A 70,528-nucleotide genomic window follows, 5' to 3' on the forward strand; every position below is an offset into this window, starting at 1 on the left:
TCTATGAAACTTACGAGAATTTTTAGAGCTGTGATATTGTTTGGCCGAAAGTATTCATCGACGAAAGATGTTTGGCCAAAACTTTGGTTCTTCGGTCTTTCAAAATTCGAACCGGGGTCGTGTGGTGACTCAAATAGGAATTTTACCGAACTCGCTACACTACAAACTAAATCGAACAATGGAAGGTAAAGAATTCTGGAAAAGAATTGATAAAGTAAAATGGCTGAATAAATTGAGATGTGTTATTGATCGTGGATGCCTTCAAATGAAGTCTTTCGGCTATTGATAGCAGAATATAAGAGATAACCAATAATTACGGTTATTACGTGAATTCTGGTACTCCGAGATTCTATGCCTTGATTCTCTAATCTTCAGGGTACAAATCTGATAACCGCTTGGTCTTGTCTATCACTCGGTTTGGCTCTTACTCATCTCTTGTGCCAGTGTCGCAGTAAGCAACCTTCCTTTGATTGACCTTCGTCTTTATTGGCCCCTATGGACAACGGCTACCTTTCTGTTGCCGATCTCAGCTAAGGCTTTAAACTAGTCCGTCGATGATACCTTTTGGGACTCTCAGTGAATTATCTAGTCCGGGGCTACTTTGGGGGAGGGCTACTCCCCCTGCACTTGAAAAGACGAACGAATGTGTACCAACTAAGCCTTTTTTGCTTTCATTCTCGGCTACACGCTCAGACAACCGTTAATAAACCAAAACTTTAATAAAACTGAGATAGGCTCTAGAACCACAGCCGAGCCAATCTTTGTTATCGGATACCGAAAGGAGAAGTCGAAGTCCGGTAGAGCTTTCGATCGGGTTGGGTTTCGCCACGGTCGGACCTCACATCTCAAGAACGGAGATTGCTTCACGTAATGCTCGCTATGTCCCCGCTCGTTCGAAAGTGTAATCTCGCACTTGGATCCGCATCTGTGCACTTCGGAGATTTGTTCGTCTCTCTCGGTACTCAGTGCACTCGAGCACTTACCTTTTTCACAGTCAAGCGCACACTTTCTCGGGTATAAGTAACATGTATCTTCTTGTCTACCCAAAAAAAAAAAAAAAAGTTCCACGTATCTTATGTGCATATGTATGAAAAGAAGGGAAAAAATTATCCAAAAAGTAGTAAATTTATTGCATTTTTGCAAATTCAATCATAAACATTTTAATTGTACCAATTGAATTCTAAATATTTTCATGACTTGCAAATTGAGTTCATCTAGCCAATTTTGGCTCGGAAATGGTTGACGTGGTCGTCGGCCATCCTATATGGCATGGCCGACACTGACGTGAGCAATCTTTGATGATATTTCAATATACTTTTATAAATTCTCATTAATTTTTTTTATTTTATTTCTTTCTCGTTTTCCCTTCTCTTCTTCCTCCGGCTGATTGCCAGGCCTCGGCAACTAGCTAGAGGCGAGGACCCCGTGAGGTCGAGCGTTGTTAAGGGTGCGCGAGGCTCACATGCTGACCCTCACCTCTGGGTGCATGCTAATCCTCTCATTTGGGTGGTTGTCAAGGCTCAGCGACCAGCTAGAGGAAAATGGGAAGAAAAAAAAGAAAAAAAAAAGAGAAAAGGAAAATTAAAAATTATCCACGTCAGCCAATCAGGCTACTTAAGACGGATGGATGCAATTAGCAAAATTAAAAGGTTTCAAGCTAAATTGATAAAAATGTAATAAGTTTAGCAACTATTTTTGACAATTTGACGGTGGAAAAAAGAGAAGTTATCTCTCTTTTATAACTGTTCTCACCGAGGGAACTTCAAGGACTTGTGCGTTGGGCTTGGGTCGAGCCAATTATGAGCACTTCAATTCTAAATTAAACCCAACATCTCCCACTCGACACTGTGGACTTGACGCAATCGCCGTGCTCATAGGTCCCGCAACTTGCTCGCTCGAGGACGAAGGTTCGAATTCGTCAAACAAATCAAAGCCAAAAGGAGTTTTGGCTAGTCGATAACAGACGCCCAATTGGGGAGAACACGACGACGCAGGCCATTAGCATTAAGAACACAGAATGCACCGCTCAGATTCGTTCGATTCCAGTCTGGACAATGTGTGATCGAGTTCCAGATTGAGAAGGAAGGTCGAAACTTTTCCTTGCGGGTGGAGTGTATACATAGCGTGCAAGTTGTTGAATAAGAAGCTTACCATGAATGAAAGCTCCGCCGCCACTACTGACCCCGCTTCTGCAACTGGATGGTCGGACAAGTTGCGGACTGGAGTTGGTTTGGTCCAAAGAACTGAAGAAGCAACTTGCTTGCTCGAGGACGAATAGGAATTGAGTTCGTTGAATCCAGCTAAAAGATCTCCGTTTCACGGGACGGGGAAAACGCAAGCATGGATTTGAAGCTTCAGAACACGCATCGGCAGGAGAAGATGCTTCGAATCAGCTAATATGTGAAGACGTAGATGGAATCATTCTACATGGCTGCATGAAGAAAAGAAGATAAATGAATGATGGAACTGTTTTGACTGATTGGTAGGGTGGGACAGCTTGAAGGAACAAAAGAACGGGGTCCCGCGTTCAATGTGGTTGGAAAAGAATGTGATCCGTCAATCTCGCTTTAAGAAACTGGTCCAGTGCCGTAACTCACGGACAAACGCCTTCAATTCCTCGGTTGCTTATTCCAGGTCTCTTTCGTCCACTTTCCAATGGGTGTCCACTCGCAACGGGTTCTCCACTCCTAGTCACTTCCAACCCATCTTGCCGATTCGACTTAAGGTAAGCATGACCGGCTAGCCGGTAAAGACATGTGCCGCTCTGACACGGACCGTCCGTCCTTTGCTCGATTCACTTCATCTTAACCTACTTGCTTTTCGAACATGTCCCGATGGTCGGATCGTTCTTGACCCGAGAAAACATGCTAAAGTAGCAGCTCGAGGGTTGAGATTTTGAAACATGGATGTTTGAGGGTACTATCAGAGGTTTTATATCCTCTATGAACTCTCACAGTGGAGTTCAGGGATTAATTTCAATAATTACAGAACGAACTCTCACTATCGCCCAGGTCGATATGTAGGCATATGTGATACGAATCACGTGCTACGATATTCCTCTCTCCTTAGAGTGAATGTCAGTAAGTTTTGTGATGCATACATATAGGCACACAATGGGCCTCATTTAGTCGTCTTATTGGACTATCCCAAAATCTTGGGAACATCATCAAAAAGTTTATTAACATATTTTATTTGTGCTAATTCAATCATCAATCTTTTATTTTTTTGTCAATTAACTTCTAAACATCTTACATTTGTGTCAATTCAGTCCATCCGGCCAATTTTGATCAGAAATTAATAGCATGGACGCCGGCCGTCCACTTGCTATCCTACGTAGATTTGTTAGCACCGACGTGAAAATTTCTTTAAATTTTTTTATTCTTTTTTATCTTTTTTTCTTGTCTTTTTCTTTTCTATTGTAATGGCTGGAATGGGGCTACTGGCAAGGGTTGTGATGGTGGGGTTATCCCACATCGGTTGTAAAAGGGGTTGGTAGTCGGTCTATAAGTTTGAGAGAAAGCTTCATCTTTTGAGCTAGCTTTTAGGATGAAAGAGGTCCAAAACCACCCAACACTGGTATCAAAGCCTAGGTTACTATATTGTTGGGGTAATCCTACATCGATTGTAGAAAGGGCTGGTGTCGGTTTATGACTGTGAGGGAAAGTTTCATCAAACTATATCGTTGGGGTAATCCTACATCGATTATAGAAAGGGCTAGTGTCAGTTTATGACTCATCTTTTGAGTTAGTTTTTGGGATAAGAGAGATCCAAGATCAACCAACACTAGGAACCTCTTTGGTATCAAAAACAATTCCCGTATGTAATGTCAATTTTTCCAATCGATTCATTTTACTTATATGAAATGCCCAATCAAGTTCGTTTAGCAGAAAATCTAATCATGAAATGATGTCGAAGAATGTCCAATTGCGAGGTGGGTAGATATTGCCTAGGCAGACATCCGCCATTGATACATAACGGACGGGCGAATGGAAAAATAAAATAAAAATAAAAATTCACAGGCATGCCCCATGTTGAATGTCAGCGTAGGCGATATTTTATATGGGTAGGAGGGTTTGATCAGAAAAATTGATGCCGATAGCCTATCAAGTTTTCACTAGGGATTGTTGGGGCAACATAAACCCCAATAGAATAAGCCATTAGAAAAAGAGAGTATGAATGAGTACTCTCTCGACACTTGTTAAGTATATTTAAGGGATATGTGCAGTAAAAGTCCTAATACTTGTCAACAAAGTGTAATTGAATCCTAAGATTTTTAAAAAAGTGCAATCAAGTCATAAAACTTATCAAATAGGTAGAATCAAGTTCTTCCGTTAATACCGTTAATTTGATATTGTCAATTTAATTAACAAAAATGCTAACGTATCATTTTTAAATTAGTTTCTCTCTCATACATGGCATTAGTCGGTGTTATTTATTCAAAAAAATTAAAATATATTAAAAAATTTTAAAAAAAAGTTAACATTTTATTTTCAAAAATAAAACTGAGAAAAAAGGAAAAGAAAAAGAACGGCAGAGTGTAAGGCGCTCACGCAGCCCATTGCCGGAGGGGCCGGCGGGCTGACAATAGGCTCAAGTGAGGCCACCCAGATTTGGGCTTGTCTGTATTTTCCTTCAATCGGATTGATTGTATTAATGTAAGGACTTGATTTTATCAATTTGTCAAGTTTTAGGATTCAATTGTACTTTCGTGATAAATTTTAAGACTTTTAGTGAACATAGGAGCTATTTTTATTTTATTTGGGATTACTTAAATTTTCAAGATATCGATTGTGCATAACATGGGAGCTATCAGTACATTAAAGACTATATTTTAGCGCGGGTGAAGTACTCTTTAACAAGATCAGCACAAAGATAACCTCAATTCGGTCTCAAAAACTTCTTGTGTTCACAAACATTCAGTATGCATGATTTCGGAAGATCAAATGATTAAATGGAACTGCTCCTTTCCTTTTCACCACCCATAGTCCGGTGGTGAGAATCAGTTTGCTCGGCATCTCCACAGGTTCGCTTCATGAGAATCGTACAAGGTTCAACCATAATGTCGAGCCTAAGCTTCTCTTGCAGCCTCAAGGATCATTGGTCAATTATATCCACTCCCGACACAAGCTGTAGCAGCATATGGGATCTCGTCTTGGGAAGTGGGTCAGTATTAGATTTTCTTGGGAACATAAAAGTCAAATTGAAATAAATAAATTATTAAAAAAAATTATCTTGCAATTAGTAAATTTCTTATTCAAAAGCTCCGGGCCGGCGCCGATGCCACCTGTAATGACATCATTGGGACACTGTCCTTTTCTATTTAATCGCTTTAGTCTTGTTTTTGTTTGTACATAGAACGATTACTTGGAAAAGAGACCACCTTAATCTTTATAAAATGAAGAGGATGAGAGTTACATGTGATTAAAGTACGTCACATTTGGCTTGTCCACAAGATTTCCATATCTTTTATGTTTATTTAATCTTAAGTTATATGATAACTTATTCTTTTAATTGTAATTTCAAGTAGGAGATTTCGCGCATGTGTGGCCCTCTTCTGCAATTCCACATGCCTCCGATTTGCACTCTAGTTGAGGTGTTTAAAATACACTATGATCATATTGATTTGATTATTGAGTTTGATTGCGCTTTATAAATATATCATCTGCTTCTATCTAACAATTTAAATTTTTTACGAGGATTTCTAACAAGAGTCTTGAGCTCAAAGTTTCACTTTATGGAGTCAAATTTTTGTCTTGGTAAAGGGAACATCCATACACCGGATAGCTGGTGCAATGACTATGTACATAGTTTAAGTTATAACCTAATTAAGACTCCTATTTATTTCGCAAAAAAATGAACATATTTGAAATAGTTAGCTAATAAGAGATACTTTCATTGTCGACAATAGTTTGCGTCAAACAATTAAATATTTTCCACTCATTAATTTTTTGTAAACGATACAAGCTATCATTCTTAGGAAAATTATTTAAATCAACTATTCTCCACGAAACAAACGTACCCTAAGTATTATGGAAATATGTAAATAAACTATTGCAAACTATTAGGCAATACTTTTGAAAGTTTTAATTGTATCGAAGTCCGTCCAGGTAACACTATATCATAGACAGCTTGTCATATATTTTAACAATCTCAATATGATTTTGTAAACACTAAAAATTTGTGTATAAAATAAGGTACAAAAAAAGTAATATCGGGTAAGGGGTTGGTTCAAATACGATAGCTACAATCATGTGTTTGAATTTTGGCACATGGTATTCTCTATAGGGATGACAGTATAACAGAATAATGATGCAATCTCAACCGACAAGTGCTATGAATGAAAAAAAAAAAATAGCAATCATAGTAGGACCCATCTCCGATCTTATGCATAGCATTCTACCGTTATATTGTCACGGTGTCATGCTAGCAGGACCCTTCTCTATATGCTATTCTAATGTTGGACTGAGTAATGAGCATCGGTAAAACTCAAGTAAACCACGTAAAATCACTTTTACTTAAAGAACTATTTCATAATAAACGGAGTTTCCTTTTATTTCGTAGAAAATGAACGATTTAAAAATTCTTTTTCAAACAATGATCGTTTGTATGGCTTACAAAAATAATTAAACAAAAAATATCTTAATCGTCCACAAAAATATTTAGACATAAATTATTATCAATAATGAAAATACTTTTAATTGACTAATTATTTTTTAGGGATATAAGCGATCAATTTTAAAAAATTATTTTTCAAGTTGTTTATTTTTTGCGAAACAAAAAGGAGCCAAACTGCCAGATGAGTGGCTTGATTTCAATCAATCCTCTTAGTGGCATTTCACCCAACATCATTAGACCTCTCATTATATAATACCAAGTTCTCTCCAGAACGAGAGAATCCATGTGAAGAAAGTAAAGATGGAGACGAAGAAGATAGCCATAGTCGGTGCTGGGATCAGTGGCCTCCTGGCCTGCAGATACACCCTCTCAAAGGGCCTCCAACCCATCGTCTTCGAGTCCCAAGCTGGCCTAGGAGGAGTCTGGACCAAGACCGTGGAGACCACGAAGCTACAGACCCCCAAACCCGCCTACCAGTTCTCGGACTTCCCGTGGCCGGACTCGGTCGCCGAGGAATTCCCTGATGGGCATCAAGTTCTTGGGTATGTCAAGTCATACGCCCGCCACTTCGACCTGTTCAAGCACATCAAGTTCGGCACCAGGGTCCTCAGCATTGGGTACGACGGGCCGCCTGGCGAGGCGATGCGGTCGTGGAGCCTGTGGGGCGGCGATGGCAGGCCATTCGGTTTGGGCGGAAAGTGGAAGATCAGAGTGCAGAATTGTTTGAGCCTTGAAACTGAGGTATTATGCTCTGTGTTATTGCATAATTCGCAGCTACTCTACCTAGCGCAATTGTATGTTACTGTCTCATGCCAACACCAATTTAGACCCGCAATCCATAGCAATTTCGATTTTTGGGTTAATGATTGTTCAGTAGCGATTTCTTCGCCTTTATAATGACAATGACAGACATATGAAGTGGATTTTGTGATCCTTTGCGTCGGGCGATTCAGCGGTGTCCCGAACATACCTGAGTTTCCACCAAACAGAGGCCCTGAGGCGTTCCATGGCAAGGTGATCCACTCCATGGACTATGTCGCAATGGACTACCAAACTGCGAGGGAGTTTGTCGGAGGCAAGAAAGTGGTGGTGGTCGGGCTGCAGAAATTCGCATTGGACATTGCCATGGAGTGCTCAGCTGCTAATGGTAAGTGCGAAACACCTAAATCCCAACATCTCTTCTAGTAAACTGAAGCCTAGTCGCGGCGGCTTTAGGTTTTCTTCACCTTGCGCAAGCCGCTCCTCCGGCTCTGGCATTTTGACAAGTGCGGATTTGTGGCGACTTTGTTTTCGTTGATCTTTTTGTCTGGCAGGAGTGGAGCGACCTTGCACGGTATTGTACAGAACAGAACACTGGAACATACCGGATTATCTACCGTGGGGTGTGCCTCTCGGACTTCTCTACTTCAGCCGCTTCTCGGAGCTCCTTGTACATAAGCCTGGAGAGAGCTTGTTGCTGAGCCTCCTGGCCACACTTTTATCGCCCCTGGTACGCTACGCGATAGATCTGTTGCAACTTCTCATCACAGTGAATTATTTTCCAAGCCAGTAATTTTGGTCACAGACACTTGGATTCAGAATTATTCACATGGAGTAATGAATTTGAATTAGGAATTATTCCGATGAAGCGCTTCAAATGATTATATGCATAAGCTGTTACATGCTGTTAACAGAGATGGGCGGCATCCAAGTTCGTCGAAACCGACATAAAGCGAAAGCTCCCGCTGAAGAAGTTTGGGATGGTGCCGAAACACAGTTTCCTCCAAGAACTCAGCTCCTGCTTGATCGCCACCGTACCCGAAAAGTTCTATGACAGAGTGGAAGAGGGAAGCATAATCTTGAATAAGGCCCCGGAATTCGGGTTCTGCAAGGACGGGATTTCGATTGCCGGAGAGGTTGAGCCTCTGAATTCGGACTTGGTCATCCTCGCGACCGGGTTTATGGGCGAAAAGAAGCTCATAGATGTGTTTGAGTCACAACTATTTCAGGACTCTTTATCTGGATCTCCCAATTCAATAGTTCCACTATACAGGTATTACCCAAGAACTCCCTCCTGCTATGGAAAATTCAGAAAAAAGATGAGCAGCCTGTGTTTATTTCTCTATAGTTATTGGCTCTGGACTCAGTTATGTGATCCCCATCCATTCAGGGAATGCATTCACCCTCGGATTCCACAATTAGCGGTTATCGGGTTCTCGGAAAGCGTCGCCAACTTGTACACTTCGGAGATACGGTGCCGGTGGCTAGCCGAGCTTCTCGCCGGCACGTTCGAGCTACCTCCCATTAAGAAGATGGAGGAGGATATAGAAGAGTGGGACAAGTACATGAAGCGATCTTCGGGTCAATACTACAGAAGATCCTGCATTGGTGCACTTCACATTTGGTACAATGATCAACTGTGCAGAGACATGGGATGGAACCCCAAGAGAAAGAAGGGGTTCTTTGCTGAGCTGTTTGAGCCTTATGGCCCAACAGATTATGTCTCTCCATGAAAGATGGAAATCAGTGCGCATCGTCAAAATTTCCCCTTTGTATTCCAGGTTTAGCAATTTTTCTGCCCCTTCTCTTACTGATGTGAAATAATTTTGCACTAAATAATCTATGATCGTATGAACTTGTTTTTTCGGAGCACAAGAATTCTAGTTTGCCATGAATTCATGGATACGACAAATTGATCTACGACCTCAAAGCGACTCATGCAATGAGATACGGTTGAATCAAAGTTTTCATCGCAACTGGAACTGGGATTCAAATTGAAGAGGAAAATTGCATACGTTGTCATCGCTGAAACACTTTCGTGCTATAAAAATCTAGCGAAATTATATTCATTTTTTGAAATTTTTTTCTCATTACATAACCATACCTCAACTTGTACAATAGCAAGGAAAACATCAGGGGAATCACCCAATTCACCCTCCTCCAAGCATTGCTCTGCAAATCCGAATCACTTTCATATGAAACTAAGCTGAAGGCTTCGGCTTGATAGGTGATGAATCCTTGCGTTTGTGCTTCCTGTACCGATGTGCGAAGATGATTTCGCCTTTTTGTTTCTTTTTTCGTAGTGCGTAGTGAATTTTACCTTTGAAGGGAGTAAAACTGTCTGTTGTTCATGTGGATCCATGCTCATCACCTTGTACAGAGGGAATACAATTGGATTGTTCCAAGTATATTGCGAGCAGTAGTCCGCGGGCAGCGGTGTCTGCGGCGGTTGGAAGTGGCAGTCAACGGCAGTGGTGGGAGGCGGCGGGTGGTGGCAGTGGTGATTGGCGATGGTGGTAGCGGTCCGCGGCGGTCAGGCAACAGCAATGGCGATTGGTGGTGGGCGGCGGCCTTCATGACGATAGCTCCGGTCGGCGACAATCGGGGGGCAACAGTGGCGATTGGTGGTGGGCGGCGGCAATCGGCGGCTCGTGACCCAACCCAAATATAAAAATGACTAAACCTTTTGATGGGTCAAAAATAAGTCGAAAATGGGTTCTGTGTGGATTCTTTGTGCAATCCATTTTTAACCCATTAGATTTAGCTCCAATTTTTTGGACCCATTTTTAATTAGCCCTCTAAAAGCTAACAACCCATATAGAATCCTTTTATTCAAAATATGGGTCAAAAATGGGTCATGGACCCATATTGACAACTCTAGCTTAAACTAGTCCGTCAATGATACCTTTTGGGACTCAATAAAGTATCCAGTCCCGGGCTATTTTGGAGTGTCAATAGATACTAGGGGTGTGCATGGTCTGGACCGGTTCGGTCTCGGTATGGAACCAAGGACCGGATAGGTAGTCCCAGTCCTCAAATTTTCCGGACTAGGACCAAGACCGGCGGTCCGGTCCTCGTCCGATCCCAATGGGATCTAACCGTTAGATCTAAACTAACAACTTTCAATCTCAACCATCCAACCTAATAATACATACACATGACCATCGTACAACTATCACATTAGATCAAAGCGGCTAAGCGATTATGAAGATGAGGAGAGGAAGCGACGTGTCGACGACGTCAGATGCCGCGGTAGGTCTCGCCGGTGGCTACAAGATGCTAGTAGAGCGACAATGCTAACGAGTGAGAGATGGGACCGCAAGAAGAGCGAGCAGAGAGACAAAGGCGAGAGGAGCGAGCGCCGAGCAGAGCTATGTTGCGAAAGCGAGACGCAAGCATCAAGTGAGATGAGAGAAATGAGTGTCTAGCAAAAGATGAAAAAATTAGGTTAACTAGTTCTTCAAAAATTTATAATTTTTTTCTAATTGTGCGTGTATATATATAATGAATTGCTAGTCGGATAATATTATTCTTGTCAAACTTAAACCTAACTTATAATTATATATACTTTAGGTGGTCCGATCTAGCTGGGTCGGCCCGATCCCATCCACCATGGAACCGGGGACTGGATCGCCCAATCACCTATCCCATTTATTGGGACCGGGGACCGGACCGCCCCCTTCAACGACCTGACCACCCCTCTTCAAGGACCGGACCAACTCGGACCGGACCGGACCCGTCCCTCTCAAGGATCGAACCAACCCGGCCTATCTGGTCCGGTCCGGTTTCTCACCCCATATTGGATTGATACCACTACTAGTATTTTGTATTGATGTGTAACTGTTGAAACGTGATTTTTGATACCACCATTAGTCAGTGGAATGACAATGGAACAAGGAGATAGTTGTTTGTTCGAGACAAATGAGACATAGTTGTATTGGTTTATAAAATGGGTGCACAGGGGATATGAACTTTAGTTTGGCTTCTTCTACTCTTGGTGGAGGGCTACTCCCCAGTACTTGAATGAACGAACGAATGTGTAGCAACCAGGCCCTTTTGCTTTCATTCTCGGCCACACGCTCCAACTGAGATAGGCTCTAGAACTAAAGCCGAGCCGATCTTTGTTATCGAATACTGAGAGGAGCAGTCGAAGTCCGGTAGAGCTTTCGCTCGGGTTGGGTTTCGCCGTGCTCGTAACTCACATCTCAAGAACCGAGAATGCTTCACGTAATGCTTGCGATGTCCGCGCTGTTCGAAAGTGAAATCTCGCACTTGGATCAGCATATGCGCACTTGGAGATTTGTTTGCCTACCTTGGTAACTCATTGCACACGAGCACTTTCTTTTTCACAGTCAAGCGCACACTTTCTCGTATATAAGCACCATGTACCTTATGTGCATATGTATGAAAAGAAGGGAAAAAATTATCCAAGAAGTCTTAAATTTATTGCACTTTTACCAATTCAGTTCTAAACATTTTAATTGTCTCAATTGAATTCTAAATATTTTTACGATTCACAAATTGAGTTCATTCTGCTAGTTTTGGCCAAAAATCGTTGACATGACCGTCGGCCATCCTATGTGGCACGGCCGACGCCGACGTGAACAATCTTTGATGATATTTCAATATACTTTTATGAATTCTAGTTAATTTTTTTATTTTATTTCTTTCTCGTTTTTTTTTCCCTTCTTCCTCCAGCAAGTCGCCAGGCCTCGGTAACCGGCCGGAGGCAAGGGCGGTGCGAGGTCGAGCCTTGTCAGGGGTGGGTGAGGCTCACACGTCGGCCCTTGCCTGCGGGTGGTCGTCGAGGATCAACGCCCGGCTAGAGAAAGGAGGAGCGAACAAAAAAAAAAGAAAAAAAGGAAAATTAAAAACTAACCACGTCGGTTGGCCACACTACATAAGACGGCCAACGTCCACGTCAATGATTTTTAGTCAAAATTGATTGAATGGATTCAATTAGCAAAATTAAAAGATTTCGGACTGAATTGACAAAAACACAATAAGTTTAGAAATTTTTTTTTGACAATTTTACCGTGGAAAAAAGAGAAGTTGTCTCTCTTTATTATTGTTCTCACCAAGGGAACTTCAAGGACTTGTGCATTGGGCGTGGGTCGAGCCAATTATGAGCAGTTCGAGTCCAAATTATCCCAACATCTCCCAGTCGACACTTGATGGACTTGACACAATGGTCGTGCTCATACGTCCCGCAACTTTGCTCGCTCGAGGACGATGGTTTGAATTCGTCAAACAAATCAAAGCCAAACGGAGTTTTGGCTAGTCGATAATAGACGCCCAACTGGGGAGAACACAACGAAGCAGGCCATTAGCATTAAGAAAATGGAATGTGCCGCTCAGATTCGTTCGATTCCCATCTGGGCAATGTGTGATCGGGTTTGAGATTGCGAAGGAAGGTCGAACCTTTTCCTCGCGGGTGGAGTGTATACGTAACGCGCAAGTTGTTGAATGAGAAGGCTACCATGAATGAAAGCTCCGTCACCACTACAGACTCCGCTTCTTCAACTGAATTTTCGGACAAGTTGCGGTCTGCAGTTGGTTTGGTCCAAAGAGCTGAAGAAGCACCTTGCTTGCTCGAGGATGAATAGTTTTGAATTCATCGAATCCAGCTAAAAGATCTCCGTTTCACGGGATGGAGACATGTCGGGAAAACGCAAGCATGGATTTGAAGCTTCAGAACACGCATCGGCAGAAGAAGATGCTTCGAATCAGTTAATATTTGAAGACGCAGATGGAATCATTCTACATGGCTGCATGAAGAAAAGATGATAATTGGAAGATTGAACTGTTTTGTGGGAACAAAAGAATCGGGTCCCCCGGTTCAAAGTGGTTACAAAAGAATGTGATCCGCCAATTTCGCTCTGCGAAACCGGTCCGGTGTCGTAACTGACGGACAAACACGTTCAATCCCTCAGTTGGTTATTCCAGGTCTCTTTCATCCGCTTTCCAGTGGGCATTCACGCGCAACGGGCTCTTCGCTCCTGGTCACTTCCAACCCATCTTGTTGATTCGACTTAAGGTAAGCATGACTGGCTAGCCAGTGCATACATGTGCCGCTATGACACGGACCGTTCTTCCTTTTCCTACTCGAGTCTCTCCGTCTCAACCTACTCGCTTTTCGAACATGTCCCGATGGTCTGATCGTTCTTGACCGGAGCAAACATGCCAGGGTTCAAGATTTTGAAACACGGTTGAAAGTTTGAGGCTACTAGAAGAGGTTTTGTAATCTCTATAAACTCACACGGTGGAGTTTCGGGGTCAATTTCAATCAAACTTATGAATAACTGAGATTCTTGTCTGACCAGCAACAAAGCTGCGTGGCTTGTGATGTATCCACATCGGTCAATATGAATTTATGTCCATATCTATTGCTCCTATGAAAAGCAATCTCAAGAACATCAAGTACACTTTAAGACAACCTCATGTCTTTCATTTACTCTAGCAGGGCATGCTATAGCCCACGCAATCCCAATGCTTTCACATGCATTTCATATATTTCTTTGGAAGAGGCTTTCTAGAGGGATACATCAAATTACATTGGAAAAAAAATTACTAAAAGAGTCCAAAACATATTGCAATTGTGTTAATTCAATCCTAAACCTCTCTCTTTTTTTTTTTTTTTTTACCAATTCAGCTCTAGATCTTTTCATTTGAGCTAATCAGTCCATCCAGCAACTTTTAACCGAAAATCGCTGTCGTGGTTAATTTCTAAAATATGTTGATATTTTTCTTTTTCTTTTTTTTGTTCCCTTTCCTCCTCCTCTAGCTAGTTGTCACGTAGGACAACCAGCTTCTATGCCAAAAAAATATCCAGCCAAACTTGGCCAAATAGACTTAATTGTCAAAACATGACAATGTTTAGAACTCAATTGGCAAAAATGCAATAAATTTGTGAATTTTGGACAATTTTCTCGGAAACTTGAGATATCACTATTGGGATGATTTCTTAAGACCGTAAATTGATCAAACATATATTCACGTCCTCGATCAGTTATGAGAGTCAACTTTTAATCTAATTGACTTTCTAATTTACTTAAGTACATCTTAAAGCATTTCAAAGCATGGGAGACTCATGTGAAGTCGAATAGACATAACCAAACCGCATATGACTGTCATTGGGAAACGCATATCTGAGTGGACTAATTGCAATGGATATTCAGCTGTGCTGTCTTTTCCAAATGGTATTATCTTGTTTTTCCAACAAGGCATCTCTTTCTAGTTGCTCTCGAAAAATTACAAGTGAGAAGACTAGTTTTACCGGTGGAAAGGTAAGAGCAGCCAAATGATACGTCCCAAGATGCCCTAATCCAGCGTGCTACACATCGTGTTAACAATGAGTATTAGATTTCGGCCTCCATGCAAAACCAGCTTTGCAAGTGCCAACTGCCAACTCCTTTAACCTTAACCCTTGAGTTCTTACCCACATAAATCCAATTGCCGCTGTGGGGTTTGAAGGTGGTCGAAAGAGAGAATTACTAAAAAAGTCAAAAATTTATTGTAATTGTACCAATTCAATCCTAAACTTTTTTTTATCAATTCAGTCTTAAAATTTTTTTATTTGTCCCAATTCAATCCATATTGCCAATTTTGGCCGACTAGCGGGCGCCTACGTTGATCTTTTTTAATAATTTTTTATATTTTTTAATTTAATATTTCTCCCCATCCCTTACGGCCAAGATGCCCTTGCTGACCTAGGCGAGAGTGCACGGTCCCTCACCCAAATCTAGTGAGGATCGCGATGCCCTTGCCAAATCTAGCCAAGCGAGGGCATCCCGGCCCTTGCCTGTGACCGACCACCAAAAAAAAAAAGTAAGAAAAGAAATGAAAAAGAAAAAAGAAAAATCATAATTAAAAAAACTCAAAAGGCTATTAGAAAATTAATTAAAAAGTCCACATCATGATTAAAATTGATCGGATGGACTAAATAAATATAAATGTAAATGATTTAATATTTAATTAATAAAAATATAATAGATTTAGAATCTTTTTGTTATTTTCTCGACAGAGAATAGATGGGTCGGTTGCTAAGGTTTCGTGGGGATTTAGATCAAGCGTGATGAGGAAGTGGTTGATGGATACGTGTCTCTCTATACATTGTGGAGTCAACGGACGTGTCCATAGCAGGGGTCACAGATGGATGCGCCAGTGGCTTCCAAGGAAGGAACACATAAAAAGTATTAAAGCAACATTGATTTCAGCAATTATAATCCTAGGGTTTCCCAATTCTTTCTACAATTAATTAGTCAAGCGACCATTGCGGATCACATCGTCCACTTTGCTCTCTGGATCAGATGCCCTCCTCGGATTCAAAATCTACAGTCTGCATCTTTCAAAACCTAAAAAGACTCGTTAGCCCTCACGCACAACCAAATTCTACACCAAAACCGCTCTCCCACTCTCTTTCTTTGCTCTTTCTCTCTCCTCTCACACAATAGCATAACACAACAATTATTTGCTGCAACCGCGCAGTAAAAATTCGATACTTTCTCTAGGGGAAGATTACCAATAGGGAGTCTATGTCCGAACTCGTTAAAATATCTAACTATATCCACATTTACTCAAAAGCTTAAGCCAATATATTATTGTACCAACTTGGATATATTAATTGCTCTCAAGTCTCGGGTGTGAAATTTTTTTCGAAACACAATGCATCTCATCAATATTCCCCTCACTTGCGATTTCATCATTAAGTCCGTTCCTCCTGAATTCAAGTATCCATATGTCCATGGTTTCTTTCTCCAAACCGAACCATGAGACTGCCATTGGAACCATGTTGCTACACTACAACGCTCGCCTCCCAAATAAAAAGATTTCTTGTTTTAGATATTCGCCCACTCATTTAAAATCGATTTTGATGCCACTTGTTAGGAATGCAACCAGAAGTCAAATATATTTACAAAGAGAGATAGTCAAGAGAAAGCTCAAGTCTAAGCCTCTCAAAATATCCGGATGAACTTACCTTCGTTCAATGAGTTGCCATTCAACGCCATAGCCTAACCTCTATGCTGGCGACGGCATCCTCACCCTCACCCACTAACTTGTGTCCCTCTCCCGGCATCCATGCCTTTATTTGTAGCGAGATTGTTCATGGCTCGCAACCGAGACGCCAAGTGAGCTCACCATAACGGTCATTGAGATCGAATGCGATCAGCCGCGAGCTCACGAAGGCCTCAACCGACAATGAACCTCTACGATAGGTTTGCAAACCGCGCAAGCTCCGTTGCAAAGCTCAGATGTAGAGTAGGCATATCGCAGAATCACGGACATTCACTCTGTTTGGGTTTGATTTATGCAATTTATTTCTTACTAAAATCCTTTCTTCTATGCACACTTTGGTGATAATTGCAATTATTATCTAATATTCGTTGATTGGGTTGGTGAACACAAGCCACGTGTCTGCATGGCTATCTCATACCAGCTGGAAGTTGTTGGGGGTGACGACCTCTCTGGCTTTGTCATCTTTAGTACTGTAATTGATTAATGCTGACGGGACAATCATCTAATTAATGAGTATAATCACGGAAACTAATTAACAATCCATCAATAAAAAAAACGTTATCTTCGATCTGAGATCTCTGACTTTGAAACGAACGTGCTGTGCCAGCGAGAATTTTAACGTTAGCGCGAGTCCACATGTCTATTTTGATGGTGCGTTTTTGTGAAAAGAAAAGAAACAAGAGACAATACCACGCTGTTCCAACGACAGAAAATGTTCCTCTTAAAGAGTTCGCCATTTTTATTTTCTCTAAATGACAAGCAAAGAATATGAATTATTTGCTTGCCTTGAACTTAGAGAAAGATTTAGTCGCGGGGTAGGAAGTGACCAGCAGGTCCAGCACTAGGACCCTCCATTTGTCTCAAAAACAATTCTTGAATGTAATGTCAAATTTCCCGATCGGTTCGTTTTACCTACATAAAATCTAGTCGAGTTTGTTTACGACAGAATCCAATCAAACTACTAAAATGATGTCGGAGAATGTCCAATTGTGATGTGGATACATATTGCCGACGTAGACGCCCACCATCGATATAGAACGAATGGGCAAATGAAAAAAAAAAATACGAAAATAAGTTCACCTATACGCCGCATGTTGAATGTTTCCGTAGGCGATATTTAAGATGTCAGCCAAAGGTCCCGTCAGCTAGATTTGCTGGGTTTGATCAGAAAAATTGAAAGTATCGGTACTTGATTAAGAAAGTAATGGAAGTAAAGGGATGAAAGTGAATACGTTAAATGCATATAGCCTTCGGGTATTCATTAGGGATTGTTGGGGGCAATGATGCAATATTAATCCCAATACAATAAGCTATTACAAAAAGACATTATCAGTGAGTGATCTCGGAACACTTATTAAGTATATTTTGTTTGGAATAATTAGATTTTAAGGTGTAGATTGTGCATAACATGAGATATATCGGTGCATTAAAAACTATATTCGCGGCCGACGTGCTCATTAACAAGTTGCCTGATCATAAAGGTTTTGCCTTTCTTTTAGCCTAATCTTCTCTTTTAATTTGTTGAGCCTAAGCTTCTCTGGCAACCTCACAGATCCATGATCAATTGTGGAGGCCAGCAAATGAAGGACGTAATTGAAGCCCCCACCCCAGACCAAAACTGTAGCAGCATTTAGATCTCATCTTGGGAACATAAAAGTCATATGGGAAATAACTAAACAAAGGAAAAAAAAAACATACTTAATAGCCTGTAATGAAATCAATGGGCCACTTTCCTTTTTCTCTCTCTCTCTCTCTCTTTTTATACCTAGAATGATCACTTGCGAGAGGGACCACTTGGTTAAAGTACAAAAGATTCGGCTTGTCTATGAGATTTCTATCTCTATTATCTTTATATAATCTCCCGCCATTTGATAACTTAAATAATTTAATTGAAATTTCTACTATAATATTACAACTCGGCTTCCACCTCCTTTATATCCCGAGTTTTCGCGCATGTGTGGCTGCCCCCTTTTCAATTTCACGCGCCTCCAATTTGCACTTGAAACAAGGTATTGAAATATGATCATATCCACTTGATTATTGAGTTCGGTTGCGCTTTATAAATATATCGTCTCCCCCTGCCTAACATTTTAAGGTTTCTTATGAGACCTTCTAACAAGAGTCTCGAGCTCGAGGTTTCACTTTATGGAGTAAAATTTTTCTCGTGGCAAGAGGAATACTCCATACACGGTATAGTTGGTGCAATGATTATGTTCATACTTGGAATTATAACCCAAGTAAGCTTCATATTTACTTCGTAAAAAATGAATAATTTAGAAAAATATTTTTCTAAAAATGATTCTTTATATTATTATCAACAACAATTTAAATGTAAATATTTTCTTGGAGAATAAAAACTTTTCATTTATTATTTTTTTAAGCGACACAAGTTATCATTTCTAGGAAATTATTTTCTAAATCGTTCATTTTTCGTGAAAGAGACGCACTCTAAGTATTATTAAAATATTTAGATAAACTTTTGTGGACTATTAGACAATACATTTCAAAGTTTCAATTCTGCCGAAGGCCATCCAGGTAACAAACACTATATCGACTAAGAAATAGACAGCTGGTTTTGTATTCTAACAATCTCAATAAGGTTTTCTAGATACCAATCATTCGTGTATAGAATAAGGCAAAAAAGCAATATTACTTAAGAAAAAAAAAAGAGAGAGAGAATAATATTAGTTAAGAGGTTGGTCCAAATACGATAGCTGAAATATTAGTTAACACTCGATTTCAAATCAATCCTCTTAATGGCAACATCATCGGACCTCTGAATATATATACCAAGTTCTCTCCAGCACGTGAGCAGCCATGTGAAGAAAGTAAAGATGGAGACGAAGAAGATAGCCATAGTCGGTGCTGGGATCAGTGGCCTCCTGGCCTGCAAATACACCCTCTCAAAGGGCCTCCAACCCATCGTCTTCGAGTCCCAAGCTGGCCTAGGAGGAGTCTGGACCAAGACCGTAGAGACCACGAAGCTACAGACCCCCAAACCCGCCTACCAGTTCTCGGACTTCCCGTGGCCGAACTCGGTCGCTGAGGAATTCCCTGATGGGCATCAAGTTCTCGGGTATGTCGAGTCGTACGCCCACCACTTCGACCTGCTCAAACACATCAAGTTCGGCACCAGGGTCCTCAGCATCGGGTACGACGGGCCTCCCGGCGAGGCGATGCGGTCGTGGAGCCTGTGGGGCGGCGATGGCAGGCCATTCGGCTTGGGTGGGAAGTGGAAGATCAGAGTGCAGAATTGTTTGAGCCTTGAAACTGAGGTATTATGCTCTGTGTTATTGCATAACTCGCAGCTACTCTACCTAGCGCAATTGTATGTTACTGTCTCATGCCAACACCAATTTAGACCCGCAATCCGTAAAAATTTCAACTTTTAGGGTTAATGATTGTTCAGTAGCGATTTCTTCACCTTTATAATGACAATGACAGACATATGAAGTGGACTTTGTGATCCTTTGCGTCGGGCGATTCAGCGACGTCCCGAACATACCGGAGTTTCCACCAAACAGAGGCCCGGAGGCGTTCCATGGCAAGGTGATCCACTCCATGGACTATGTCGCAATGGACTACCAAGCTGCGAGGGAGTTCGTCGGAGGCAAGAAAGTGGTGGTGGTCGGGCTGCAGAAATTCGCATTGGACATTGCCATGGAGTGCTCAGCTGCTAATGGTAAGTGCGAAACACCTAAATCCCAACATCCCTTCTAGTAAACTGAAGCCTAGTCGCGGCGGCTTTAGGTTTTCTTCACCTTGCGCAAGCTGCTCCTCCGGCTCCGGCATTTTGACAAGTGTGGATTTGTGGCGACTTCGTTTTCGTTAATCTTTTTGTCTGGCAGGAGTGGAGCGACCTTGCACGGTATTGTACAGAACAGAACACTGGAACGTACCGGATTATCTACCATGGGGCGTGCCTCTCGGACTTCTCTACCTCAACCGCTTCTCGGAGCTCCTTGTGCATAAGCCTGGAGAGAGCTTGTTGCTGAGCCTCCTGGCCACACTTTTATCGCCCCTGGTACGCTACGCGATAGATCTGTTGCAACTTCTCATCACAGCGAATTATTTTCCGAGCCAGTAATTTTGGTCACAGACACTTGGATTCAGAATTATTCACATGGAGTAATGAATTTGAATTAGGAATTATTCCTATGAAGCGCGTCAAATGATTATATGCAATAGCTGTTACATGATGTTCACGTAATCTGATTCACTTCAATAACAGAGATGGGCAGCATCCAAGTTCGTCGAAACCGACATAAAGCGAAAGCTCCCGCTGAAGAAGTTTGGGATGGTGCCGAAACACAGTTTCCTCCAAGAACTCAGCTCCTGCTTGATCGCGACCGTACCCGAAAAGTTCTATGACAGAGTGGAAGAGGGAAGCATAATTTTGAATAAGGCCCCGGAATTCGGGTTCTGCAAGGACGGGATTTCCATCAACGGAGAGGTTGAGCCTCTGAATTCGGACTTGGTCATCCTCGCAACCGGGTTTAGGGGCGAAAAGAAGCTCATAGATGTGTTTGAGTCACAACTATTTCAGGACTGTTTATCTGGATCTCCCAATTCAATAGTTCCACTATACAGGTATTACCCAAGAACTCCCTCCTGCTATGGAAAATTCAGAAAAAAGATGAGCAGCCTGTGTTTATTTCTCTATAGTTATTGGCTCTGGACTCAGTTATGTGATCCCCATCCATTCAGGGAATGCATTCACCCTCGGATTCCACAATTAGCGGTTATCGGGTTCTCGGAAAGCGTCGCCAACTTGTACACTTCGGAGATACGGTGCCGGTGGCTAGCCGAGCTTCTCGCCGGCACGTTCGAGCTGCCTCCCATTAAGAAGATGGAGGAGGATATAGAAGAGTGGGACAAGTACATGAAGCGATCTTCGGGTCAATACTACAGAAGATCCTGCATTGGTGCACTTCACATTTGGTACAATGATCAACTGTGCAGAGACATGGGATGGAACCCCAAGAGAAAGAAGGGGTTCTTTGCTGAGCTGTTTGAGCCTTATGGCCCAACAGATTATGTCTCTTCATGAAAGATGGAAATCAGTGCGCATCATCAAAATTTCCCCTTTGTATTCCAGGTTTAGCAATTTTTCTGCCCTGTCTCTTACTGATGTGAAATAATTTTGCACTAAATAATCTATGATCGTATGAACTTTTTTTTCGGAGCACAAGAATTCTAGTTTGCCATGAATTCATGGATACGACAAATTGATCTACGACCTCAAAGCGACTCATGCAATGAGATACGATTGAATCAAAGTTTTCATCGCAACTGGAACTGGGATTCAAATTGAAGAGGAAAATTGCATACTTGCCATCGCTGAAAATGAATGAAGGGAAAAAAAATTCACAATGGTATATACGTTTTCACAATGCTATAGTAACATATGATTTTCTAATGATTGATAATGATCATTGCTTATATATCAAAAGATCCAAAGATTATTTTGTGATTATATAATTCTATGTGAATGATATCCTGATTGCCAAAAGCACTATGGAGATTGCTCAAATAGTTAGGAATTGGTTATCATCCATTGAAATGAAAGATCTAGGCAAAGCTGCATACATTCTTGGAGTTAAGATTTTAAGAGGTTGTCAAAAAGGTTGTTGTCTCTCTCACAAGAGAAAGACTAAGAGAGACCGTACGTAAATAAAGTCATTGAATGTTTCCGTTTGCAAAATTGTAAACCCATTGACATTATTGTTGCCAAAGGTGAACGTTTGAGTCGCATATTGCATCCTAACACTCCACAAGAACAGGACCGAATGGAAAATGTTCCATATGCTAGTGATGTTGGAAACTTAATGTACGCTATGATGTATACAAGACCTAACATTTGTCATGTTGTTGGAATGGTGAGTAGATATCAATCCAATTCAAGTCAAGCACATTGAATTGCTGTCAAAAGGATTCTTAGGTATCTAAAGGGTACTGCAAATTACTCACTAACTTAACAAGGAGGAGATCTCGCGCCTTGAGAGCTATACTAACTCTAATTGGGAAAGAGATTTAAATGAAAGAAAATCTACCTCTGGGTTTGTATTCTTACTATGCAGTGACGCAATATATTTGAGTAGTAAGAAACAAACATGTATAGCTTTATTGACCATGGAAGCTAAGTTCGTGACTTTGTCAACAACAGTACAAGAGGGTGTTTGGCTTAAAAGATTTTTGGATCATTTGGGTATTGCTGTGGAAGCCGCTAGTCCGTTGTTGATTAATTGTGATAGCTAGGCCACAACAGCTTATACCAAGGATCCCAAATTTCATTACAAGAACAAACATACAAATACCAAGTAAAATTTTGTGAAAGACATGGTTGCACGAAAGATTGTGAATGTCCGGTATATATCTACGCAAAGTATGATAGCACATCCTTTGACCAAGCCAATTCCTAGAGAAGTTTTTCTTGGCCATATAAAGTCCTTGGGACTGCCTAGAAATTGAAATATTGGATATTTGTACTTTACCCAAAGTTCACAGTTAATGGTATTTGTTATCATTATGCCTATAATTTTATTTGACATTTATGCATGCCAATGTTTAGTGCATTATCTATAATAAGAAAGTATGTCTAACGGATAAGCGAGTAGCTCACTCATACGGGTAATCACCTCTATTTATGTGTGATAAATAGAGATAAGATGATTTCAAGCTTGTTATTTAGGTGATAAGTCAGAGCTAATGCTGAAATTTTAATGCTGCCTTAACAAGAGTATTAAGATGAGGTCATAATAAGCTATGCCCGAAAGTGAAGTAATCTATGTATTTCAATTTATCCGTCTTTGATTGCCAAATGTGAGTTCTGATGGATTCTTTAAAGAGAGTAAATTTGTGAACTCAAGTTAGACATTTGGAATGTCTAAACTGTCATTTGTATGGTACTAGATGTAGAGACATGCGCTCCATAGAAAGGGATAGGATACCGTAATACGTATTTCATATTATGTATGCATAAGACGACCAAGAAGAGTTGGTAAGAGTAATGATATTAACTCTACAACCGTGTGAGACTCTTGAGGATATGAGTTCCTCAGCTTAGTGCCCTCACAATTCTGACCTATTCTTGAAATTTTGATTTATTGTTTGCTATCTTAGAGTATTGCCAATGATCATGTATGATTCGATCTAGTGGGACATTTGTGGAAAAGCGAATTGAGTTGAAATGAAGAGATTTTAAGGAAAAAGGAAGATCAATTTGTAGTTCATGTCACATTATGATTTTGTATTCACAGGTTGACCAATTATAATTATATATGAGTGCAATCGTAATTGTGAGTACAATACATATCGAACTTTTAAAGAGATCATGAGAGATATAAATGTGACTGATTGATCTAGGGTACAACATATTGGATCTACTCTAAATTATAACGCCAAATGTGAGCTACTATATAGTCCTAACAGATATATGGCAACAAACTCTCAAAGCATGCTGGTCGCACGAATTATTTGCTCATATTAACTTTGCAATGAGAAGAGAAACGGAAATGTTTGGCCCTTTATGGGTGAGTAGGAGATGTTAGAATTAATTGCGCCCATAATGGAAATTGTCTTTATTCTATTGTATCAGATACCATATAGAACAAAACAGAATAAAAGCAAGTCTTTATTAGTTAGAATCATGGAATATTTAGTTTCCTATTGTGTTCCAAAAGAGAGAGAGCGTACTATATACTCTTTTGGACAGAAAATACGTAAGTTCTATCAATCATTAGAAAAACTTTCTCCAAAAACTCTTTGTGGTTTCTCTTGAAGAACGAGCGATCGGCGGATCTAAATTCTCGCTCACCTGCAATTGGGGCTCTTAATCTGTGAATATCAAGGTATGTTCGTTCTACATGATGTATTTCTCCGATTAGTGATTCAAGTAAGACCTGGGCATGTTATTTCGCTATAATCCGCAAATTACGTTTATGGCTATCGGATCTATATTTTTCCTCTGCGTTGATTTGGATTAGGATATATGTGATTTACCCTTTAGTTATTGATCATGGATGCCTTCAAATGAAGTCTTTTGGCTATTTCTAACAGAATATAAGAGATAACCAATAATTACGGTTATTATGTGAACCCCGATACTCGGAGATTCTAGGCCTTGATTCTCTAATCTTCAAGGTACAATTTGATAACCGCTTGATCTTATCCATCACTCAATTTGGTCTTACTCATCTCTCGTGCCAATGTTGCGGTAAGCAACCTTCCTTTGATTGACCTTCGTCTTTATTGGCACCTATCGACAACGGTTACCTTCTTGTTGCCGATCTCGGCTAAGGCTTAACTGGAGGTGTCAAATGGGTGGATCAAGTCGAGTTTGAGTCGAGTTGAATAGGGTTCAACCCATATTGACCTATCTAACCCGTTTTGACCCATATTTGAGAATCCATACCCAACCCGACCCATTTTGACCCATATTACCAAAACACAATAATGTTCTAGAAAAACCTATACAACTCATTTAACATATTTTAAGCTCTTCACATGTATATGTTACCGGATAAAAACTTCATATCAAATAAAAAATAAATTAAATAATAAAAAATTATTAAATAAAATAAAAAAAATGATATTAATAAAACACTTGTTTTTGTCGAAATATTACTAAAACACTTTCATGCTATAAAAATCTAGCGGAATTATATTCATTTTTTGAAATTTTTTTCTCATTACATAACCATACCTCAACTCGTACAATAGCGAGGAAAACATCAGGGGAATCACCCAATTCACCCTCCTCAAAGCATTGCTCTGCAAATCCGAATCACTTTCATATGAAACAAAGCTGAAGGCTTCGGCTTGATAGGTGATGAATCCTTGCGTTTGTGCTTCCTGTACCGATGTGCGAAGATGATTTTGCCTTTTTGTTTCTTTTTTAGGAGTGCGTAGTGAATTTTACCTTTGAATGGAGTAAAGCTGTATGTTGTTCGTGTGGATCCATGCTCATCACCTTGTATAGAGGGAATACAATTGGAGTGTTCCAAGTATATTGCGGGCGGTAGTCCGCGGGCACGTGTCCGCGGGCAGCGGTGTCTGCGGCGGTTGGAAGTGGCGGTCAACGACGGTGGTGGGAGGCGACGGGTGGTGGTAGTGGTGATTGGCGATGGTGGCAGCGGTCGGCGACGGTCAGGCAACAGTAGTGGCGATTGGTGGTGGGCGGTGGTCGTCATGACGATAGCTACGGTCGGCGACAATCGGGGGCAACAGTGGCGATTGGTGGTGGGCGGCGGCGATCGGCGGTTCGTGACCCAACCCAAATATAAAAATGACTAAACCTTTTGATGGGTCAAAAATGAGTCGAAAATGGGTTCTATGTGGATTCTTTGTGCAATCCATTTTTAACCCATTAGATTTAGCTCCAATTTTTTGGACCCATTTTTAATGAGCCCTCTAAAAGTTAACAACCCATGTAAAATCCTTTTATTCAAAATATGGGTCAAAAATGGGTCTTGGACCCATATTGACAACTCTAGCTTAAACTAGTCCGTCGATGATACCTTTTGGGACTCAATAAAGTATCCAGTCCCGGGCTATTTTGGAGTGTCAATAGATACTAGGGGTGTGCATGGTCCGGACCGGTTCGGTCCTGGTATGGAACCAAGGACCGGACGGGTAGTCCCTAGTCCTCAAATTTTCCGGACCGAGACCGGGACCGGCGGTCCCATCCTCGTCTAGTCCCAATGGGATCTAACCGTTAGATCTAAACTAACAACTTTCAATCTCAACCATCCAACCTAATAATACAAACACATGACCATCGTACAACTATCACATTAGATCAAAGCGGTAGAGCGATTATGAAGACGAGGAGAGGAAGCGACGTGTCGACGACTCCATTAGCCGCGGTAGGTCTCGCCGGTGGCTGCAAGATGCTAGTAGAGCGACAATGCTAACGAGTGAGAGATGGGACCGCAAGAAGAGTGAGCTGAGAGACGAAGGCGAGAGGAGCGAGCGCCGAGCAGAGCTATGTTGCGAAAGCAAGACGCAAGCATCGAGTGAGAGGAGAGAAATGAGTGTCTAGCAAAAGATGAAAAAATTAGGTTAACTAGTTCTTCAAAAATTTATAATTTTTTTCTAATTATGCGTGTATATATATATAATGAATTGCTAGTCATATAATATTATTCTCGTCAAACTTAAACCTAACTTATAATTATATATACTTCGGGTGGTCCGATCTGGCTGGGTCGGTCCGATCCCCTCCACCATGGAACCGGGGACTGGATCACCCAATCACCGATCCCATTTATTGGGACCAAGGACCGGACCGCCCCCTTCAATGACCGAACCAACTCGGACCAGACCGGACCCGTCCCCCTCAAGGATCGGACCAACCCGACCTGTCCGGTCCGGGCTGGTCCGGTCCAGTTTGCTCACCCCATATTGGATTGATACTACTACTAGTATTTTGTATTGATGTGTAACTGTTGAAACGTGATTTTTGATACCACCATTAGTCAGAGGAATGACAATGGAACAAGGAGACAGTTGTTTGTTCGAGACAAATGAGACATAGTTGTATTGGTTTATAAAATGGGTGCACAGGGGTATGAACTTTTGTTTGGCTTCTTCTACTCTTGGTGGAGGGCTACTCCCCAGTACTTCAATGAACGAACGAATGTGTACCAACCAGGCCCTTTTGCTTTCATTCTCGGCCACACGCTCCAACTACCGTTAATAAACCAGAACTTTTAACAAAGCTGAGATAGGCTCTAGAACTAAAGCCGAGCCGATCTTTGTTATTGAATACCGAGAGGAGCAGTCGAAGTCCGGTAGAGGTTTCGCTCGGGTTGGGTTTCGCCGTGCTCGAACTCACATCTCAAGAACCGAGAATGCTTCACGTAATGCTCGCGATGTCCGTGCTGTTCGAAAGTGAAATCTCGTACTTGGATCAGCATCTGTGCACTTGGAGATTTATTTGTCTCTCTCGGTAACTCGTTGCACACGAGCACTTCCTTTTTCACAGTCAAGCGCACACGTTCTCGTGATTAAGCACCATGTATCTTATGTGCATATGTATGAAAAGAAGGGAAAAAATTATCCAAGAAGTCTTAAATTTATTGCACTTTTATTAATTCAGTTCTAAACATTTTAATTGTCCCAATTGAATTCTAAATATTTTTACGATTTACAAATTGAGTTCATCCCGCTAGTTTTGGCCCGGAAATCGTTGACATGGCCGTCGGCCGTCTTATGTGGCACGGCCGGCGCCGACGTGAACAATCTTTGATGATATTTCAATATACTTTTATGAATTCTCATTAATTTTTTATTTTATTTCTTTCTCGTTTTTTCTTCCCTTCTTCTTCCGGCAAGTCGCCGGGCCTCGGTAACCGGCTAGAGGCGAGGGCGGCGCGAGATCGAGCCTTGTTAGGGGTGGGCGAGGCTTACATGTTGGCCCTCACCTTTGGGTGGTCGTCGAGGCTCAACGACGGGCTAGAGAAAGAAGGAACAAACAAAAAAACAAGAAAAAAAAGGAAAATTAAAAACTAACCATGTTAGTTGGCCACACTACATAAGACGGCCGACGTCCACGTCAATGATTTCTAGTTAAAATTGGCCGGATCGACCCAATTAGCAAAATTAAAAGGTTTCGGACTGAATTGATAAAAACACAATAAGTTCAGGGACTTTTTTTGACAATTTTACCGTGGAAAAAAGAGAAGTTCTCTCTATTTATAACTGTTCTCACCAAGGGAACTTCAAGGACTTGTGCGGTGGGCTTGGGTCGAGCCAACTATGAGCAGCTCGAGTCCAAATTATCCCAACATCTCCCAGTCGACACTTGATGGACTTGACACAATGGTCGTGCTCATACGTCCCGCAACTTTGCTCGCTCGAGGGCGATGGTTTGAATTCGTCAAACAAATCAAAGCCAAAAGGAGTTTTGGCTAGTCGATAATAGACGCCCAACTGGGGAGAACACAACGAAGCAGGCCATTAGCATTAAGAAAACGGAATGTGCCGCTCAGATTCGTTCGATTCCCATCTGGGCAATGTGTGATCGGGTTTGAGATTGCGAAGGAAGGTCGAAACTTTTCCTCGCGGGTGGGGTGCATACGTAACGCGCAAGTTGTTGAATGAGAAGGCTACCATGAATGAAAGCTCCGTCACCACTACAGACTCCGCTTCTTCAACTGAATTTTCGGACAAGTTGCGGTCTGGAGTTGGTTTGGTCCAAAGAGCTGAAGAAGCACCTTGCTTGCTCGATGATGAATAGTTTTGAATTCATCGAATCCAGCTAAAAGATCTCCGTTTCACGGGATGGAGACATGTCGGAAAAACGCAAGCATGGATTTGAAGCTTCAGAACACGCATCGGCAGAAGAAGATGCTTCGAATCAGTTAATATTTGAAGACGTAGATGGAATCATTCTACATGGCTGCATGAAGAAAAGATGATAATTGGATGATTGAACTGTTTTGAGGGAACAAAAGAACGGGTCCCGCGTTCAATGTGGTCACAAAAGAATGTGATCCGTCAATTTCGGTCTGCGAAACCGGTCCGGTGTCGTAACTTGCAGACAAACGCGTTCAATCCCTCAATTGGTTATTCCAGGTCTCTTTCATCAGCTTTCCAGTGGGCATTCATGCGCAACGGGCTCTTCGCTCCTAGTCGCTTCCAACCCATCTTGCCGATTCGACTTAAGGTAAGCATGACTGGCTAGCCGGTGCATACATGTGCCGCTATGACACGGACCGTTCTTCCTTTTCCGACTCGAGTCTCTCCATCTCAACCTACTTGCTTTTCGAATTTGTCCCGATGGTCGGATCGTTCTTCGACTGGAGCAAACATGCCAAAGTAGCAGCGAGAGGGTTCAAGATTTTGAAACACGGCTGAAAGTTTGAGGCTACTATAAGAGGTTTTGTAATCTCTATAAACTCACACAGTGGAGTTCCGGGGTTAATTTCAATCAAACTTACGAATAACTGAGATTCTTGTCTGACCAGCAACAAAGCTGCGTGGCTTGTGATGTATCGACATTGGTCTATATGAATTTATGTCCATATCTATTGCTCCTATGAAAAGCAATCTCAAGAACATCAAGTACACTATAAGACAACCTCTTGTCTTTCATTTACACTAGCAGGGCATAGTATTGCCCACTCAATCCCAATGCTTTCACATGCATTTCATATATTTCTTTGGACGAGGCTTTCTAGAGGGATACATCAAATTACATTGGAAAAAAATTACTAAAAAAGTCCAAAACATATTACAATTGTGTTAATTCAATCCTAAGCCTCTCTCTCTCTCCTTTTTTTTTTTTTGACAATTCAGTTCTAGATCTTTTTCATTTGAGCTAATCAGTCCATCCAGCAACTTTTAACCGAAAACCGCTATCGTGGATAATTTTTAAAATACGTTGATAATTTTTCTATTTTTTTTCTTCCCTTTCTTCCTCCTCTAGCTAATTGTCACGTAGGACAGCCAGCTTCCACGCCAATGATTTCCGGCCAAACTTGGCCGGATCGACTTAATTGCCAAAATATGAAAATGTTTAGAACTCAATTGGGAAAAATGCAACAAATTTATGACTTTTGGACAATTTTCTCATATACTTGAGATACCACTATTGGGATGATTTCTTAAGACCGTAAATTGATCAAACATATATTCACGTCCTCGATCGGTTCCGAGAGTCCACTTTTAATCTAATTGACTTTCTAATTTACTTAAGTACATCTTAAAGCATTCCAAAAGCATGGAAGACTCATGTGAAGTCAAATAGACATAACCAAACCGCATATAACAGACATTGGGCAACGCATATCTGAGTGGACTAATTGCAATGGATATTCAGCTATGGTGTCTTTTCCAAATGGTGTTATGTTGTTTTTCCAACAAGGCATCTCTTTCTAGTTGCTCTCGAAAAATTACAAGTGAGAAGACTAGTTTTACCAGTGGAAAGGTAAGAGCAGCCAAATGATGCGTCCCAAGATGCCCTAATCCAGCGTGCCACACATCGTGTAAGCATTAGATTTCGGCCTCCATGCAAAACCATCTGAGCTTTGCAACAGAGTTTGCGCGGTTTACGAACCTATCATAGACGTTCATCATCGGTTGAGGCCTTTGTGAGCTCGCGGCCGACCTCATACAGTCTCAATGACCGCATGCTACCGGCTTATGTTGAGCTCACTCAGCATCTCTATTGCAAGCCATGAACAATCTCACTACAAATAAAGGCATGGATGTGGGGAGAGGGACACATGTAGTGGGCGAGGGCGAGGATGTCGTCATCAGCATAGAGGTTAGGCTATGGCGTTGAGTGGCAACTCTTTGAATGAAGATAAGTCCATCTGAATATTTTGATAGGCTTAGACTTGAGCTTTTTCTTGGCAATATCCCTATGTAAAGGTAGCTGACTTCTGGTTATACTCCCAACAAGTGGTATCATAACCAATGGTAAGTTAGTGGGCGAATATCTAAAAGAAGAAATCTTTTGATTTGGGAGGCGAGCATTGTAGTGTAACAATATGGTTTCGATGGTAATCTCACGGTTTGGTTTGGAGAAAGGAATCGGGAATGTATGGATAATTGAATTCAGGAGGAGCAGACTTCATGCTGAAATCGTAAGCGAGGGGGATATTGATGAGATGCATTGTGTTTCGAAAAACATTTCACACCTAAGACTTGAGAGCAAGTAATATATCCAAATTGATACATAACATATTGGATTAAGCTTTTGAGTAAATATGGATATAGTTAGATATTTTAACGAGTTCGGACGTAGACTCCCTATTGGTAATCTTCCCCTAGAGAAAGTATCGAATTTTTATTGCGCGCTTTCAACAGATAATTGTTGTGTTATGCTATTGTGTGAGAGGAGAGAGAAAGAGCAAAGAAAGAGAGTGGGAGAGTGGTTTTGGTGTAGAATTTGGTTGTGCGTGAGGGCTAATGAGTCTTTTTAGGTTTTGAATCTGAGGAGGGCATTTGATCCAGAGAGCAAAGTAGACGAAGAGATCTGCAATGGTTTCGTTTGACTATTAATTGTAGAAAGAATTGGGAAACCCTAGGACTGTTATTGCTGAAATCAATGTTGCTTTAATACTTTGTATGTGTTCCTCCCTTGGAAGCCATCTACCACGTATAGAGAGACACGTATCCATCAACCACGTCCTCATCTCGCTTGATCTAAATCCCCACGAAACCCTCGCAACCAACCCATCTATTCTCTCTCGGAAAAATAACAAAAAGATTCTAAATCTATTATATTTTTTTTAATTAAATATTAAATCATTTGTATTTATGTCTATTTAGTTCATCCGATCAATTTTAACCTTGATGTAGGCTTTTTAAGTAATGCCTTTTGAGTTTTTTTATGAATTTTCTTTTCTCTTTTTCTTTTCTTTTCTTTTTTTTTTTTTTTTTTTGTGGTCGGCCACGAGCAAGGGCCGGGATGCCCTCGCTTGGCCAGATTTGGCAAGGTCATCACGATCCTCACTAGATATGGATGAGGGGCCGTGCGCTCTCGCCTAGGCCGGTGAGGGCATCCTAGCCCTAAGGGTTGGCGAGAAATATTAAATTAAAAAAATATTTAAAAAATTTATTAAAAAAGATCAACGTCCGGCGCCGGCTGTTGGCCAAAATTAGCCGTATGGACTGAATTGGGACAAATGCAAAACTCTTAAGATTGAATTGATAAGAGAAAAGTTTAGGACTAAATTGGTACAATTACAATAAAATTTTGACTTTTTTAGTAATTCTCTCTTTCAACCACCTTCGAACCCCACAGTGGCAATTGGATTTATGTGGGTAAGAACTCAAGGATCGAGGTTAAAGGAGTTGGCGGTTGGCAGATTGTCGCGACCTAAAAATAAATTTTTAGGTTAATGGATTATTATGTTAATTAGATGAATTAACTAACCTAATACGGACTCTCTCAAGCCCTACCAATTCGTAACTTAGGTTTGATTTTAATTTAGGAGCCGCCACTAATCTTTTTTGGTAGGTAGATTAGATACCTAAATAAAGTACGGGAAAATACTTTATTTTCTGCTAACCGGAGGTTTAGGGTTCGGGGACTTGATTATGTTAATTTTTAATTAACACCCTTTCGGTACCAAATTTCATGAAAATGCCTTTTCCTGATTAATGATTTGTGATTTTGATTTCCCTTTTTTTTTATTTTCGGATTTTCCCTTCTTTTTTTTCAAATTTTTGAATTGAAACAGATGAATTTAAACAAAATTAAACAAAAATACCCATAATATACTTTTAAATCCGATTTTCCAATAAATCTTCTCATTCCCAAAGATTCGGGGCCGAGTGAGATTTTATCCGCTACATCCTCGAAGATTCGAGCCGGTATGCGGATAAATATATAGAAATACAACGTCCCTTCTTGCCAAAGGGCGGAATACGAATTTCTATATTTAAATCACCATCACATCCCATATGATCATGGGCGTGGTGTGTGATTTAATTTTCCAACGGGACTTGGCACCGGGGAGCATACATTATAGGTAATTTTGTTTAAAGATGTGCAAATATTTATTGAATTTTCGAAAAACCTTAAGGGATTCTGAAATTTTTAAGGAGATAAGCTCTTATACACAAAGGATTTCATATCTTTTAAAATAGGAAAGATTATCTCTTAAGATTTGAGAGGAATTTTCAGATAATTTTCTAGATTTTTAAAGATATGTTTGAAATTTTCAATCGGGATGCGATCTTATCCAAAATATTCAGATTTTCGAAAAAATTCAAATCCAACCATTCGAAGATTATCCATAAGATACGCCAAATATTTTTTCCCTAAAGAATCCAAAAATATGCTCAAGATATACGCAAATCTTAAAGAAATTCTTACTCAAAATATGTGCAATTCCGAAAATCATGAGACAATATCAGATATTTCCTTTAAAATATTATCTTGCCTTATCTGTCAAATCTCGATCTAATTTTTTTGGATGAACAGAATTATCTCAGAGTTCTAGACACCAAATCGAGGCAAGCAACCGAATATCCACGAGTCATCTCGTCCATTGAATAATAAAAAAAACGAGCAAGTGATTTTCAGCACATCCACGGATTTAGAAAAAGTCGCTAGAAAGAGAAAAAAAATCAAAACCAAGCACCAAAATCCGCGCATGCATGAGGTTCAGAAGGCAATGAATTTAAATTCGGATTGATTTATAGATGCCGCGCAAAAACTTTCATCAAGCGCCTAGAGAACAAAAAAATTTTAAACCCGAACAGCAACGAATTCGACTTCTAATTCAGCACTAAAGATCAGCAGGAAAATCAATAAAAATCAACATGAACAGCAACAAATTTCGGCAATTAACAACATGCAAAAACATCCTAAACAGCAAGAATTTCCTCCCTAAGACAGCAGCAAAAACATCCTAAACAGCAGGAATTTTAACGTGAAAACAACAGTGATTTCAGCAAGAAAATAGCAGCGAAACAGCATGAGAATAAAGCGAATAGCAACATTAAACAGAGGCAAAAACATCAGCAATTTCATATCATTAATGGCAGTAAAAATCAAACATCAAACCATGACGAATTTTAGCATTAAACAGTATGAAACAACAACGATTTTTAGTATGAAACAGCAGCAAAAACAAGATCAAAACATGCTTGAATCAAGGTTGAAAGTATCAAGGATTACCTTAGTTCGCGAGACAAAACTCGAACCAATTCAATGCGAAAACACCTATGGACAGCAGCTTCGAAAGCACCTCGTTCTCCTCTTCTCGCACTTGCCCTTTCTCGATCGTGTGTGTCTTTTCCTTGGTCTCCTTCAATCTCACGTGAATCTCAATTTTGTAAATGAAAAATTCCCCCTAACCCTAGGCATAAAAATGTATTTATAGAGAAAACTAGGGCTTTGAGTTGTAGGGTTTAAACCGTTAGATCAAAAGCTCCAATTAGATATCGATCGTTAGATTGAAAATTCTGATCTTGAGGAATCTTATTGGACTTAGACTCTTACAATTTTGGGCCAAATGAATGAGGAGGACGAAATGGGCTACTTTTCAATGTTTTATGGGCTCGTTTTGTGATTTCGGACTCACTTAGACCTTAACTAATAAAATGGGCAATTAATTAAGGCATTTTTGCAATTTTAAGGGCTCAAACGGGCTATTTTGAGTCCAAAATTATAGTAAAAAAAAATTTCTGCACCATCTCTAGCGTCTTTCGAGTCGATTTTAACTCAATCGTCCATTGGAATCATGCTCAATTGACTCATCTCCGGCCCTAGCTTGACCGACGAAAATTAAATATGCAATGCATGAAAATTTATTTTTTGTGAGAATTATGAATAACTCTCATTTTATGAATGATTTTCTAAAAATCAAAATTTAGGTGTCAACACGGATGCAAAGAGCTTTGCATATGCCAATTGCCAACTCCTTTAACCTCAACCCTTTGCATCTGCCAACTGCCAACTCCTTTAACCTCAACCCTTGAGTTCTTACCCACATAAACCCAATTGCCTCTTACGTTCGAAGGTGGTTGAGATAATATTACTAAAAAAGTCATAAATTTATTGTAGTTGTGTCAATTTAGTCCTAAATTTTTCTTTTATCTATTCTATCTTAAAATTTTTGTATTTATCTCAATTCAGTCCATCTGACTAATTTTGGCCGATTAGTCTGTGCTAACGTTGATCTTTTTTAATAATATTTTATATTTTAAATATTTTCCCCAACCCTCGGGGCCGGGTAGGCTTTGCCGGCCTAGGCGATGTGCAGCCCCTTACTCAGATCTAGTAAGGATCATGATGCCCTTGCCAAATCTAGTCAAGAGAGGGCCGCGACGCCCTCACCCAATGCCAGCGAGGGCATCCGGGCCCTTTTGTTGGCCGGCTATCAAAAAAAAAAAGTAAGAAAATAAACTAAAAAAAAAACCCAAAAAGTGGTTAGAATATTAATAAAAAAAATCCACATCAATGTCGGCCGATTAAAATTGATCAAATGAATTAAATTGATATAAATGTAAAACATTTAGAACTTAATTGATAAAAATATAACAAATTTAGGACTTTTTTAGCTATTTTCTCGAGAGAGGATAGATGGGTTGGTTGCTAGGGTTTTGTGGGGATTCAAATCAAGCGTGATGAGGACACGGTTGATGGTTACGTGTCTCTCTATACATTGTCGAGTCAACGGACGTGTCCATAGCAGGGGCCACAGATGGATGCGCCAGTGGCTTCCAAGGAACACATACAAAGTACTAAAGCCAACAGGTACATTTACATAATAAAGGAGGTCGTCAAGAGAAAACTCAAATTTAAACCTGTCAAAATATCTAGTAAAGCTTATCTTCACTCAATGAGTTGTCGCTCAACGTCATAGCGTAACCTCTATGCTAACGACGACATCCTCGCCCTCAGGCACTACCTATGTCCCTCTCCTTGCATCCATGTCTTTAGTTGTAGCGAGATTGTTCGTGGCTCGCAATAGAGACGCCAAGTAAGCTCACCCTAAGCCCGTAGCGTACGGTTATTGAGATCGTGTGCGATTGGCCGCGAGCTCACGAAGGCCTCAACGAACGACAAACCTCCACGATGGGTTTGCAAACCGTGCAAGCTCCGTTGCGAAGATCAAATATAGAGTAGGCATATCGCAGAATCACGGACATTCGCTATGTTCAGGTATGATTTATGCAATTTTTTTTCTTACTAAAATCCTTTCTTCTTTGCACACTTTGGTGATAATTGCAATGATTAAGTTTTATAATATTCGTTGATTGGGTTGGTGAACACAAGCCACGTGTCTGCATGGCTATCTCATACTAGCTGGAAGTTGTTGGGGGTGACGACCTCTCTGGCTTTATCATCTTTAGTGCTGTAATTGATTAATGCTGACGCGACAAATCTTCTGATTAATGAGTATAATCACGGTAACTAATGAACAATCCATCAACAGAAAAACGTCATCTTCGATCGGAGGTCTCTTGACTTTGAAACGAACGTGCTGTGCCAGCGAGAATTTTAACGTTGGCGCGAGTCAGCATTTAGATCAAAATAGTCCACATGTCTATTTTGATAGTGCGTTTTTGTGAAAAGAAAAGAAACAAGCGACAATACCATGGTGTTCCAACGACGGAAAATGTTCCTCTTAAAGAGTTGATCCTTTTTGTTTTCTCTAAATGACAAGCAAAGAATATGATTATATTATTTGCTTGCCTTGAACTTAGAGAAAGATTTAGTCGTGGGGTAGGAAGTGACCAGCAGGTCCAGCACTAGGACCCTCCATTTGTCTCAAAACAATTCTTGAATGTAATGTCAAATTTCCCCGATCAATTCATTTCACTTATATAAAATCTAGTCGAGTTTGTTTACGACAGGATCCAATCAAACTACTAAAATGATGTCGGAGAATGCCCAATTGTGATGTGGATACATATTGCCGACGTAGATGCCCACCATCAATATAGAGCAAATGGGCAAATGAAAAAAAAAATACGAAAATAAATTCACTTGTACACCCCATGTTGAATGTTTCCGTAGGCGATATCTAAGATGTTAGCCAAAGGCCCCGTCAACTAGATTTGCTGGGTTTGATTAGAAAAATTGAAAGCATCGGTACTTGATTAAGAAAGTAATGAAAGCAAAGGGATGAAAGCGAAGATGTTAAATGCATATAGCCTTCGGGTATTCATTAGGGATTGTTGGGGCAACGATGCAACATAAACCCCAAAATAATAAGTTATTACAAAAAGAAATTATCAGTGAGTGATCTCGGGGCACTTATTAAGGATATTTTGTTTGGAATAACTGGATTTTAAAGGTGTTGATCATTTATAACACGAGATATATTGGTGCATTAAAAACTATATGCTCATTAACAAGTTGCCTGATCGTAAAGGTTTTGCCTTTCTTTTAGCCTAATCTTCTCTTTTAATCTGTTGAGCCTAAGCTTCTCTAGCAGCCTCACGTTCACAGATCCATGGTCAATTGTGGAGGCCAGCAAATGAAGGACGTAATTGAAGCCCCCCCAACCCAGAGTCCCAGACGCAAACTGCAGCAGCATTTAGATCTCATCTTGGGAAGTGGGGTCAGGATCAGCTTTTCTTGGGAACATGAAAGTCAAATGGGAAAAAACTAAACAAAGGGAAAAAAAAACATGCTTAATTACCTGTAATGAAATCAATGGGCCACTTTCCTTCTCCCTCTCTCTTTTTAACCTAGAATAATCACTTGGGAAAGGGACCACTTGGTTAAAGTACAAAAGATTTGGCTTGTCTATCTTTACGTAATCACTCACCATTTGATAACTTAAATCATTTGATTGGAATTTCTAACATGATATTACAACTGGGCTTCCACCTCCTTTATATCCTGAGTTTTCGCACATGCGTGGCTGCCTAACATTTTAGGGTTTCTTGTGAGACTTTCTAACAAGAGTCTCGAGCTCAAGGTTTCACTTTATGGAGTAAACTTTTTTTTTCCACGCAAGGGGAATACTCCATACATGGTATAGTTGGTGCAATGATTACGTTCGTACTTGGAATTATAACCTAATTAAGTTTCATATTTATTTTGTGAAAAATGAATAATTTAGAAAAATATTTTCTTAAAAATGATTCCTTTGTATCACTAAAAGATATTTTTATTATCAACAACAATTTAAATCTAAATATTTTCGTGAAGGATAAAAATACTTTTCATTTATTATTTTTTTAAGCGACACGAGTTATCATTTTTAAGAAAATATTTTCTAAACCATTCATTTTTTCGTGAAACGGACGCACTCCAAGTATTATTAAAATATTTAGATAAACTTTTGTGGACTATTTAGGCAAATACATTTCAAAGTTCCAATTCTGTCGAAGGCCATCCGTAACAGACACCATATCGACTAAGAAATAGACAGCTTGTTTTGTATTCTAACAATCTCAATAAGGTTTTCTAGATACCAAACATTCTGTGTATAGAATAAGGCAAAAAGGCAATATTAGTTAAGAGGTTGGTCCAAACACAATAGCTGAAATCATGTGTTTGGTCCATGATGGCCTTTTTATTGATTTTGACTATTGGATCAATCTATGAGTCATCACTAGGTGTTTACGGAATTATTATAGCATGTTGATCTCGCGAAAAATAAACAATTTAGAAAATATATTTTTAAAAATAATCATTTATATCGTTTATAAAAATGATTATACAAAAAATATTTTTATCATCCACAAAAATATTTAAATATAAATTGTTATCGATAATAAAAAGATTTTTAATTGATTAATTATTTTTATCAATATAAATAATTAATTTTAAGAAAATATTTTTCACAATCTTTTATGTTTTTTTTCTTGGCGAAAAAAACGAGCCAAAACCGACAGATGAGTGACGTGATTTCAAATCAATCCTCTTAGTGGCAACCTCATCAGACTTGTGAATACATATGCCACGTTCTCTTCAGAACATGAGCAGCCATGGGAAGAAAGTAAAGATGGAGACGAAGAAGATAGCCATAGTCGGTGCTGGGATCAGTGGCCTCCTGGCCTGCAAATACACCCTCTCAAAGGGTCTCCAACCCATCGTCTTCGAGTCCCAAGCTGGCCTCGGAGGGCTCTGGACCAAGACCGTGGAGACCACGAAGCTCCAGACCCCGAAACCGGCCTACCAGTTCTCGGACTTCCCATGGCCGGACTCAGTCACCGAGGATTTCCCCGATGGACATCGGGTTCTCGGGTACGTCGAGTCGTACGCCCGCCGCTTCGACCTGCTCAAGCACATCAAGTTCGGCGCCAGGGTCCTCAGCATCGGGTACGACGGGCCGCCTGGCGAGGCGATGCGGTCGTGGAGCCTGTGGGGCGGCGACGGCAGGCCATTCGGCTCGGGCGGGAAGTGGAAGATCAGGGTGCAGGATTGTCTGAGCCTTGAAACTGAGGTTGCATGATTGGCAGTTACTCTTCTTAGGGAAATTTCATGTTACCGTCTCATGCCAATACCAATTCGGACTGGCAATCCGTTTCAAGTTTCATTTACCATTTTGGGTTAACGATTGCTCGGTAGCGATTTCTTAGTTTTCGTAATTGACCATCTAATCACAATGCAGACATATGAAGTGGCCTTTGTGATCCTTTGCCTGGGGCGATTCAGCGGAGTCCCGAACATACCCGAGTTTCCACCAAACAGAGGGCCGGAGGCGTTCCATGGCAAGGTGATCCACTCAATGGACTACGCCGCTATGGACTACCGAGCCGCGAGGGAGTTCGTAGGAGGCAAGAGAGTGGTGGTCGTCGGGCTGCAGAAATCCGCATTGGACATCGCCATGGAGTGCTCATCTGTTAATGGTAAGTGCGAAACACCCGAATCCCAACATCCCTTCCAGTAAACTGAAGCCTAAAAGCGGGGCGGCATCGCATTTTTACGTCACCTTGTGCAAGCCGCTCCTCCGGCTCCAGCATTTTGACAAGTGCGGATTCGCGGCGACTTCATTTTTGCTTAAATTTTCTCATCCGGCAGGAGTGGAGCGACCTTGCACGGTGTTGTACAAAACGGAACACTGGAACGTGCCGGATTATCTACCGTGGGGCGTGCCGCTCGCACTTCTCTACCTCACCCGCTTCTCGGAGCTCCTTGTGCATAAGCCCGGAGAAAGCTTGTTGCTGAGCCTCTTGGCCACACTTTCATCGCCCCTGGTACGATCATTTGCATATCCTCATCACAGTGAATTGTTTATTCCATTGGCGCCTTCTTACTTAGAGCTGCTAGGGGAATTTCTTTCCAAGCCAGCAATTTTGGTAGTAATGAATTTGGATTCGGAATCATTTCGATGAGTCGGGTCAAATGGTTATGCCCGTTAGCTGTTAGATGCTGTTCATGAAATATGATCCACTTCAATGACAGAGATGGGCAGTTTCCAAGTTTGTCGAAAGCAACATCAAGTGGAAGCTCCCGCTGAAGAAGTTCGGGATGGTGCCGAAACACAGTTTCCTCCAAGAAATCAGCTCCTGCTTGATCGCAACGGTACCCGAAAAGTTCTATGACAGAGTGGAAGAGGGAAGCATAATCTTGAAGAAGGCCCCGGAATTCTGGTTCTGCAAGGAAGGGATTTCCATCAACGGAGAGGTCGAGCCTCTGAATTCGGACTTGGTCATCCTCGCGACTGGGTTTAGGGGCGAAAAGAAGCTCATAGATGTGTTTGAGTCACAACTGTTTCGGGACTGCTTATCTGGATCTCCCAATTCAATAGTTCCCCTATACAGGTATTGCCCAAGAACTCCCTCCCATGGAAAATTCAGCAAAAAGATGAGTAGCCTGTGTTATTTCTCTATAGTTATTGGCTCTGGACTCAGTTATGTGATCCCATCAATTCAGGGAATGCATTCATCCTCGGATTCCCCAACTAGCAGTGATCGGGTTCTCAGAAAGCGTCACCAACTTGTACACGTCGGAGATACGGTGCCGGTGGCTAGCCGAGCTTCTCACCGGCACATTCAAGCTACCTCCCATTAAGAAGATGGAGGAGGATATAGAAGAGTGGGACAAGTACATGAAGCGATCTTCAGGTCAATACTACAGAAGATCCTGCATTGGTGCACTTCACATTTGGTACAATGATCAGCTGTGCAGGGACATGGGATGGAACCCTAGGAGAAAGAAGGGGTTCTTTGCTGAGCTGTTTGAGCCTTATGGCCCAACAGATTATGTCTCTCCATGAAGATGGAAATGGGTGTGCATCATCAAAATTTCCCCTTTGTGTTCCAGGTTCAGCAATTTTTCTTCCCCTTCTCATACTGATGTGAAGTCATAATTTGCACTAAATAATCTATGATCATATGACGAACATTTTTTCGGAGCACAAGAAGTCTAGTTTGCCCTGAATTTGTGGACACGACCATTGATCTACGACCTCAAAGCGACTCATGAAATGAGATACGATTGAATCAAAGTTTTCGTTGCAACTGGAACCAGGATTCAAATTGAAGAGGAAAATTGCGTACAATGCCATCGCAGAAAATGAATGAAGGAAAAAAATAAAATAAAATCATGAGCCTGGACACGTAGGCGAAAACGACATCGAAATTCTAGGCATAATAGAGTTTCGACATTGCACAACTCCTAGCCATCTCACCTAGCAAACAATAAAACTCCTAGCCATCTAAGAATGGAACCCCACAAAAGAAGAATCGAATTTTCCATCAGGACGTGGGAAGCTACAATTTTATGGTTCGGAAGCGCCAAAAGATAAAACAGGCACCTTACATTTTGGTCACATGCACAGCACTTACAAACATCCCCGCATGTATCGAAGGCGACAGTCATACAAGCGAGGTTGAGGGCGACAGTCTCCGATACCAATGTCCTCATTTAACTTGATGGAAAGAGAGCAGGGACAAGATCAAAATCAGGAAGAAGTTCCAGCTAGATGCTCGAAAAATGTCCTTCGTGGCGAAGTTATTTGAAACTGTTTACAAAACAAGCCCCCAAAATATTAGTAGAGTGTAAGTAGCAGACTATACATCACAATGAGAGGCGTTCCAGTAATTTACAGAAGAAGCGAGTAGAAAAAGTAAACAATTCGACCTTATTGATACCGGTCAGGTATAGGGATAGTCAACAATTCTACAAAACAATTGATTCCAGCAGCAATTTCCATCATTTTCAGAGCATGTGTCGAATCTCATGTTATATTTTGGCAAATCTAAAGGGCATGCACTGCATCGCAAGAGAAAAACTTTGTGGCCATAGTGCATATCCAAAAACAATGCAAAGCAAGCTCCAGACAGAGGTCTTTTGCATCAACTTGGGAAAAAGTACAGTCCAATATTTTTGTATAAATATTTCCATTTTTTCCAATTTTTTATAGTAAAAACTTGAAGAAAAAATCTAAGGATCAAGAATAACATTTATGTAAAAATATGAAGCTTTTAGTAGGCTATTCGAAACAAATGCAAACCATGGGGTAGGTGAAGCAATCTCTACATCAAGTTCATTACTTCATAACCTTTATGAATTTCGAGTATGTACCTGCACAAGTGGTATTGGTGACAAGTGCTGTTAGAATAGTCTGGTTAGTATAACCAGCATAGGCACAGGTTGTGCGGTTACAAGATGTGGAAGTTGAGTTGCCCACGAATAAGTTTGAACCCTCGCATTGCATTGAGGGGCAGAGCGACCAATTAGTCGGCTTAAGCTGGGATGGCTGGCAATCTAATCTGTTCACGTACAGGGAAATGAATCATAAATTCTGTGAGATTGTATGGAAAGAGAAGAATTCCTAGAAGATTGTCCACAAGAAAGACGTGGATCTAAAGAAATTATAGAATGATAATACTGACGTCCAGTTATTCGCTGCGTCACAGGTGCACATCACACAATTGTTAGCAGTGAAGACATATCTTCCATTAGCAACACGTAAATAGGAGTCCAACGAGTCATTCCTTATTGCAGATGTACAAGCTGCATACAGAATCAGAGAATTGAGATTATAGTATGGGATTACCCGAAAAAATTAAGCTTACTAACAATGGAGCAGCACAGGCAGGAAGCATCTCAAACTATCTATAGGACATGTGGCCATTGAGTTTTAAACCATAATGTTCGCGGGTCAAGAACTATCCACATGACATCTGGCAATTAAATCTTAAACCATAATATTGGTGGGTCATGAAGCTTAAGACTATCGATCAGAATAGCCAATTCATAGAACTATGCTAATGTTACTTAAAACAAGTATCTTCGTACAGAGTCTGACCAACAAGCATAATGTGGCAAATGAGGGGGCCATTAGATTCATACTCTCTCTGCTGACTATCATTCGTCAAAGAAAGTTCAAGCCAATTGCTGCCATTGTTAAGTCATCAATGTTCTAATGTTACTTAGAACAAGTATCTTCATACAGAGTCTAACCAACAAGTATGAGTGGCAAATGAGGGGGCCATTAGATTCATACTCTCTCTGCTGACTATCAATCGTCAAAGAAAGTTCAAGCCAATTGCTGCCATTGTTAAGTCATCAATCTCCTCAAGAGTTAATCATAGAGCCGATCTCTTGAACTGAAACAAGCCAACAGAATTGTTCTTGGCAGAGAACTGCCTCATGGAGAGAACCCTTTTGCACATTCAGGCATCACACTTGGATTTTGGGTTAAACTCCATCTTCGATGTTAAAGACTCAGTAGAACTGGGTCAAGTAAATAATGGGGCCTCTTTAGACTGTCCCAACTTCCTCCCTCCTCTCTGTCTTCCTCCACTAAACTTCCATAGTTAGAAGCAATACCCGAATTTCAGAGTAGCTCTTGAAAATCTCTTCCGAAAGGAGAAGCAATCTAAGGACTCAACTGCCCTATAGGAAAATATCTCTAGATAATGACTAACTAGAAGGAAAACCCCAAAAAAAAGCGCCTTCACGAAGATATGATGTCATTTTAACCTTCTTAAGATAAATACACAAGGATATGAACCAGACATCACATCTTTAATTTCAATGACATCAAAAAGACAATGACCAAATAAAGCTATCAAATCAGGGAGATACAAGTTACAGGATATCACATGGTTCTATTTAAATTCTGGAGGATTCCTACTTTTGGTTAAATCAGAGTTTGACTAGGGACCACACAGCAGCTGAATAATTTGCAGCTCACTAGCAGCCAACATCATTAGCACAGATCACATGGGGGGAGGCACTGCAAGGCCCCGCCATTGTTGTCCCTGAAGTCGTAGGTTTACCCTATAATCCTTTCAATAGATCTAACCATTCGAACACAATTATCAAGCGAATCAATCCGAAAACTCAAAGATACATCCAATCTTCACCCTGAGAAGCAGCCAAACTCACTCATCTTACTTCACTTAAACACATGCTAGTTCTGGCGGATCCTCCAAGCAAGATCAATGCATGTAAATCAAAAGCACAAGCAGAAAACCTCACGCACCAAGTCCCATCCAACTTTCTTCTACCTGGCACAAAACTCGGGTATCTAAAAGTATCACAACTCTTGTTGCATCTCCCATCTACAAACATTCCATCCCAATCTTCACCCCCCCAAAAAAAAAAAATCTGAAAAGGCATTTCATGTCTCACCACAAATACCCATCTAAGATTCTGAGGACTATCTCATTGAACAGTGCATCGCATAAGGAGGAGCTATATTATAGACGCACCAGGTGCATGCAAGATCCAACCAAATACAATCTGAACCACTCAATCCGGGGCAGTCCCTCCATTTTAGAGGAATATCAAGAGGAACAATGGGACTACTTTCCTTTCTTTGATAATGCAAAGTGGGCCCCACCCACGCCAGACTCTCTCTCCTTCAATCCAGCAACAAGAACAAAAGGCCTATTCAAAAAGTCTCTGAAGTCTTCGCTTCTTAACCAAAAAGAAGGGTTCAAAACCATGGCAATAGTAAACGAATAAAGAACTAAGTCAATGGAAAAAAGCAAGGACCTTTGAGAGGAACATCAAGAACCTGCCCGGCCTTAAGGCTCTTAGCGTCCGCGATCCCGTTGATGGCCATCAGCGTGCTCTCAGACACGTTGAACTCCATTGCAATCGCCGACACGGAGCTCCCGGCAGCCACAACGTGAGCGTAGTGGACCGTCTCCTCGCCGTCCACCTCGTCGCAGCTACAGGGCAAGGGGACCCACAGCTTCTGGCCCACCTCGATCAAGCTCGCATTGACGATCCCATTCGCTTGCTGAATGTCCTGATAGATGACCAGATTGGAGAAAACCTCACGGGCAATGTGGTCCAGCCCGTCGCCGCTCTGGACGGTGTAGACCGGACGCCGGTAGGAGAAGCCGGTGGAGTTGGAGCAGGAGCAGTTGAAGGGGACGGCGATGGTCTGCTGGGGGCTGACGGTGGAGTTGGAAAGGGTGGAGAGGGGGAGGTTATTGGCGCCGAGGATGGAGTGGAGGTGCTTGACCCCGAAGAGGGTTTGGACGGCGGCGAGGGTGGTGGCGTTCGGGGAGACGTACCCGGCGAGGGACAGGCACGTGGCGGCGGCGGAGGAGTTGGAGCAGTGGAAGCCCAAGGGGGCGGAGGGAGGGAGGATGGAGGCGAGGAGGGAGCAAAGGAGGAGGACGAGGAGCGCCGCCTCGGAGGAGCCCATTGGAGTGGCGGCGGTTCAGAAAGAAGGCGGCGGCGTTGGTCGGAGATGGCGAGAGGTGGATGAGAAGAGGTGAAGCAGGGGAAATGACATGGGAAGTTGGGGGAAGAGATAGAAGAGAGAGAGAGAGAGAGAGAGAGGAGGAGATTGGAGAAGACAAAATTCGAAAGTGTAGGAATGTGACCGCTCCTGCCCGCTTTGTTTTGATTCTCGACGCGGTTTGGAAATTTTCCTTTGAACTTTTCTTGACGCCGCTACAGATTTTGTAATGACAAGACATCGCACGTGATCCCCATCACCTTACTTTTCCTTAAAAAAAATAGATATAAGTGTAATGAAAGTTTTTAAAATTTATTGTAAAAGTACAATTAAATCATAAAATTTTTAAAAAACTATAATAGCCACTAGTGAGGAGTTGTTCTTTTTTTTTTTTACTTGGCTTTTAGGAAAAAAAAATTACTCTTCTTAATATATGTAATCTAATTTAAGTAAAATTTGAAAAAGATAAATGATGAAAAAATATTATGTAGAAGAGAGAAAATAAAAAAAAATTTGCGGTACAATTTTTGTTTGTCAAATTGGAACTTGATTGCATATTTTAAAAACTCTAAAACTTAATTACATTTCAGTGCTCTTCGACTAAAATCGTTGGATATTTCGCAACAACATTTTCATTGTGTTTTCTAATCTTTCCTCTTGAATTTTTATTGACATTGCCCGTCGGATTGCTGACATGGCTCAAATTTATATACGACACCGCATAAGGAACGTAAAAAATTGAAAAATAAGCATGACCTTGACCCTAAAAAAAAAAAGGAAAAAACTGACATCAAACCCTTCTCACCACCAGTTACAGCCCTCCCACACCATTGATCGTGGCCCCGCCGCCTAGGACCACCCTGCCGACATTGACCACACTGCTTGCCGCCCTCTTGCTTAGGTCCGACCGCCATGGCCGCGAGCTCAAGAGGTCGGTTTCTTTTAAGGAAAAATAGAGCCCATGGTCTCAACTTGAGCTGGAGCGGTTTCTTTCAAGTTCAAGAGTCATTTTTTTTCTTTAATCAGAATGCCACGAGCTCGAGCTCAACAGCTGTGATCGTAAGATCGAGTTTCACGACGGATGCTCCAGGCCTTCCCCTTTTTCTGGAGCCGCGACAGCGAGAATGAAGACGATTAAAGAAAGAGAAATGAGTTGAAGAAGAAATCAATGTGAGAGGAAGGAGAAAATATTCAGCCATGGAGGTTTTGTGCTTCGATGCTCCGTCCCCTCCCCGTCACCATCAATGGAGCTGCCAGCCGCTTCCTTCGTGTCCAATTCGAGCCACCCTTTCCGGCGTCGCTTGCGGTAGGCCTGAGCCACTCCTCCATCGTCGATCATTTAGTTTTGGATCTAGAGTCGTGCTTGGCCGTACCTGCATCTTGAGTTGTGACTTCGTTTTCTGATCCTCCACGGTCGTGAACGACCGTGGTTCGTTTATAGACCTTGCTGTCATGCCTACGGGCCTTTCCATCGACGCTCATCGAGATCTACACTTGAGTCATGCTCGTCTAGATTTGAATTCGCATCGAGTTTTGCCTCCGCCATTGCTCCTCCATGGCCGCAAGCAACAGATCGGCCGTCAACCCTAGCCATGGTAGCCATGACCGCCGTTAGAGGCCGACTTAAGAGAGAGAGAGAGACAGCATTAAAAGATACAGATTCAACGTGAAAAAATCGGTGGCAACTGCAGCTACGACGGAGCAAGGTCGCAACGACGCTGGATCTGGAGAGCCGGCAAGTGTCCCCGCCATGGCAAATCATCCAAGGCCAAGCAAGTAGCTACGGGCAAAGGAAGAAGACGAAGGCAGCCAAAGAAATTCCATATATTCCACATCGATTTGCCTAATCAGTTGCAAGACAAGTGTCAATTTTTAAGTGGATATTAAGATAGAGGCTACGTAAGCTGCTGACGTGGCGATAACAAACCACTGAATATTTTTGAAAGGTAAGAGTCAAACATTTGGAAAAATAAAAATAAATTGAAAAAAGGAAAATATATATATATATATATATTTTTTTTTAAGCCAGCTTATTTTAACGGTAGTAACGTCATGTCAGCAAAATCCTTGACAAGAATGGCATAGAAACCCCCGCTGGCACTTTATGAAAAAAAAAAAAAATGTAGAGGGACCGTTTTGAATTTTGGACAAAAAATGAGGGACCAACATGATATTATTCCAACTCATGTTAAGTATTGGACTTTAACGGCATTGACTATAAATAACACCACCACGGTGGCCAGGCTAGAAATACATGCCAACGGCGGCAACAAACGGAAACATCATTTTATGGAAAAATTGCAAATAAGGACCGTAATTCGTCGGCCGGTCAAATCCTCGCCGGCCGCTAGTTCTGATGGCTAGGCCAGGGGAAATTATGTCCGAAATTTCCAAATGCGTGAAAAAATGGGCGATTATCCTAGAAAAGCCAAACCCCCCCCCCCAAATTGAATTCTAATCAAGGTTCTTCGTGGATTTTCTCCTTTTCCAAGTTCGCATTTTCTCTTTGATCTCCACTCACATGCAACTAAAAGTCTAGATTCTCCGTCTTGATAGTGTCCATCGTTCTTCGATTAAAAATCCCACCGAGATCAGATCCCCAAGTTGGTGGTTGTTTTTTATGATAAAAAAAAGGTTTTGAGGCAGAATTGAGATTGGATCCAAAGTTAAAGAGATTTTTATGAGATGAATAAAAAAATTAGGGATAGGACAAAGGAGAGAGAACAGTGTTACAAGTTCCAATCTGTGAAATGCTTAGTTGGCTTCCCCTACCTCTCATCATCATCACGCCTCACTGCTAGCCGGCTTCTACACTCTAGATTTGTGCTTTTGGCTCGGTTCTCGGTTCCAGGGCAAGAATCGGCCCATCCGGGAATTGATCACTCCGAGCGCGAACTCCATGGATGTAGAGTGGTCTAGGAACAACATTTAACCCTTACATCTCTCTCTAATTCTATTTTTGCTTTTTATGATTTGTTGACGTCGGGCCACGTCATCATCACGTGTTAATACTTCACATGTCAATTATGTCATGTCATCAATTTAATGGTGTTAGTAACACAATACATGAGAAAAACGACTTGATTGCATAATCGAGGAAGATAGAGGGTCGATTATGTAATTAAAAAGTCAGAGGAACAAATTCTACCAACAGCAGAACTTAGAGAACTAAAATGTGCACTGAATCCTCATTTGTTTAGTTCCCAAAATCCCACGAAAGCATACTTAAGTTGATTAACGATGAAAGGACTTGATTGCACTTGCTCAAGATTGAAAATCGAGAATTCAAATCTAGGAAAGGGCACCAGTTAGCGGATGAAAAGCCGAGTTTCTTGACGAATTTATTCGAGCAACAAACGTGTTGCTGATGAATGAAGTCAGAGCCTCACCAAATTTGATTCTCTTTGCTAAAGATCACCAGGTGATTGTGCATCACTTACAGCTATTTTGGGAAAGCGACAGAGCCAAAAAATATGTCCAAATCCTACCAAGCATTATCCTTCCTTTTCCTAACAGTAGCCAAGCGTGTACCTTTGCATTTGTCTTACTTTGGAAAAACAATGGTTAGTGTCCATTTGACCAAGTAGATTTGTTGATTAGGTCGGACCATGACTCATTACTATTATCTTTTGACTTTAGAACCTGTTATCGTGTCTTAAATCTTGTTCTAAGATTCTTGTTCTAAAACGTTAAATCTCCAAATCATTCTCAAACTACAGAGTCAGTGAGTTATTAAGCGGGGAACCGGACCGAGAGCGCTTCAAATATCCATCAAAAGAACCTTCTTGAGCCTTGCTCTTGCACATATGGCAAATGCGACAGTAACCTACTAGAGGACGGTTTGGTCTACGTTTGTGTAGTTTCTTCCAAACCTCCTTGTATCAATTTCTTTAAGATTGTGCTTTCTGAAACTTCCCATTGAGTTAAACTCCGGTTGGATTCACGTTTGTGAAATGTATTGAAATTTACATAACTCTTGTGATTTTTAATTACAACGCCCCCATTGGCATATAATAGCCCAAGTAAATTTGATGGTTTCGTAGCTGCCCCAGTGCCATACGTTAAATAATTATGAAATAAAGAAGGGATATCCGTATGTTATTTTCTTACATCCGCGTTGACCACCCTACTTCCTTTTTCTTCTTCTTCGCCGTTGCCTTCTCCTTCTCTCCCCCCCCTGAATTTCGTGAGCGGGGTCTCCCGATTGAACTAATCCCACATCACGAAATTTATTAGGGATTGAGCTTTCTAGGTTCTAACCTTTGACCTTGGCCACGATCTTCTTTTGTCTTCTCGATGCAACCGGCACAGTGCAAGCCGATCTTCAGCACCACCGTACCGTGCTCTGTGGAAACACCAAGAAAAGCCATACCACCACCACCACCAAATAAAAAAGAAGAAAATACAAAAAAAAATTACAAAAAAAAAATACAAAACGAAAATATGTCGATAAAATGACGTTTCGGTGAACCATCGACGAAAGCTGCAACGTCGTTTTGGAGTGCAACTCACAATGTGATTGCGAGCACAGACCAATAAGATGATGGGCACTCTTGTTATTAACCGATAAAATGTCGATTTTCCAATCATCATCCTCATTTAGGTGGTTTTAAGAGAGTTATAGCAACTTATTCAGTCATACTAAAGCCAATTGTCAAAATATTAACATGAAAAGATGAAGAAATACAACTTTATATTATTAAGAATAGGATGGAAAATACTACCGTTCTGAATTAAAAGTTTTACAAAATTTAACTTGTTTGGTCAGTCAAGAAATGTCCCAAAATAGTCCTTACCAAGTCCGATACATATTAATTGTAGCGAATTCGTGATTCAATGGTAAGACCGACAAACTGCTAAAAAAAAAAAAAAAAAGCCGACAAATGGAGGATCCGCAGAAAATTCCCTACTCGGGACAACTGCTTACGCAAGTTCTTAATCATGGATATCGTCATTTCTTGATCAAAAAATTCGAATTTGTCATTCTTCACCATCACCGTGGTCTTAGTTAATATATTTAAAAAAATTTGACTCGGTATTCCATTTCATGGATATCGTCATTTCTTGCATTATTGATTGATTCATTAAGTTGGTCTTACTTTATACGCTTATTAATAGCAACTGGTGATTAAAGTTTCAAGTCGATGAGGCCGAACATCTCAAACCCTCTGGCACGAGTTGTTTTAGGGTCGGCCGTGACCCTCGGTCGCCCAGCCACTCGCAACGGGCCAGGCTGCGCCGAGACCATGTTTATAGACACCGCTAGCTAGGTGGCCCGAGCATGATTGCTTCGCCGCGCACGAAGCCTTGGCCAAATGCTCGGGGCCCTCGGCCCCGGCTCTCAACCCCCCGTATTCTTGCAACCCCAACGCCTCGAACACGACTCTGACTATAATTGGCCAAACTACAGTAGGTTCTCTAGATTTTGATTCAACTCCTGATTAGATAAGAAACAACATTCTAAAGAAGACCGTGACCTAAGTAATACCGACACCGACACATGACACAACACGCCGATATGTTATTTCTAAAAAAATGAAGAGAATTCCGACATGATGCGACACGTATATTAAATGTATATTTTTGTATATACATATCAAAATATCAGTCACGATTATTTATTTATTTTTTACTGACTGAATATATTAATTTTTAGATGGCTGGATTTATGACTTAAGCATATATATATTTTTGATAAATTTACATTTTGACCCCCTGTTATTGACGATACTTAAAATTAACCCCCTGCATGTCAAAATAACGCGTCGAGATGCTGGACTAGCATGTCTAAAGCGCTGACCACGTGTTGATCGCATATTGAAGAGTGTTGGAGTATCGAAAAGTTTTCGGTGCTTCCTAGAACGTGACTCGTGACTTTCTACTTGGAGTAACTTTTACTATTGATTTTTTTTAATTATTATTGTATCTTACAGCGCACACGGTCTGACCTTTTTATTTTTTCATGCGAAATACTTGAAACCTTCGAAAATGGCTAACATTGACATATGGGTTGAATCATAATTCTAACATTCAAAAAACATTCTAAATTTCAGTGGGAAAATGAAAATGTTTCTCTTTTCTTTTTTTCCTTTTCTTTTTCTTTAATTCTCAAGAGTCCAAACAAGCAAAAAAAACCCTCAAGATATAATTTGTCACATTATGACTTCTTTTCAAGCTACAAAACTCCAGTATGACTTGCTTTAGCAACATGAGCACAAAAATTAAAAGCAACAGATCTTTTTGTTCACTTCTCCAGCCGTCGCAAGATGGACTCGGCATAACTTTGTTGCCTGCCATGATAAAAGTAAAAAGCAAAACAAAGGATCATACACGAGACAAAAAACCAGTGAAGGCTACAAAGCATGAAAGAGGTTCATGTTGTATTAAAGTTAATTCCTTGGAAGAGGAGACAAGAAGAAGGTGGAGAAGTAACAGGAGCAGCAGATCAAGCAAAATCATTCCACAACCGTTGAGGAACGATTTCTCGTTGATCATATGGCATTATCAAGAGGCCAATGTTGCTGGGAACATTAGAAATGAGGTTTGTCTCGAAATAGGCTTTGATTCCTCAGATTTCACCTGAAATGAGGTTCGTTTCAAAATACCCCTGAAGTTCGCAATGTTGATTCGAATGACCCCCCCGCTGATTTCTCAGATTTCACCTGAAATGAGGTTTGTTTCAAAATACCCCTGAAGTTCGCAATGTTGATTCGAATGACCCCCCCACTCATCGGCAGCCAACATGTTGGCTGGACGGCGAACATATATGCTAGTCACGGGACCAGATTTGCACCTGCTAAAGGAGAATCTTGGTACCAAAATCTCTGAAACTGCACGTGCCACTCACGTGTGCAGTAATTTGCTCAAAAAGCCCCACGGTTCCCTATTAAAACACTAATCCCCAAAGTCCATAATCTGAATTTGTTCGTCCAGAAAAGAGACAATGAAAGTGCAACTTGTTTAAGCAAAGAATGAAATGCATAGACAAGCAAAGTGCGTGAGTGCTAACTAAAACTTGTTGTGAGTGATTGTTGAGGGAGAGGCGAAGTTGGTCATGAAGAGACTGGCAAGGAAGTTAAGAGTGCACAAGCGAATTGCAGTTGGTACACTAGGGTAGACATATTTTGGTACGTGTTCAATTGGATTGGCAGCATTTCTGGGGATGAGATTGGGAATTCTGGGTATGAAGGGTTCGTCTTTCTGGTGGGTGATTTTGGAGCTACTTGGTAAGAGACGGTTGGGCCAGAGAAGAAACTGATGAGGAAGAGAATGTCTTCTTTAGTCAAAAACGATGAAAACACAAGCGCTGGTGTCATTCTCTTGGCAGTGCCTCATGTTCAGGTGTCTTGCCATGGGCAAAACAGAGCAGCAATAATGGTGGGAGTAATAGGACCTCTTGTTCCTCAACTGCAAGGTCAATTGAGAGTAGCAATGGAGGGTTTTCTTTGATGGTGTATGCTGGGAGGAGTGAGTAAATTGATTCTTGAGATTTGGTTAAAGTAAAAAGAATGTTTTGTTTTTCTGTTTTCCTTAGGTGATTAATCAATTTTCTTTGGCGATTTTAGGCATTTCGGGACAAATGAATCTGTATCAGGTGTGAAATGTGACTCACATGTGCTCTCCATCGGGCCAAACGTTTTGGCCACCTATCAGCTGGGGGAATCATTTGAATCAATGAGTCCACTACAGGGGCAATTTTTGAAATTTTTCCAAATGATGGAAGGACTATTTCTAGCATCTGGATTGCCTGAGCTCCTTTTTTCCCCAGTTAGAAATGAGATGCGAGGAAAAATTTGAGTCATGAGATTGACTTACTTTCGCTCTCTAAGCTTGGGACCGGGCCGGGAGTGCTTCAAATATCCATCCCAAGGAACCTTCTTAAGACCTGCTCTTGCACATATTATGGCCCTCACCCTGTAAATGAATGAGCATGTAAGAAACAGACAAGCGTGATGATATAGAGTTCAAAAGTCAGTTTCGAGACATCGGGGAAAAAGTTTCTTCTCATAATAAAGTGTAAATTGAAAGGAATTTTGAAATGCAACCGTTACCTCTCTGAGAAGTCAATTGGTGACTCGTCTGGTCTCCGAATTTGGGGTTCCAAGTACCACACGTCACATACAACGGCCCAAGACGTCATGAGCCGAACCAGATGCTTTGTGAAGGATTGCCTGCATTTCCATTGTCAAACACATACAAAAACAAAAGCTTGATGATTGTCAAGATACCAAAAGAAAGGGATTTAATTGTAGAGTTATTGATGTTTCATCAACCACAAGAAGATTGATATAATTTCGGATTCTCAAATTGAAGGAAAAGGAACAATATAAGTATCCATCATATCTGTGTAAACATTAGTAGTGTCAACTCCTTGCTTACTTCTTGCTGTTCCAAAAAGCATCCACAAAAATTTTATTGTACTTGATCGCTATTGGGCAAACGGCACAGTCAAGTTCAAAGGCACCCTGCAGATTATCCAGAAGTTAGGCTGAAGTTGGTTCTTGTCCATAGATCATTCAACAGAAGGAGAATGAGACATTTGACATGTAATGCGGAAAATTTTGACAGTCACCAAGGGAGCAAATGAACTAAATCCTTGGCCCACCACAAGAAATAGTTCTCTCTAAAGGGAAAATTGATGCATAGAGATATGTATTTTAGCTTATGACCATACCCAATAATACTATAAGTACACATACCTTCTTGAACATGACGGAGTACTGGTTGTTTACACATGTTCCTTCAGGAAATATGAGGAGAGGGTTGTTGTCACTTCCCCGAACATGATTCTTCAACCTGAAAAACAGAGAAGAATTTGTGTTTCCGGAATGCATATCATTCAAATTGAAAAGGAAAAAATAAAATAAAAAAAACAGCCTTTTGCAAATTAACCTACTTTTCACCCACAACTTCTCGATCCTTCGCCTCTCCTCGATTGAAAGGGATACCCCCAACTGTCTCCAAGATAAAATTTTGCAAAACACCTGCATAAAGAACAGAGACAATTTGAGTTGCATATTTATCATAACCAAAATGTCAATGGGTCATCTAGCAAGTTCAATTCACTCCACTTAAGTATCGATTCTAGTACACATGATTCAGCTTTATTTGCTACTGTACCGACTTCTGGAGTAATCAAGAACTGAAGATGTATTAGGCAATGCAATTGACTCACCAACCCATCCAGGATGCTTCTGCATAATAACAGCAAATGGAGTCACCTGTTCTAAGATGATGAAATCAATCATGGAAGTGTGATTCGCAACAAAAACCTGTTCAATAAGAAAACAAACTGCATTAATACACATATAAAGTTAGCTTGGATTGATAAATATGTTATCGAGGAGATAACAAGAATGGAGATGGTAAGTCAGATTTGCCTGATTAGGGCGCAGGCTTGGCAGTGGCCCATGATACTTGATAACTCCAGTCCATGATGCCACGTAGAAACAGCAAAGTAACTCTGCTAGAAACCTCTGAACATAACATTGGCAACATGTTCTAGCATCAGGAATGAGTAACAAGAAACCCGTGATCAATGGCTAACGTAATATTTGAGTTTAACCGTATTCCTTGGCAGAACAACCATATATATGTTATTAAAGACTAATTGAAGAACATTCTCCTTCAGGAAATTAACAATGACTATGGGCTCATATTGTAGTTAACTGTTTCTGCTTGGTGGATTGAAACTCGAGCCGTCCTTCTAATTTTTTCAATTCTCCATCCGGCATAGAAATTATTTGGCCAATGGATTTCAGAAAGAACAAGATGTTCAGGATGGAAAAAATGTAAACTTCTGCAAGGTAACTTTAAGAACCTCTGTAGCATCACCTAAAAGAAAGCAAGAAGGCTAACTTTCATAGACATGCTAGTGGGAATTTCAAGAGATTCCTCCGCTGTAGATCATCTTCAAATCATGTAAATACTTTTGAAAGATGAAAGCGAAAGCTAGATAAAACTTACACGAAGAAATCATCAGAAAAAACTCGCACCTGTATCTTTCTCCTCAAAGCTTGTTGCCTTTGGAGCAAAAAGTGCACAGAGAAGAAGGACGAAAAGAAAATTATATGTCCCATGGCAAGTATTACAACCCTGTAAAATTGGGAGAAACTCATCACGGCAAAGAACTGTAAATAGGAAAAACATCACGTACGACAGGGGTTGGAAGAAAGAATGTTTCGGAATGCCCTAGACACTTTGACATTCGGAAAAGATAATCTCCACAAGTGAGTAGGAAGTGATTTTCACAGGCAGAGCAATGCAACAAGGTACGGACTTGAACTTTTAGAGACTGTCATTCCTAGCTTTATTTTGTACTCTCCAAATACGAAAACCATTTTGCAATTAGCAAACTCAATGATCACGAAACTTCTCATATTGTTCATAAGGTTATTGTTGCCCCTAGACACATAAAGAAGAGGCAGTTAAGGCCAAACTTCTGTCCAGCTTCACTAACCTTGTTGGGAATAATATAAGATACCGAACTAACACTCCGAAGCACCACAGAGGAAACAAGTAGATGTTCCAGTTCCAAGGTTCGGGTGCATTTGACTTGAAACATCTAGTAAACGAGTCCTGCAAAATTCAGGGCTATGTATCATCAGCGGGTTCACTTTCACACTAAGGACGATCAAGAAGACTAAACGTCTAGCCTCTTAGTTTAGTACTTGCGAATGTCAAACTTTATTGAAGCTGAGAACATTCAGAAACTAATTACGTCAACAATTGCGCCCGCAGCTTCATTCAAGGCAGAAGAAATGTCGAGAAAATCCTGCCTGAGAAATAAAAGCAGGTCACATAGCCATTTATGGGTTATGGCGAATCTAAACAAATAGTAGTAGAGCATCACATCATAAAATTATGGATACAAACAACAGCAGAGCATCTATATATGGATCACCCAGCCATGTACAAGATTCCGACCAAGACTACAAAAGACCGGCTCATCAAATGATGCCGCACCATAGTCTTCCCGCAGCTCGGATATCAACAACCCACTTGCTCGAATGCATTCACAGCTCTCCTACATCCTTAGCTCTACTCCAAAGATTTTCATGTGCATCCTCTTAATTCACGAGTAGCGATCCGGTCCAACTCGCGGGTATTCGAACCCCAGCCCCAACACTGTGATGATTAGCATGCGACCCATCTTCAAAGGAGAGGCAAGGCAAAAGACGAACTCCGAACAGGGCAAGTCGGACATGCCACTTTCCGTTCAGACAATTCACGTCCGATTCTTGCGGAGTTCAAATAGTTAACAAAAGGGGTTACGCGAAACACAAGAGGGCCGTATTACAAATGGAGCTCGCAGGTATTGCATAACGCTGTGTCTAAAATTGACTCTCCCGGGCTTAACTCGTGAAACCCAAGAACTCTACAAGTTCAACTAACAATCGAAAATACAAAGGCATCGATATCCACGGAGGAGAGAGAGAGAGAGAGAGAGAGAGAGAGAGAGAGAGAGAAGGGTTCTACAGGAGGAGCTTGGGCGAGGGTTCATGGACGGAGGAACCCGGCGGCGGGTCGTCTTGGGTGTCGGGTCGATCGGCCTCCGATTCGGAGCTCGAAGGTTTCATCAGCTCCAGCTCTCCTCCGCAGCTCCCCATGCCTTGTTCACCAACCAAATCTCCTCCAAGCATCTACCGTTCCACCTTTTGAACGGGTTACGCTTCTTTAGAGAGTGATCTTTCTCTCTCCCTCTCCCTCACTCACTAAGGAGACACAGGCACGTCAGCTTTCTGTCTCTAACCTAAGGCTCCCCCTCCTTGACGAGTGACGACAAAAGTACTTGGTCTGGTCAACTCGAAACGCGGGCTTTCCTCCTGTCGTGCAAATTCAGCGCCCCGTCATCCCTGTCGGCCTTTTTGTTCCTCCTGCTGTTTTGCGGGATTCGTTAGTTGGAAGTGAAGTTGACCTCGAAACTGAGCAAAACAACGAAATCGAGAGACGATCGCACGCCTCGGTCCAAGGTTCGTGGATAGCGGACCGGGGCGAGCTCGGTGTCGGCCCGCTATGGGAGCACCGACTAGGATTGAGCATGGCCCGAGCCTCGAGACATTTTTTGGGCCGGACCGGCTTGGGCCTAGGCCCAAAAAATAATTTTTGCGTGACATTAGAAATAATTCTCGCTTGATGAGGCCCAACGGTAGGAAAAAAAGGAAAAAGACAAAAGAAAAGGAATAAAAAATAAAGAAGGAAAACTTAACAAAATAAAAAAATAAAAAAAATTGAAAAAATTTGTCCACTTGGCTTCGACCGTGCCACGTTAGTGATTTCTAACCAAAATTAACTAGATAAATTCAAGTGGCAAAACGTGAAAATATTTAGGACTAAATTAACAAAATTTAAAAGCTTTAGAACCGAATTAACAAAAATTCAATAGGTTTAGGACTTTTTGGACAATATCCTCTTCAAACATGCCCAACTATTCTTGTTCGAAATCTCTACAAAACCGTTACAAAAAATCGAGGATCATCTCTTTGGTGAAAAGAAATTTTTTTTTTTTTTACTATTTGATTAAACACCCATTTTTGTGCCATCGCCCACTCCCAATTGGGCAGCAACTTAATTACTTATTATACACAAAATAAATAATTTATCATCTTGACTACACATCTATAATTATATATGAGCAAGACGGACCGACCTAATCGAAAACCTCTTGGACCGAACCGAATCGACCGATTCTATTAGGTTCCCAAGGTTGCTGGTCAGGTTTCCAATTCCATAAAATTGAAACCAATGATTTTCGCTATGCTCCCGATTCCATGAGGGAACCAAACTGACTTTTTTATTTATTTTATTTCTCAAATGTAAATCTAATAATCCACCAGTTAATTTTTTATTTCTTAAACTTAATCTTAATGAAGATATTAAAATTAAAACCCGTGTTGCTCACCCCTACTAATAATCCACCGATCCGATTCCTAGGTGGGATCGAACCGAGCCGGAACCGATCACCAATCATGACAAATATGAGACTATATAGCCACCTCAATTTCAAATTTTTGTACAGCATTCTAACAATAATTTTCTCTTTTCGTGGAAAAAGGCCAAATATCTTGAGAAATTGCATTTTCTATTTGTTAAGGACATACCATGAAATATGATACTAAAACAGGAAATCCAAAGCAATTTTTTTTTGTCTTCCGTCCTTGAATGTTTAGTTCGAGCTCTATTTGTTTCGCGAAAAATGAATAATTTAGAAAATATTTTTCAAAAACTGATCGTATTTTTGAAAAACATTTTCATCGTCTACCCAAATATTTAGACATAAATCAGTAATGAAAATATTTTGTAATGACTAATTATTTCGAGCGATATATACAATCATCTTTAAGAAAATATTTTCCAAGTTACACGTGTTTTGCGGAGCAAATGAAACCTCACTTTCAACGCTTTATCTTCATGCCCGGAATCCTCGCCATTGATGGGGAGAAAGTGCGAGGCAGAGAAAAGATGGACTGTTGCCCCGGGAATGGATTGCCTTCTCATAGACGTTCTATCTTTCATTGCAAACAACATGCAATCCCATGCTTTCGTCTTTTCTTTTCGTTTCTTTCTTTTCAATTGGAGTCATGCTCAAGCAAAAACTTCAATGATCCCTCAAGCTTGATCATCAAGCATGCGAGCTGAGTCAATTCAAGCTCGAGTCCGGCATTACATCGACTCGACTCGTCGTAGCCATGACAAAATCCAGTTTGCATGTATTGGCGGAATGCCTGCATAGCAAGATATAGATTGGAAGCGATACTTTGACTAACATCTCTACAAATTTGTAAATCCATCTAAGTTTATGAGCTTCAAAACTAATAAGATATTGTTGCCTAATCAGTCGGCTAGACCGCCATTTTTTTTTTAATTCGAATTTTACGTCTAAGGGTGCATTTGTTTATCGAAAACTTCACGACAAAAGGAAAATATTTTTCATGGAGATCATATTCAAGAAAATGGTTAGTTTTTATTTATTTTGTGATTTAAAGAAACTGATTTTCAGAAAAAGAAGTTATTTTCTCTCAATCTAAGGGGTGTTTTTTTTTTCACTCCTTAGAAAACGTTTTCCATAAATCGATTGGTTTTCCATCAGCTAAATACTAGAATGTCAAAAAATAAATTTTCGGAAATAGTTTAGCTATAAGCAAATGGACCCTAATTATTTTTTTTTGGCGTAAGGACCGAGAAGTCTCAAAATTTGTGTACGGCGCTCACATTGGTGCAAAAAATTTTTGCCGGTTCACTTAAGTGCCAAATCAAGGAAAAACGATCATTTAAGTACCAACAATAAGAGATTTTGGCCAAATTGATTATGTGATATTTACTATTAATTTTTTAATAATACATGGCAATTTCTTTAAGAAGTCAGTCCACATGGATTTTTTTTAAACAATTAAATATAATTTAAAATTAAGCTAAACAACTAAAAAAAAAAAAAAAAAAGGGTGCTTTGCACAGCAGCGAGGGCTTGCACAGGCCTCACTGTCACCTCCCCACCATCGCCGGCAATGGTCAGCGGGGGTTGATGAGCCCCGATTAGTGGCCGGCAACCTCCGTCAAGAAGTACCTCACGGCGAGGTCTCGCTTGTTGTTGGCGGGGGTTGCCGGCCATCAATGGTGGGGCAAGAATCGCGAGCGGTACAACCCTACGCTTTTCTTTTATATATATATATATATATTTGTTTATTTTTTATTTTTAAAATTTCAATTTATTTTACTCATTGTTGGGATCCTCTAGCGAGCGACGGAGGATTAAGTTATTAATATAAAAAAAAAGACACGTAAGATTTCGGGCAAAATTTATTGGAGTTGGTACTCAAATAATCGTTTAAAAAAAGACACTTTAAGTAATAAAAGAAAAAATTGACACCAAAGTAAGTACTATACATAAATTTTGACACTGGTGATTAGGGGTGAGCAAATCGAACCGCCCAAACCGGGACCGCCCGGACCGATCCGGTTCCCGGTTCTAGAGGGAGCGGTTCAGTTCCCGGTTCTAGGGTCCGCCAGGACCGGACCGGCCGGACCGGACCGATCGATTTTTTTTTTTATATTTTGATCAAGAAAACTCCATGCACATGGAGTTTTCTCGATCTTGCCTTTTTAGTCCCCAAACAAAATCCCCATCTCGATCTTGCCTCGGTCGGTTCCTGGGCCGTTTTTGACCTAAAGGGAGATCGTTTTTGCTTGAATCCCATATGCATTTTGGAAACAATTTTGCAAAAAGTTCTCAACTTTACCTTGAAAGGCCCGTTTTAGGAAATGAACTCGAAATTTCTTAATGTCCCGTCTCTATATTTTCTAGATCGGGACCGTCCAAGAATGGTACAATTTTTTTTTTTGGCATGTGTTCAATCCAATGGAACCGCCCGGGAACCGGACCGGACCGGGAACCGATCGCCCCTACTGGTGATGTACTTGTACTTTTTCCCCTCCTGATTGGTCTGGGATCTGCTTACTGATGATAGCAGTGGGCATCTCCCAAATGACAAAGCTAATCTGAAACTGAACACCAAAAGAGGACAAATCCAAATCCAATGTCCCACAACATAAAACTGCAGACTAGACAGATCAACAACATTCTCTCTCTCTCTCTCTCTCTCTCTCTCTCTCTCTCTCTCTCCACATCTATTCTTTTGGTATCTAAGCACTTCAGAGGCCAAACAGAATCCAAAGGCGGTGACAATGTTGTCCTAAACGTGAGACCCCGTTTAAAGAAAGGGAGGATTCTCTCTGCCAACACACCACTTGGATTTGGGGGGCAAAAACTACAAGAATATGGGGAAGACAGACAGTTTGGTAATAAATAATGTTGCTAGTGTAGAGATGGATAGTTTGATGTCAAAGCATGTGATTCTTGGGGGCCAGTTATTATATATATATGAAAATAACAATCTAGTGCAATTATGGTGGAAAGATGAATTGCTATTTTTAGCACGATTACACTTCTTAAGGGATTGATAGCCGTTCAATCACAAACGGATATTTTTGGAAAAACTTTTCGATCATCACCGGCCGTGTCATGTATGATGGCCGGTGTCCACGTAAGCAATTTCAGATCAAAATTGACCACATAGACTCAGTTGGCAAAACGTAAAATGGTTTATGAATGAATTAACAAATGTGTAATAGGGTAAGGACTATTTGTACAATTTTCCCAATATATCTCATTCGCTTATTGAAGACTTTCCAAGTATTTGTGCACCAATGGCTTTTTAACAATTAGGATAATATGTACTCAATTACGATGCGTCATCGTTGGGTAACTAGTCTCTCGAGTGATCGTAGAAACTCCCGGAGGTTATGGAGATGTACAAACAAACATATGAATGCGGGATTTAATTGCGTCTAGGATTAGCTTAGCTACTTTGTTGAGTTAGAGAAAATTACACGATTTAAGATGTGATCGATCGCACGTATTAAAGAAAGACTCGAAGGCTATAACGCGTCTTTATTGTTGTGGCTTCCTTTTGCTGGGCACAGTAAGATTATATTCATAACCAAACACTTACAAAATGTACACATGTCCAATGACACGAAAGATCAATAGCGACGGGGGAACGAATCCAGAAAGAGCAAGGTCTCCACCTATAAAACCCTAATTTGTAGTAACTTAACAACTTCCTCTCAAGTACTTGACAATGACAAATCAGGACATGGACCTCGAAGGCTTGTCGGTTGTTATCACTCTTCACCTACTCTGCCATCTACCTTTGATTTTTTCCTTTGCCGCTCTTCCTTGGGATGGAAGCATGGCGAGTTTGGCGGGACGACGTCCCGGCCACATGATAAAGACTTTCTGATCCCGTTACCGTCTTGACGTCATGTCGGAAACCCGTCTCATAAAAGTATTCAGGTTCCCGTCTAGTACCTTCGACTCGCCATAACATTTTATGAAAAACATTAGCGTTATGTTAAGTATGTTATAAACAGCCTTAAATTTTGTAAGAAAGATTATTCATTCGAAACTCATACATCCTAAATTTCTGATTATAGAGCTACGATTCCAAGATTATAAGGTTGAAACTTTAGGGCAACAATCTAAGAATAGAAGTTAAGTACGAAATAGTCGCCGTTGCAAAATGTCATATTGTAGTAAATTTTATTTAAAGCGTTCGAAGAGTTAATAATCGTGAGCTTATACTTATCGGGTATTCGGTAATAAATTTTTCTACTATAAAATCTCAAATCCGTCCCAAGACCTATATAGGATTTTTAGCATTTAAACTCAAATCCATATTGCTTTCTCAAACCAGCCACTCGTTTTCATCCTGTCGGGTTCGGGCGTGTCGGCACCCTATTATACTCGTCCCGGTTCCATTCCTACCACTTTCCATACACAGTTGATCTTGATGCAAAATCGACAAAACCTATTTCATAATATATGTACCTTTCTCATAATCATATGTACGGATCTTATGTAAATACAATATCTTTTGAGAGAAGCATGTACTTTCGACTTGTTATGTGAGATGACAATGATTTTTATTTTTTCCATTTTAAAGTAGGTTATTTTTTGACCGTTTTGATGTCGAATTATCAATTTAAATAAGAGATGTCTCGATTTTTTTTTTTTTTTGCAATGTGTAAGGTATTATAAATATTTCGTTTAATTGATGGAAAAAATTCAGATGATGTTTTCAAAAAATTGATGCATTATTGGAAAAAAAAAAATTAACCATTTTCGAACAAAGAAGAGAAGAATATTTTTTCTTTAGTTATTATTTTTTATCATTTTGGATAATATTATTTTATGACATGATTTTTTTAATTAAAATTGTTAGAGATTATTAACAGATATCGGGTGATATCCTGAATGCTAGAGATCATTGACAGATATCGGAACGTATCCTCAATTAGTCCCGATTGATTATGTCTGATGTTGTAATATATTATTACCGTTCTTGGTTCATTCATTCTCTTTGCTTAGTCTGTACATAACAATATATTTTTCTATTATTTCGTACAAAAGGAAGTGTACAATATATGCATTAGTGTACCTTAAATAATAATGAATGAATGATGTTGAGTCATTTTAAGGAAACACAAATCATAAAATCTGAGGTAAATATTGGGAACTACTGTTACGACACGCCTTCTTTAGACTTAGGTAGTGTTTTGCATCAACTTTCAAGCATCGTATTACCTAAGTTCACTTCTCTCGATAGGATCAAACACCGACCACAAATGTTAAGGATAATTATCCAAAAATTTTTAAGCCTATTATACAATAGTCCATTTAGTCCTGAAGTTTCAACTCGGCCAATTTAGCTCTAAATCTTTTGAAAATCTTTCGACGTAATCCTTCCGATCAATTTTTTTCGCATGGCGTTGGAAGATTTCTAGACATAGATTGAACTCAAGATCTCACTTTTCGGACCTGATTTCACACGGTCCTTCTTTTTGCTCATAATCAGCTCCGCGTTTGTATGATATCTTTAGTCGGGCATCTTCGTCAGTTTGTGTCGTGATGGAGAAAGAACTGGGGACAACATTATCCATCAAGTTGTCGTAAAAAGGTAAGATCCAAATGCTCTTTCCTAGGTTATGCCTTGCTTAGTAGACAACTTACCCTGATAAGCCTTTTCGCCTAGTCCCTTTGTCAACATCAAGAACTTCATTAATAAAATTTTCAAATGCTAATTTAATAGGAAGCCAACTAGCTCTACAATTTGTTGGGCCAAAAAAAGAAAAAAAAAAGGTAGATCTAGAATATAAAATCTAGAAATAATCACCATGTTAAGTTGTCTCTCATATTCAAGTCATTAAAGAAACAGCAAACCCTGTTGACGTTTGCATCGTGTCTTATCAAATCTCACCTGCTCTCCAACGCATTTGAGCCAACCATTGCGGGTAGAGTCATGATCAATTTGTTTATATGTGCATGCCATGCATGACCCCTCAACTTGGCACAGAGAATAGCAATTGACGCATTGATGTCGATATCACTACGTTTCTCGGCACATGTTGGTCTCGAGAACGATCTTAAATCATAATTTGCGAGGACTAAAGGGGGAGGCACTCATATTCTTGAGGGCGCACACCAAGTCTTGAGAACGATCATAAACCCATAATGTTCGAGGACTAAAATGGGAGGTGCTTGCGTTCTCTAGGGCAATGATTAGAACTCGATCTCGATCATCCAAACTCGACGAAGATCGGATTAGATGGTCGATTGTGATCGGTGGATCGAAATGGGTATTCATGATTTGTAATCACTTTTGAAAGCCCCTTTCGTTCTCTATCTCTAGTACTAGTGGCTGAAGGATTGATTGCTCCTTAAGGAACAAGCAATGAGTTCGCCTTTGACTAAACAAGAGAGGTAAAGTGAGCCCAACTGAGTTCCAATCAAAAGTCCCAACTATAATGAGAGGCCAATTGAATAATAATCATATGGAGTTCAGCTCATGAAGTTGAAAATTGGGGGTAAGGGATGAAGAGGACTGTTGTCATTTCCCTTTTTCTAAATTTATAGAAACTTCTCGATATAACTCGTTTCTGGGTGAGAATGTTCCCCGTGCTTTCACATCTGCAGCAGCGATTCTCGAAATTAGTCATACTTTCTCTATTTGCAATGAACAAATGGACTTTGTCAAACGAGTCCGGTTCAAGAACACATTGTCTCTCTCTCGTGTCATGCATACTCGATGCGTCGGAATATAGACTCAATTGCTTATATAAGTACATGTTTTATCCCCCCATGAGAGCATTCGCCGTTTTCATCATCCCACGGTGGTTGCAACTTGCACTGGCCCAAACCATTCAAATATATTGAATTAGACAACAAAAACCACCTACCTAAACCCCATCGAAGAAACGTAATTACCGAGGCCAAGAAAACGACAGCCCCGTTCGACGGAGGATGTTGCGCCACGCGCTCGAATGCACGTGCCCCCCAAAACCCCCATTCCCCAAAGCTTGGAGCAATCGTAGCCGCCGGTTTTCCCCCGGGCGGTGGGAAACCCCCAGGCGATCGACGGTTGACGAAGTCCCGCGCACGCCCTTCGATTGGCGAAGAATATTCTAAGTCTCGCGGAAGGGAGGGATTTTGGGCTGGTCAGAGGGGCACGTGAACGCCACGTGATGAGAGAGAGAATTGCTCGTGCCTTCCATTTTTTTTTTTTTTCCATACCCTAGTCATCAAATCGTTTCCTAATTCGACAAATATACGAACAAAACATCGAAAAAGAAAGAAACCATTAGAAAAAAAAAAGAAGAAAGGGGAAAAAAAATCCGCCTCCAAATCTTTTCAATTATTCGAAAGAAGATACGTCATCAAAATCGGATCACGTCATCCGATACCATATCGAACTTGAAAATCGAGAATATTCATCGTGTCGGAATGGACATTTGAATTCGGGTTCATCTCGAGATGCCGAAAAATGTCAACCAAATCGATTAATAACGAGGCAACTTCTGATTGGTTGTCGGATGCGATCAACTTCCATCATTGTTTAGTATCTCATCAAATCATTTCGTTTAACGAATGGTTTGGATATGATTATATTTTGCACTCGGCATATAACTAACTTTGATCTAGAAATCACCAATATCTGTTTTGTTTGATTCTTTTCAATTTTTTGCATTTTCTTGTTAAAACAACTACTAGTACTAGATGACCTACAATATAAACTAATATATTAGGACGCAGCCAATCAGAAAGATCGCGAGCGTGGGAGCGACCGCACCGGAGCGAAACCCTGATCAGAGACATATGATTTTTGGGCGCGATTGCCTCGAGGGACGAAGGAGGCCTCCCTCTTTGTCTCCAGTGAACCGAGATTCTGTTGCCTCGCGAGGGACGGCTCGGGGGGGACTGAAGAGCGTGTGAAGGAGAAGCTATCTCTCTCGTCCACTGATCGGAGGACGGAGGCGTAATGAAGAGGCGGAAGAGAGAGATCAGCGGCGGCGGCGGCGGCGGCGGAGGAGGATTCCACCGCCTCCTCCGCGCGACGCTCCTCCACAGCTGCCGCTTCCACGGGCCCCTCGGCGGCATCCTCCCGCTATTCTCCGCCGTGTCCGGCTGCCTCCTGTTCCTCCTCGCCCTCCTCTCCCTCCTCTCTCCTTCGCCGTCTTCTCATCATCATCAGCAGCAGCAGCAGCAGCACCACCTCCTATTGCGCCACCGCAGCTCGGTAAATGCCCGGATCTTCTACGTCGTTTGGCGTCCGTTTCAGTGTGTTACGTTTGATCTCGTGTGCGTTCCGTTAGTGAGGATCGGTCGCTGATGTGCTGGTTTTCTCGTGTGACGCGTGATCAGGCGTCGTCGGATCGAGTTGGCGACGGATTGGAGGAGGAATCGCCCACGGTGGCCGGGAACGTGTTTCGTGTTCCGGTAATGAATATTTGAATCGCGTCTTCGGGTAGTGTTCATAGGTTGAATCGTTTCAACCTGCGTTGTCACGTTTGTCTCATTGGTTGATCTTGTGATTCTTGTTGTTTTTTTTTTTTAAATGCGAAATGCACAGTCTAGTGGAGGAAGTTTGAGTCGCGATTTATGGACTTCGAGGTTATCGAGCTTCTTCTATGGTTGCAGCAATGCCAGCGGCAAATTCATGAGTAAGCATTCCTCTTCATTTCTCTTATGTTGACTCTCTCCTGACTGTCTCTCATCCTTTGCTGCAATTAGTCGTGGCGTGAATCTTGGGACGACAACTTTCATTTCAATTTGCCTCGATTGGACTTACTTTGGGTTTTTGACCATAAAAAAGAGGAAAAGGAGTGTTGATTCTGTAATCCATCAATCAGTGTTACGCTTGACAAATTCTCTCCTTATCGGCATTGCTTTTAACTCCTCTTTGTCGGGAGGTGGAAGAGCAGCAATTGAAGCACTTACTAGTCTTGTACAACGTTGAAGTTGATTTTGACTAATTTAATGCTGTCTGTTTGAGATAATTCTTGGCATTTGGTTTATACGGATTATGGACTCTGGTTTGTCCCTTTTACAGCCGCTGAGAAGAAAACACAACCTAACCGATACCTGTTGATCGCCACTAGTGGAGGATTGAATCAACAAAGAACAGGGGTAAGTTACTTAAGCTGCACTCTTAGCCATACCTATTTTTACTGTTCTTTTTCATAATCTTAGTTTTCTTTGACATGAGTTCAATTCATCATTGATTTTGTGGATTATCACCTTGAGAAGTAGTTGTATTTCTCCGCAATTTAATTGGATGTGCTCTTTTGGGAAATACATGTATTAATTTGCTGCAGCTCTGGTGCTTTAATGGGGCCTGGTCATTTCAACACAATGGTATATACCTTGTTAGAAATGATTTTAATAAAAGGTATCCCTGAGTGTTCAATGATTTCTAGCTTTTATTTAGGTCTCTAAACCCTTTGCCACGTCGTTGCTCTTCATGAGATGCTTCCCAAAGTCATGATTAGATACGCTGTTTTGAACTTGAGCAGTGTTTGAATCTTTTGGCTCGTTGTTTGGTGATCAAGTGCCATTTCCTTTCATCTGTTCAATGATCCTGGGAACCGACGCCCAGTATTACATAATCCAGCTGTGGAAGTGATATTCTTCTTTTGATGTCATATAACCTGTCCAGTTTAGTTACAGCTGTCTTAAGGCATTTATACTCCCGATCGTGAACTCCTGATACTTGAATTGATGCAGATAACAGATGCTGTTGTTGCAGCTTATATACTAAATGCCACCCTTGTTGTGCCCAAGCTGGACCAGAAATCTTTCTGGAGAGACTCCAGGTTTCTTGACTTCTCTATTATATAACAACCCTATAAAGTTTGGTTATTTATATTGGAGTAGGCACCAAATGTCTGCACTTATATGGATGTTGTGCTCGGTGCAGCAACTTCAACGAAATCTTTGATGTCGACCGGTTTATTTCCTTTCTCGCAAAGGATGTAACAATCATAAAGCAGCTCCCAGAAAATGGAGGAAAAGCACTGAATCCATATACCATGCGTGTCCCTCGGAAGTGCAACGCAAAGTGCTATCAAAGTCGTGTTCTGCCTGTCTTAAACAAAAAGCATGTAAGGGCTGTTGGTACAACAATACTGGCCAAATTTATTGTTAAAAGCTCTTCACTGTGTTCAAGTGCACACAATGAACTGAAACTTTTCTCTTCTAATTACATAGGAGACAATAGCTTTATATTGCTAGTGAGTGAGTGAGTGAATGAGAAGAATTCTCTCCAGTCTATGCACTTAAATGTGGATATACAGGAAAAAGATCTGCATACTATTCGAGGGGTTAGAATATATGAACTACACATATAATCCAAAAATGAAGTTCAGAATTTTGCATTAAAATGGCTGAAAAATGTAATACTTTTGTGCTTGAAGTGTCAACACAGAAGCAGGACAGAAAAATGTGCGGAGAAATGAAGGATTGTGATAGTATATGTTAGCTCCTGAAAAGGAGGACTCAGCTACGATGTCCTGGAGAGATATTTCAAATGTATTTTGTTTGCTCAAACCTGTTCGGTTGAATTGTTAACGACTGATATTCCTCTAAAGGCCAGTCTTTTGGTAACTTATGATTGGTTGAAAAATTTTTGGAGCACATTCTGATTTCTAAATATTTTTAGCTGGTTGAAAAGGGTTGGATCATGTTCTGACATCCAAATATTTTAGTTCCCGGTGATCTTAACGTTTGTTTCACAACTATTTCTATAAAGTTTCCAGATTAGATTCATTTGACATCTCGCATTCTTCTCATTGCAGGCTGTTCAACTTACCAAGTTTGATTACAGACTATCAAACAGGCTGGACAAAGATCTGCAAAAGCTGAGATGCAGAGTAAATTATCATGCTTTGCAGTTCACAGCTCCAATCGTTGAGATGGGTAGGACGTTGGTAGAGAGGATGAGGTCAAAAAGCAGTCACTTTATAGCCTCTTCACTTGAGGTAGGTTTTCCTTATTATCCTGTCAACTCTCATTTTTGGAGGTCACTGCTGTGCATTTCGATGTAGTTCAGTCCTTCCACTTCCTACTTTAAATGTGTAAAAATAATGTTGTACATGTCTGTTTATCAATTCATCAGGTATGACAAAATTTTCTCTATTTCTTCTCTCTCCCAAAAAATACAAAAACCATGTGAGCTTAGGTTTGGTAGCGTGATGAAACAAAGCGATGAACCTTTTGATTGGACCTGTGATATGTCATAGGTTTGAACCAGACATGCTTGCATTCTCCGGATGCGATTTTGGTGGTGGAGAGAAAGAAAGGCGGGAGCTTGGTGCTATTCGAAAGAGGTGGAAAACTTTACATGTAAGGCGATCATAGCATACAACAACTAGCGATAAACATGGCAAAAGTCTATAGAGATCCTCTAAAGCAATTTTCTTGAAACTGCAGGCAAGCAACCCTGACAAAGGAAGGAGGCATGGAAGATGCCCGCTAACTCCAGAGGAAGTTGGTCTCATGCTGAGGGCACTCGGTTTTGGAAGTGATGTCCATGTTTATGTGGCATCCGGTGAGGTGTATGGTGGCAATGAGACATTGGCACCACTGAAAGCACTCTTTCCCAATTTTCATTCTAAGGATACTATAGCAAGCATGGAAGAGTTGGCACCATTCTCATCATTTTCATCTCGGATGGCTGCACTGGACTTCATTGTTTGTGATGAAAGCAATGTTTTTGTTACCAACAACAATGGAAACATGGCCAAGATTTTAGCCGGCAGAAGGTATGTTTCTATCGTTTATCTGGTTGTGGCTCATTTCTCACATCATGATTACGACACCGCATAGAAATGAGTAACTATGTTCGAGTTGCTGCTTGCTGTTAATCACCATCCTGCTGATCCTAGTTGACACTGTTTTGATTCAGGAGATACTTTGGGCACAAACCAACAATAAGGCCAAATGCTAAAAAACTATATAAACTATTCCTAAATCGGACTAGCATTCCATGGGAGGAATTTGCTTCGAGGGTTCGAACTCATCAGATTGGTTTTATGGGAGCACCCAATGAGGTAAGGCCAGGCAGAGGCGAGTTCCATGAAAATCCATCGTCTTGCATTTGTGAGAAACCTGAAGCAAAGGATAAGGCCTCCCTAGAAGCCCCTGGAAAGACCGAAGATAGTGGCAA

General features: G+C 40.8%; 6 protein-coding genes across 8 annotated transcripts in view; 4 read left to right on the top strand and 2 right to left on the bottom strand.

Annotated features, from left to right (window-relative positions):
• Positions 1 to 6,793: 6,793 nt before the first annotated feature.
• LOC115726956 (probable flavin-containing monooxygenase 1) lies at positions 6,794 to 9,139 on the top strand. Its single transcript, XM_030657059.2, has 5 exons — positions 6,794 to 7,356; positions 7,525 to 7,762; positions 7,929 to 8,104; positions 8,289 to 8,647; positions 8,765 to 9,139. The coding sequence occupies exons 1-5, from the start codon at positions 6,916 to 6,918 to the stop codon at positions 9,105 to 9,107; spliced, it is 1,557 nt and encodes a 518-aa protein (XP_030512919.1). The 5' UTR covers positions 6,794 to 6,915; the 3' UTR covers positions 9,108 to 9,139.
• A 10,027-nt stretch (positions 9,140 to 19,166) lies between these two features.
• On the top strand, positions 19,167 to 21,454 carry LOC115726954 (probable flavin-containing monooxygenase 1). The gene is made up of 5 exons (XM_030657057.2): positions 19,167 to 19,664; positions 19,834 to 20,071; positions 20,238 to 20,413; positions 20,621 to 20,979; positions 21,097 to 21,454. Exons 1-5 carry the CDS (start codon positions 19,224 to 19,226, stop codon positions 21,437 to 21,439), a joined length of 1,557 nt encoding a protein of 518 aa, XP_030512917.2. The 5' UTR covers positions 19,167 to 19,223; the 3' UTR covers positions 21,440 to 21,454.
• A 17,326-nt stretch (positions 21,455 to 38,780) lies between these two features.
• Positions 38,781 to 41,179, top strand: LOC115726961 (probable flavin-containing monooxygenase 1). Its single transcript, XM_030657063.2, has 5 exons — positions 38,781 to 39,260; positions 39,429 to 39,666; positions 39,839 to 40,014; positions 40,223 to 40,581; positions 40,694 to 41,179. Exons 1-5 carry the CDS (start codon positions 38,793 to 38,795, stop codon positions 41,034 to 41,036), a joined length of 1,584 nt encoding a protein of 527 aa, XP_030512923.2. The 5' UTR covers positions 38,781 to 38,792; the 3' UTR covers positions 41,037 to 41,179.
• Positions 41,180 to 41,382: 203 nt separating this feature from the next.
• Positions 41,383 to 45,586, bottom strand: LOC115726955 (lysM domain-containing GPI-anchored protein 2). The gene is made up of 4 exons (XM_030657058.2): positions 44,771 to 45,586; positions 42,658 to 42,778; positions 42,347 to 42,534; positions 41,383 to 41,783 (listed from the first exon to the last, which is right to left on the bottom strand). The coding sequence occupies exons 1-4, from the start codon at positions 45,432 to 45,434 to the stop codon at positions 41,683 to 41,685; spliced, it is 1,074 nt and encodes a 357-aa protein (XP_030512918.2). The 5' UTR covers positions 45,435 to 45,586; the 3' UTR covers positions 41,383 to 41,682.
• A 5,989-nt stretch (positions 45,587 to 51,575) lies between these two features.
• LOC115732887 (glycerol-3-phosphate acyltransferase 9-like) lies at positions 51,576 to 57,218 on the bottom strand. Of its 3 annotated transcripts, none has more exons than XM_048279172.1 (12): positions 56,949 to 57,218; positions 56,191 to 56,248; positions 55,930 to 56,048; positions 55,466 to 55,565; positions 54,851 to 54,946; positions 54,646 to 54,742; positions 54,367 to 54,454; positions 54,170 to 54,266; positions 53,850 to 53,935; positions 53,522 to 53,641; positions 53,286 to 53,384; positions 51,576 to 51,760 (listed from the first exon to the last, which is right to left on the bottom strand). In XM_048279172.1, exons 1-12 carry the CDS (start codon positions 57,110 to 57,112, stop codon positions 51,715 to 51,717), a joined length of 1,170 nt encoding a protein of 389 aa, XP_048135129.1. In that variant the 5' UTR covers positions 57,113 to 57,218; the 3' UTR covers positions 51,576 to 51,714. The 3 variants fall into 3 exon arrangements, with proteins under 3 accessions (XP_048135129.1, XP_048135130.1, XP_048135131.1); XM_048279173.1 differs by lacking the exon at positions 56,949 to 57,218 and adding an exon at positions 56,654 to 56,925; XM_048279174.1 differs by lacking the exon at positions 56,949 to 57,218 and adding an exon at positions 56,323 to 56,398.
• Positions 57,219 to 66,054: 8,836 nt separating this feature from the next.
• Positions 66,055 to 70,528, top strand: part of LOC115726960 (O-fucosyltransferase 6-like) — a 5,081-nt gene continuing 607 nt past the window's right edge. Inside the window, 11 exon segments of the mRNA XM_030657062.2 lie at positions 66,055 to 66,601; positions 66,727 to 66,801; positions 66,935 to 67,025; positions 67,415 to 67,491; positions 68,089 to 68,177; positions 68,282 to 68,465; positions 69,159 to 69,329; positions 69,331 to 69,341; positions 69,603 to 69,705; positions 69,793 to 70,124; positions 70,268 to 70,528. The exon segment at positions 70,268 to 70,528 is cut by the window's right edge and continues 607 nt beyond it. Of these exon segments, the coding sequence (XP_030512922.2) occupies positions 66,344 to 66,601; positions 66,727 to 66,801; positions 66,935 to 67,025; positions 67,415 to 67,491; positions 68,089 to 68,177; positions 68,282 to 68,465; positions 69,159 to 69,329; positions 69,331 to 69,341; positions 69,603 to 69,705; positions 69,793 to 70,124; positions 70,268 to 70,528 (1,652 nt within the window). The 5' untranslated portion in view covers positions 66,055 to 66,343.

Source organism: Rhodamnia argentea, chromosome 5 (genome assembly GCF_020921035.1).
Source record: "Rhodamnia argentea isolate NSW1041297 chromosome 5, ASM2092103v1, whole genome shotgun sequence".
NCBI classification, from domain to species: domain Eukaryota; kingdom Viridiplantae; phylum Streptophyta; class Magnoliopsida; order Myrtales; family Myrtaceae; genus Rhodamnia; species Rhodamnia argentea.

Coding starts and splice junctions, on each gene's coding strand:
- LOC115726954 (XM_030657057.2), top strand. CDS start 19,224: ATGGAGACGAAGAAGATAGCCATAGTCGGTGCTGGGATCAGTGGCCTC. Junction 20,072..20,237: donor GGAGTGCTCAGCTGCTAATG/GTAAGTGCGAAA, acceptor TTTGTCTGGCAG/GAGTGGAGCGACCTTGCACG. Junction 20,980..21,096: donor TCAATAGTTCCACTATACAG/GTATTACCCAAG, acceptor CCATCCATTCAG/GGAATGCATTCACCCTCGGA.
- LOC115726955 (XM_030657058.2), bottom strand. CDS start 45,434: ATGGGCTCCTCCGAGGCGGCGCTCCTCGTCCTCCTCCTTTGCTCCCTC. Junction 42,779..44,770: donor TCTTGATGTTCCTCTCAAAG/GTCCTTGCTTTT, acceptor TTCTGTATGCAG/CTTGTACATCTGCAATAAGG. Junction 42,535..42,657: donor GACGCAGCGAATAACTGGAC/GTCAGTATTATC, acceptor GTACGTGAACAG/ATTAGATTGCCAGCCATCCC.
- LOC115726961 (XM_030657063.2), top strand. CDS start 38,793: ATGAGCAGCCATGGGAAGAAAGTAAAGATGGAGACGAAGAAGATAGCC. Junction 39,261..39,428: donor GTCTGAGCCTTGAAACTGAG/GTTGCATGATTG, acceptor ATCACAATGCAG/ACATATGAAGTGGCCTTTGT. Junction 39,667..39,838: donor GGAGTGCTCATCTGTTAATG/GTAAGTGCGAAA, acceptor CTCATCCGGCAG/GAGTGGAGCGACCTTGCACG.
- LOC115732887 (XM_048279172.1), bottom strand. CDS start 57,112: ATGCTTGGAGGAGATTTGGTTGGTGAACAAGGCATGGGGAGCTGCGGA. Junction 53,642..53,849: donor GCTTTTTGGAACAGCAAGAA/GTAAGCAAGGAG, acceptor ATGGAAATGCAG/GCAATCCTTCACAAAGCATC. Junction 53,385..53,521: donor CCAATTGACTTCTCAGAGAG/GTAACGGTTGCA, acceptor ATTCATTTACAG/GGTGAGGGCCATAATATGTG.
- LOC115726956 (XM_030657059.2), top strand. CDS start 6,916: ATGGAGACGAAGAAGATAGCCATAGTCGGTGCTGGGATCAGTGGCCTC. Junction 8,105..8,288: donor CCACACTTTTATCGCCCCTG/GTACGCTACGCG, acceptor TGCTGTTAACAG/AGATGGGCGGCATCCAAGTT. Junction 8,648..8,764: donor TCAATAGTTCCACTATACAG/GTATTACCCAAG, acceptor CCATCCATTCAG/GGAATGCATTCACCCTCGGA.